The sequence below is a fragment of the Scomber japonicus genome, chromosome 7 (genome assembly GCF_027409825.1).
Source record: "Scomber japonicus isolate fScoJap1 chromosome 7, fScoJap1.pri, whole genome shotgun sequence".
NCBI lineage: Eukaryota > Metazoa > Chordata > Actinopteri > Scombriformes > Scombridae > Scomber > Scomber japonicus.
This window is the reverse complement of record NC_070584.1, coordinates 24352016-24419006: the sequence shown is the minus strand read 5'-3', so window position 1 is coordinate 24419006 and position 66991 is coordinate 24352016. Positions and strand designations below refer to the sequence as shown.

Below are 66991 nucleotides of genomic sequence, written 5' to 3'. Positions count from 1 at the left end.
AATACGTGCTGCTTTGACTTTGATCATTTAGGTTTTTTTTATCTACCTCTTGTGAGTAGCCCTTTAAATGTACAGAAAATATATAAATGAACAATTGATTGAATGAGTGAAATGTATAAAGTAAACTTAGTTTTGTCTGTTGTCGGGTTGCGCAGGGGGACCTTTGACCTCTGACCTCAGTATTTATGACTCTTGGCCTCTTATTGTCAGCTGTAATGCAGGTGTGTTGAGCCTTTGAGAAGTCAGTTCATATTTTTTCCAAAAGAGGGAAGCCTATGCTCAGTGTGATGCATGTAAATTATTAGCAACAGTTTTGTTTAGAGCTGTAAAACTGGCAGTTGGCTCTAAGCAGGTGTCACGCAGTCATTCAGTCCAGCTCACAGTTCATTTGAGTGTCTGCCAGTGAAAGGCGCACTCACAGGTTCACATACAACCACTGTCAAACACAAGTGACGGAGATTCTTCCTCTGGCAGTAAGTCATACCACCTTTTTACCGGCTTATTTTGCTTATATAGACAAAATGATCATTTATCACACTTTCTAAACATAAGTCAAGGATCTAACGTTGAGTTCATCTGTTGAGGTGTTTTTTGTATGTGTCAAGTTGAATGAATCTAATAAGCCTAAATCAAAGTTAAACCACACTGCAATCATGTTTATGGGATGCTCCTACTCAGCATTTTTTTCAACAACTTCTTGAATAACAGCGGTAGATTATAACTTAACATTGTTATTAGTTTTTGGGGGTTTTTTTACTGGAAGAGGCCACATTTTTCCACAGTTTTTACTACTACACCAGTGTTTAGTTTAATGAGTTACTGCATTAACTGCTGACTTATACAGCAGAATGGCTGCAGCAGATGTAGAAAACAGAATAGAAATGTTTTCTTGTTAAAAACAAAAACAAACAAAAATCAATTTTACTTGAATCAGTTTTACATACAGTAAACACTCATCTTTGTTTATTACGTACACAAATCATTTACATAAGTTAAAGTGGTGGAATAAGTATTCAGATCCTTAACTTGAGTAACAAAGTACAAATACAGTCATGTAAAAATCTTCCATTACAAGTAAAACTCTGGCATGAAAAATCCTACTTCAGTATTAGCAGTAAAAAGTATTAACAGCATAATATGCTGTAATATTAAAGTAAAAATTCTAGTTTCATCATATTATATATGATCTAATTAGATTATTAATACTGAAGCAGCAGTGTGTAAGCACTATGTTACTGTTGCAGCTGATCAAGGTGGAGCTAATTTGTAGTATTTTATATATTGTTAACTAGTTAAATCCACTGGTTCCCAACCTAGGGGTCGGATCCCTTCAAAAGGTCACTAGATAAATATGAGTGGTCCTGAGATGATTAATGAGAGAAGAAAGAAGAAAAAAAAGCTCTGATACACAATTCTCTTTTCAGTTTTTGGATGTAAAATACTGGATCATTTGAACATTTATTGAAATGAAACCATGTGAGAAGTTTAGATGGGAAAAAATATACCACTGGTGTCATCTTTAACAATGGGTTGTTTTTTATATTATCATTTGTGTCAAATCTTCATCTGAAAAGTAACTAAAGCTGTCAAATAAATGTAGTGGAGTAGAAATGTAGTGCATTGAAAGTATAATGTAGCATCAAATGGAAATACTCAAGTAAAGTACAAGTATGTTCATTTTATTTTGGGTAACAAAACGTAGCCTGAGGTTTTTTTGTACTGTCATTCCCAATCGGAAAGTGGCCCATGTTCAACTAATTGTCTTGTACAGTATAATAGTGTCCTCATAAGACTCTAGCTGCTCTGCTAATCTGTATTTTTATTATAAAAAGTAACTTTAAGAAAGGTGAATGTTTCTTGTTGGCGATACTGTTTTATTTATAAACAGTGTTGCCAAGATAAGACGAAAAGATCAAGATATATATTGATATTAATATATATTCAACATTCAGTTTCGGAGGTCTGTTCGTGTTTCCAACAGCTGCCGTCACAGCAAGTAACCACCATTAACTACCAAAACATCCACAGTAACTACAGACGAAGGTCACCAGTCAACACCGAAACACCAGCAACATCAATAGTAGAAATACACATCTGAAACCTCATCCCTTCCATAACGCTAGCTAGCATCTCTCCCACTCGCAACTAGTAACTTGCTGGTTTTCTCCCCAAAGTTTATCTTTCATCTGTCTTTCTGGGAAGTTTAAACTTATTACTAAGGTTTTCTGTCCATTATATAAACTAAACTAAACATTTCAAGGTAAACTGTCAAAAGTTTTTATTTGTGAAGCAGGAGGGCAGGAGTTGCACAATGACATAAAATAATAATAATGAGAGGAAGACAAACTTTTCAATGAGGCAGAAGTCAGAGCTGGCAGCCGCTAAAACAACAGAGATCCTCCTCTTATCTCACACTCTACGGCTGTCTGTTTCCACAGTTATCAGCTGGTAAAATCTTATTTTAAAATGATAAAAACCCTCTCTTGAGCCAGCGTTTGGTTTGTCCATTCTGGGCTACCATAGAAACATGGTGGTACAACATGGTGGGCTCCATAGAAGAGGACCCACTCCCTATGTAGATATAAAGTACTTACTTATTTTCAAGTGATTATACACTAATTAAAACAAACTTATCAATATAATATTTCATTTCTGCCAATTGATCCCTATAATACTACACAGGTCCTTTAAAAGCTAAAAATCCCATTGACATTTAAGTACAAATGTTAATTCATTTAACTGTAACTATACAAATAAATACAAATTCAGCCTTAAAACACAACTTTTCTCAGCAGTACTCAACAGTGACTCACATATGTCTAGACAAGCATGCATTCAAATATTTATTAAATATTTATGATTTTGGAGCGTGTCATGATGAATAAAAAATGCTAGAAATATCTTTGCAGATTTTGAAGTAATGCAGTCTAGTTATTGTTATATCTCTTACACTTTATGCTTATCTTTGTAGATGTTACCAATATGAAATCTCTCGAATAGCTCACAGGCTGTTCTCATATCTTGATGTAATGTCCAATTATTAGTGATGCTTTTGAAATGATTTGGAGTATCTGATCACTGAAGCCCAATGTGTGAATAGAGAAGGTTAGTGGACTATAATATGAAATATGCATCGGAAGAGTATCTGATGAGAGATGAGATGAGATGAAAGATGCTGTCATTGACCGGCAGTAACCTCATTGCAGAGTGCATCAGCACTACACACATCCTGCAGCATTTTGGCGTTTGCGCATGAGCGCTCTGGATCATCCCGCCTCTGCTGTCATGTGGTGCTGTGGTGTGGTGGCTCTGCCTTTTCGTCTCTCGTGGCAATTGGCTGAGACAGATCTTTCTATATAGTAGTGATGGCACATTTTGTGAAGTCATGTGACCATCCATGCACGTGAGATCTTACAAAGTAAGCCAAATGTAAATAACCTTATAATTATAAGAAAGTAACTCCCATTTTAATTAATATGTGGACATTCAGGCTTTTGAAATAGTGAAATATTACAAAATTTGAGTTTTTGTTATAAGCTCAGCAAAATATGAGGGGGTTTTATAAGGTACATATCAATGAGATTGAGATGGAAATGTAAGTTCTTTCTGCCTCCCACACTTCTTGACCTTTTGAACCATAGAAGAGGAAGTTGAGGGGAAACTGTCACAGAAGTTCCCCCCTGTCTGAACCAACAGTGGCAGTTCATTTATATGTAAATTATATATTTGGATTAGTGGAGTTTCACTGATACTCTCATTTCCCTGCAGGTGAAAGTATTAAAAATATGTCTCCATAGCTGTGAACTCACATTTCTTTCACAGAGGCATGCATGTGTAAATAGTCATTACTTTTTTCTTTTTTCTTCTCAGTTTACAATTTATTTTCATAGTTATACAAAGTGTTGACCAACAGCAAACATTTTTGTAATAGTCTGTTCTTTCGATTGTTTGCCCCCCCCCCCCCCCCCCCCTGCAGTCTTTGTTTCAACATCCTGTATATCAGGTCATGCGATGAAGTGGAGGTACAGGCTTGACTCGTCCTGTCAAGCTGACAGCTCTTATTCTCAGTCAGAGGGATAAAGTGAGGTTAGCAAACAGTGTTATGAGTGGTTTAGTCACATTGTTAACTTTCAGTCTACCAGCAATAGCTTCTCTTTTGCCCTTGGACTCTTTTAGGTATATTTTAACCCGCTGTGATGCAGTCAGTTCTGTTCTTACATTGTTTTGTAGCTTTAGCATCCATTGTATGATATTATTTTGCATTGCTGGAGGAAGAATTGTCATCCTTTACTTAAGCAAAAATAGTAATACTACTTGTGGTGTACAAATATTTGATTACAAATAAAAGCTCTGCTTTGTAAAGGCTGCTTAAGTAAAAGTAAATATTATTAGGGAAATGCACTGAAAGTAGCAATACAATGACACCTATGACTGTCATACTACTATATTTTATCATTATGTATATGCAGCATTTTGCTGTTGTAGTAAGTTGTAGTGGAGCTTTTATATAACTGACAATTACATGGCTACTTATCTTCTTAATTATTAAATTGTTTGTTCATTCTGTAAGACATCAGAAAGTAGCAACATCAATCAAAAATAGTCTATGTTACAGTGATTCATTTTTACTGTAATTTAAGATTAGAAAAATACAGAAAATCCTCAAGTTTGAAAAGCTGGAACCAAGAAATGTTTGGTAATCTTGCCTGGAAATGATGTAAAAGATGAACGAGCTCATTCATTTTGTGTTAACCAGCTCATCAGTTAAGCAACTATTTACTGTGGGGTAGTTAAATTTGTAACAATACATTATATGTTGTAAGTACATCATATGTTTTGTGTGAAAAACCTTAAATTGTAACTTATGTTGTTAACAGACCTCTCAAATGAATAAATGTGGTGGTTCACAAAGTGGGATACTTCCCTCATATAGTGAAATATAAGTATAAAGTGCAAGTACTTTAGACCATCATTGATATTTTGAAGTAGAGTAGGGTTCAACCTGAAGAAATTAGGATGTTGTATGATTGACACAGAGAAAATTACACATGTGAGTAATTTTTTAAGCACAAAGATAAATATTTACTGGCTCCAGCTTGTCAAATATGAACATTTCCTATTTTTCTTTATTTTTTATTGTCATAAACTCAAAATGATTTGGGTTTTGGCCTGTTGGTTGGCTAAAACAAGAAATTTAAAGTTGTCACCTTGGAAACAGTGAAACACAGACAGACAGTTTTTATATAACTAACAATTAAATGGCTGATTATTTTCTTAATTGTTTGTTCTGTAAGACATCAGAAAGTAGTAAAAGCAATCCAAAACAGTCCTCAAATTGCTTATTATGTCCAAACTACAGTAACAATGAACTGTAAATCCCCAAATTACTGTAATTAAAGATAAAGAGAAGCAGAAAATCCCCATGTCTAAGAAGCTGCAACCAAGACATGTTTGGTAATTTTGCATGAACATATTGGAAAAAATGAATGAGTTAATTTTAAAAAAAGCTGTTTGTAATTTTTTTTTTATTTATTCTGGTTTTTCATCTAATTTTGCAAATGATAATCAAGAAGCAACCTGGAGATTGGTCAGCAATGAAACCTACAGCTCTAACTATAGCTTTAAATACAAAAAGATAATGACAATAAGAGGACGGAAGATGTTATATTTTTAATAATGTAGGTCACAGGATGTGGGCGTCCTTTGCAGTGTGAAGAATGATTTCAGTCAATGTGGAAACTCATAAAACGAGTACAGCTGCTCTTGTAATCTGCTCGCTGAAACCTTCACATATACAGCAGCAGCAGCAGCGGCACCACCACCATAGCCCTGGTTTGCCCGAGAGTAACCTCATAGCTGCAGAGTGTGGAGGGGAGTGTCTCTCTAGTGGATGTTTGGGGGGGGGGGGGGGGGAGTTTCTTAGCATCATCTGTCAAGTGTGTGTGTGTGTGTGTGTGTGTGTGTGTGTGTGTGTGTGTGTGTAAGTCTGTCTGTGTGTCTGTGTGTGCATGCTCCTTGGCAGTCACTTCCCCCCCACCTTCACTCTTTTGGCTTGCCTTGCCTAATATGGAGAGATGAGTCTTGTGGTGTGAGCAATTTCAGCCAATGAGCTTTGCCTTGGGTTGGTTGATGCGTAGTAGGAGGAGTGTCTGAAAGGAAGCTAGCTACCTCTTTTTTCCTGGGTGGGGTCTTTTTTTTAGTGGGAGGGGACAAACTGAGCCGGCTTGTGTTTGAAAATGAATGATATTCAACACAAGTTGTAGACCACAGTAGGCGGGCGAGCCGGGTTTTTATGTATGTTTGGTCGGAAAACTTGAAGTTCAGCACAGCGTTTACAGAAAGAGAAGAAGGAAAGAAAAACCTGTTAAAAAAAACACAAACGGTGTGAAGAATTTGTGTCCAGCAATGCAATGTAAGTACATTTTTTATTTAGTCCTTTTTTTTTTTTTTTACCTCGAGTACCCGGCTTTCATTTAGACAGAGCAGGTTTGGCAAGAAACCGGTTGATAGTAATCTCTAAGGAAATAACTCTGGCTGTGTCATGTATGATATAATGCGATTTTTATGTCAACTGAGGTCATTTATTTCCTCTGGGTTGGCTCCATTGTGGGGGTATCCTGTCTAACGCGGCTCCAAAAGTCATCTTACAGCCATTTAATTCAGTTTACCTCATTTTTTCTCTCTTTCTTTTTAGCTCATTTAGGCTCGCTGTGTATGTGATATGTTAATACAAACCATTAAATGTGTTAAATTGAAGAAAGATGAAGTATGCCCCCCCCTCTCAACAACATGTGGAGGGCTGCTGGCTTGCAGTAAGGGTGTAACCCATTCTGTATGTGTGTGTGTGTGTGTGTGTGTGTGTGTGTGTGTATTTGCCAGGTTGACAGCCATTGTTTAAGAGAAGATAAAGATTTTTGTCAATATTTAACACTGGCACCAATGTGGACAGTAAGGATGCTGAGGATTACGCCCAGTCATAAACTGCTCCTCTGGGTGATGGTCAGAGGCAGCAGCTGGTTGAGGATGCAGATGTATGCAGAGGATTGATTGATGGATAGATTGATAGATTTGATAGAAACCCAATTCATCTCAGACACGATGCATGAGAACTTTGAAAGCAAAACTGAAATATTCAGTCTGTGCTGTTTGACAGGGGAGGGGGGATTACCCTAATTCAAGTGTACAGGCATGGTGGTATTGTGTTGGGGAGAGTCCCTTATTAGATTTGAGGTAGACACAGCTTTGGTTGAGGATGGGGTTGTGATCCCGGTGTAGTAATCAAAAGATTTCAGTGTTGTTGTCTCTCCAACTGTTGCTGGAGTGGGAACAGCTGTGTCTGGGTCTGCTCTACATTCATAATCCCCCCCACCCCCTTTTTTGATAGCATGAATGCAGTTGAAAATAATGATGTCACTTTGCGCAGTGCTAAATCCATCAGATAATTCATTATTTGGCATCAGTTGAGGTGTCACGTGATGAGGAAACTTCACAAAAGCATGCAAAAGATGAAAATGTTTCCTGTTTTTATTAAATAAAAAAAAAATACAATAAAAATAAAAGAGCTGCTGGCCAATTAATCAATTAGGTTTGTTGTTTGTTGTTAATGAATCATTGATTTGAAGGATTTTTCAAACATTTGCTTGCTCCAGCTTGTAAGAATTTGCTGATGATAGACCCAAATGAGACATGTGAAGATGCCACCTTTGGTTCTGTGAAACTGCAATGGAGAATTATCATTATTTCCTGACAGTTCACAGGCAAAATCAAACCGTGGATTAATTGAGGAAAATGATGGATAATTAAAATAATTGGTAGTTGAAACCTTTGTTTTGCTTTTGGTTTTTAAGAAGTTCAAATGGCTGAGGTTGCATCTGTTTCTGTGCAGCGCTGTGTCAGTAAACCACATGACTAGAGGGAATGAATATAATGACATTTTTGAAAGTGATTTTACCAAAGCAGGCAGTTTGTATTTTTAGTCAGATTGTGGGTAAACAGTCATCCCTGTTAACCAATGATTGTTGCAAGGCATTTCTCACTGCCTGACATAAAGTAGAGGGTTGACACACCACAGCTAAATCAGAGGTAACGTGAGCCTTTATTTATGGTATAAACACGACGTCCTCATGTGATGACGACTCATTAGATAAAAATGGACACAGTGTGTAGAAGGAAGGAAGGACGACAAATGGAAAAAGGGGGAAGTCGAGAAAAAGACTTAATGTTCATATTTATGTGACAGACTTTTCCTCAAGATAAGTGTCTAGCAGGTCAACCGTAACTAACACCATAACAATGACGCAGCTAGAAGTAATAAGAGGAGGGAGGACAAGAAGAAGGAGGAGGGGGTTAAAATGTATCCCCAAACACACCCCAGTTTCTTCCCAGATCTGCCTGCCTCCACCCTCAACTCCCCTCAGTAACCCTTATCCTCTTGACAGCTGCGTGGTTGAGGAATCTGCAGCTGTGTTGGAAGTAAAAGGGGAAATAAAATGGCAGTGTGGATCACCCTTTTAACATCTGTCCCCTTTTGCCCTTTAAAACCCTGCTGTAAAAATCAGCAATGAGCTGAAGCAGTCTGTTTAGGTCAGCTGGCTGCTCGTCACACGCTCCTAAATACAATTGATTTTCTCTTACAACAGTGGTGACGATATATGACGCTTTGAGGTAATATGCCTGCTGATTCCCAGGAGCTGATAATGTCAGGAATGCTTGCAATTTCTGTTCCTACAATTTTAGATACAGAAGATTAAATTTTACGCATTTTCACAGTTTATACATATACATATTGGAGGCTTTGTTTGACAAATATGTGCTACTCTAAGAGAAGGGGGTGAAAGATATTTTTGTTCCTGCTCTCTGACCTCTCTGGAGCCTGTTTCTTTCCAGTCGCCCAAACCCAATTGTCCCAACCATCGAGTCATGACAGGCTACAATAGGCAGATGAAGCCACTGGTATGTGTTTTCAGCCCCTTTTTAGATAAACAGGCTAGCAGCAGCAGCACAGACCCCTGTGACGGGGCTCCAGGCAATAACAGAGGCTTGAATGAGAGAGGGAGCATCACAGAATTGTGGGTGTGACGGTGGGTTGAGCCGTGATGGTCTTTACGTTCAGGGGGGCTTTGACGTGGTTCCTGTAGTGAGGTAATGGCAAAAAAAAAGGCAGAAGAGGATCCTCTCTCTCTACCTCTACTGAAACACTGGCTGAAATGTAAATGATGCAGGAGAATTACTGGAAATCCGTCCTCCACTCCCTCTTCTTCATTATTATCTTTTTTGGCTGTGTATCTCAAAATTTGGTTTGATAATGAGAATTTCTACAAGGCTTTCATCAGATTTTGAGCAGGGTGGAGCAACGGAAATGGTTGTTTTGTTGACTGAGCACGGACATGAAGGGCCACGTATTAATTTGTTGCAACACAATGTTATCTGGAGCAAGATTTTTCCACTATGCCAGCAAAACTCCATATGCTCACACACTGTTGCCACACAACCAAATTTCGTCCGTAGAGCAGCCGTGGTATAGACAAAGGTAATGTTTGTCTATAGCTCATAAAGGCAGCTGTAAAGCTTGATCTTGAGCGAGATGTAGCTAAACAAAGGGGTGCCTCTTGAGTGTTTTTTTTTTTGGTCAGCAATTCATGCATTTGTGCACGTTACAGTCGTTTGATGCATTCATTCATGACTAAACTGTATCTAAATATAAGATTTTACATTGAAACGTGCACAAGAGCCAAAAAAAAAAAGGATGGATGTGTAAAGATAACACCAGCAGCAGCTAGAAAAAGCACTGTGACCCGGTGCCATAAACACTCAGGTGTTGATCTTGTGAGGTCTACAAGCCAGAGGCAGTCACACGTCGGTGTGTGTTACTTTGCTGCAATTAGACCAGGAGAGCAATGGTTTTTTTTGTGTCTTTTTTTTTTTAAGTCATAAGGCATCTTCTCAAAGTAGTCCTAAAATAATGTGTGTGTCTAGTTTCCTTATCAAGACTAATTCATCCACACACTGAACTGATGCTCCCACATTACATTTTCATCAGGTAAAACTACTGATACTGACTCAAAGCAAGTCTGAATCTCAGGTTGAACTCTACCATAATAACATCAACATCTACAGATTAAAGTATTTACAGTGTTTACAGCACAAAACTCTGAGATATCGCTTACACGTCAGTCAATAGGATGCAATTATTTCAAGATGAGTCACTGAATACAATGACAGTAAATATCGTGAGTCCATTTTTCAGGTGATTTGGACACATAAGAGTTAACATGTTTAGAGCTGAAACAATAAGTGAATTAATTAATTAGATTAGTGGATCGACATCAAAATTGTCACAATTTATTGGCTTCAGCTTTTCAAATGTGAGTAATTTACTGGTTTTCCTGGTTTGTGATAGTAACTGGAAATATTTGGGGGTGTTGAGTTGTTGGTTGGACAAAAACAATTATTTAAACATGTCAACATTTTAGTAAATAAATAGTAGCAGACTAATCCATCTATTATGAAAATAATAGATGAATAGCTCTCAGCACTTAACATGTTTACACAGAGAGAAAACTCACAATTATTATAGATAGATAGATAGATAGATAGATAAAACTTTATTCATCCCCGAAGGGAAATTCAACTGTCGAGCAGCTCATTAGAACATAAAAACATAACAAACACTTTCACTCAGACAACAATAGCAAGATGAAATAATTTAAAATAAGTTAAGTGCAAAAAAGAGGATGAAGAATTTTTCAATGAAAATTTGAGTTCAAATTGAAATTGTAATTGCACACTCCAGTTGTGGCGGATATGATAAACAATAAAGAGCAAAAATAGAACTAACATTGTTTCACATAACCCATTAACAGACGGAAAAAGTCTCATGTCAAAATCTTTATTTATTCTTGTACCTCATACAGTATAAAGATTTGTATACACTGCTTCGTGTCCTTTTTAGTCTTTGCCATGTAACTGCTGTAACTTTTCTCATTGTGGATTACTGTAACCGTCGTGCTTGTTAAATAAAGATAACAGAGGCCGTGCCAATAACCTCTCACCTCTCTCTTTCAGTGACTGCGTGTGAGCCCACCACCATGTCTGAAGCCGTGGTGATGGAGCCTCCCAGACCAGGCGGCTTCCTGGAGTCTTCCTGTGGTGCAGGGGACAGCGCTCCCTCCCTTGTGGATACAGCAAAGTATGTTCAACACGCACGCCAAGACATGCACTTTGATACCACAGTCTGGGGGTTTATACAATCATCTTTTCACATCATTCATTTTAGATTTGTTTTTGTAAAAAAACCTGATGTCTTTATCTCATCAGTCCTCCTAAAAACAAAACATTCTGCGCTTGAAGTGATTGCAGCTCAGTATGAAACCTCTGAGGGGGATCACAAGCCAAAAAAACTTGGGAACAACTGGTTTAGAGTCAGATATCGTCATAGACTACAACACTACTCGCTTGACAGCTGGTTGGCTCTCTGGACTGGATGTGTGTAGCTTACTGTCTTAGGGGAAGATTTGAATGTCGGTTTACGAATAGGGAAATTACAGGAAACTGATACCACCCAGGGTTACAAATCCAGTTCTCAGTGGTAGTTCACGTTATATTAGTAATTACACAGTTTATTTCTGTACGGGATTATGTTCCTGTCAGTGTAAAATAGTGTTTTTGTCACTTTGCTTTAAATGAAGCTTTATAATAATATAAAAATGTACTTTATAATTAAACTGCACTGTCAGGATGATGATGATCTAATTGTAGATAAGCAGTATGTTAAGAAGATTAACAGCAGGGACTCTCATGATGACAGTGAGCTCAGCCCCAATTTTCCCCGTATGACTCACCGCAGGATCAGTTTTGTGCCACTGGTTATCCCCCATCGGACGTGGCAAAATAGATTCGTCCGGGGAATCCACTCACCTGTGTTTTTCTGTTTCCTTCCTCGTTATTCAGCGAGTCATCAGAGGAAGAGTGCACAGGGGAAAGGGAAGAGGAGATTTGCGCCAACAGTGAAGTCACCAGCAGCACCAAGACTACAGAAGTCTCTGCTGAGCAGACCTCAAATACACAAACAGGTGGGAGATACACACACACACACACACACACACACACACACACACCTGTTGAAATCTAATAAAGAAAAGCCAGCAGGTTGAATTCTGTTTACACTGGCTTTGTCTTGCTTTATATCTTCTATGTTGGATATAGTTGCACTGTTGGCTCCATTTGCTGAAGTCAGCAGTCGTGTTTTCGTTTTTTTTAGTCCTGGAGGAAGTGACCCAAACAGAAGTGAATGTGTGAACTCCACATTCTCTGGCAGCACAACTTGACTTTCCTTTTCCTGCCTTTAAACCCAATTTTGACATTCCTTCCTGTCTTAGTCACAGACGGGAAAAATCGGCTACACTTATTCCAGGTTATTTTTTAGGGAGGGAGTGCTTAGAGGAACCCGAAACATTAGGCCATCTGAATAAAAAACTGTCATTTAAAAACTTCTTTAAAAATGTATAGAACAAATTAGCCTCTAATGTTAAGGACAAACTCACCCAAAAATCATTTTTAATTAGTAAAAATTGAAGAAAATTCAGAAAGAGCAACAGCGGATGGATCACTCTTTCACAACGGACAAACATGCAATAGTCATTCATCTGTCACTCAACAGATGAAATATCATGGTTGTAGAGTTTTCCATGACGAAACATTCCCTACGCTGCCCTCCCTGCCGCTCCATCTAATTGATAAGTTTGGTCATAAATCCTCTATCATTTAATTCCTCCGTATGCAGACGATACCTGACAAAAACATCCTGCTGGCTGTTAGTTCAACGACACACCTTTTTTATTTCTGATTGTAAAAAGCACAAGATGGAATTGGCGCTTTGCCATATTCTAATGAACATTTTAAAGGTTTATTATCTCTGCCAGGTGTGTGACCATGTACTGGATCCATCAGTCTAAAATTGTTTGTGCACATTTATGACTATATGCTCAAGAACGTGTTATGGTTGCAGTGAATCATAATTGTTTGAAAGCCTATTTTATCACACTTTATATATCACCTTTGAATGCTGACTCCTCACTCATCTTATCGAGCCACAAGTGATCAACAACTGCAGCAAAAGGCAGTTGGCTCAGCTAAAAACATGCCTGTTTCAGCCCACATTTTGGACTTTATCATAGCTCAAAATCTGACATCTATATAAAAGTTTGGTCTCATCTTGAACAGGAGTATCTGCAGATTAATTTCATACCTAATATGTTATGATTCACTAAAGTTAAGCACAACACAAGATGAATAAATCCTAATTTTTGTTAGCTTCACTGCCATCTTGACTGTAAGGGAGCCGAGAGGGACAGTTGAGTGAGATTCAGCTCTTCTTTGTATTCTTAGGATTTTAGTTTCTGGGCTTGGGCTGTCATTTATATCAGTATTGATACATGTCATTTTAGTGATCTGTCACTGCACTGGAAACTACAGTTTATCCACAAACACAGCTCACTTCCTGATTCAACACTAGTTCACTTCAGTGTTGAATCAGGAAGTCGGTCTGTAAACTGGTTATAAAAAGTATATGCTGGTCATGTGATCATCTGCTTGTGTTTTTGAGATCTGAACAGTTTCTTTGGTACGTTCCATGTAAATAGCTGATGGAACTGATAGCAAGAGTTATAAAAGTTTTTTAATACATTTTTTTTCCATTTAACTGTTTTAAATACTGTAAAACTATATCAACAATGAAGGGATGTGTTTGGTTGAAAGAAATCTACACCCAGCCAATCACAAGTATTATCTTACTGTCCTGTGTGACTGGGATGTTGCCAGCGGCTTAGATTAGACTCACTCAAAAAACAGGGGTGTCTGTTGCAGCTCATGTGGTGATTAGAGGAGCAAGGAGGATCCAGCACAAGGTTTAGTTGTGCATATTTTCTGGGAAAACTTCTCAGAGGGGATCTGTCATTGAACTCTCTTAACAAGGCCTTGCTCATTATTTCTGAACGCCCTCTTTCTTCACGCCTCCTCTTCCAGTGAGTGCCCAGCGCCCAGACTCTCTGTCATTGCCAGCGGCCGCAGCGGAGCGCAGCATGTGGACGTCTCAGTTTGACGCGGAGGTGAAATTGAGAATAGGGGAATCTGGTCTGGCTGCTGAGACCCCTCTGACAGTCAACCAGATGTTCACCTCAGCCGTGGAGCGTTTTGGCGACTTTACGGCTTTGAGCTGGAAGGAGGGCGAGCAGCAGAAGAGCCTGAACTACAGAGAATACTACCAGTCCTGCCGTATAGCAGCCAAGGGCTTCCTGAAGGTGAGATGCTGACAAAGGTTGTTTTGATTTTGGATGGATGGACAGTGTACAGTTCTTTGTTAATAGGAATAATAATATAGATAGAACAATAATGTGTTATTTTTACAGTTGAGGTATTCCAACTCATCCTGTGGATCCAAATCACCAAATTTATTGATTATAAGTATTTCCTTTTTTTGGTTGTAGCAGTCAATGTGAATTGGCTGTTTATTATTTCAGGTCTTATAATTAAGGTCAGAGCATTCGAATTAAAGTCCTGAACAGTTCAACACTTGTCAAGACGAGTTTGAGGAAATCTGGCATAGAGTGTTACTCAATCAAGGAAATTACTCACATTAGTCTCATTTCAAAAGATGTGAAATTTCTCTGTTACAAAACACCTCAGATGATACAGTGAACTACCTGTCAAACCTCTGCTCTTTACACAGAAAGACATTTTGTTACTGCCCACCCTGAGCCACAGTTTTTCAGTCTCAAAAAGTCTGACATTTCAGTTTCATTTTAAACAATCCTCTTGTATTGTGTTGCCATTTTTAAAAAATCTTGCGTCTGCACATTGGATTTTATGCCAAGTCAGTCTAGACAACACACGACGCAGCACGAAGGAGTCGGGCTGAAATGTCAGCCAGTACAAACCTCAGCTGTTCATACAGGACAGAGCACGCTATTGTTTATTGTGAAACACAGTCAGTGAGCATGTAGACTCGGCCGAGGTCATTACAAACACATACATACGGATATACTTGCACCTGTGTCTCTGTATGCATCCACACAAACTAATCTGAACTTGATGCCCTCCAAACACGCACTCTTGGGCGGGCAGTGTGAACTTGTGGTGAGGTCACGTGATGCAAAGATGATCATAACAGTCATGGCAGTGTGTCTTTTTACACAATCAGAAATTAACAAAGCACAGTTGGGTCTGCAAAGGTTTTAAGTTTCTATCTGCAGGAAGCTGAGAATCACATGCCAAGCCTCATATTACAAAAAACTGTCGTTTTAAACTTGGTCTCAGTTTGGGTTATGACAGCTATGTGTACATTTGTTTGTAAATCTGCTCCATAGAAACAGTCGCTATGGCAATGCGCTTCAAGCTGTCCAGGGATCTGATCATTGTGCAGATCAGCAGATCTCCTGCTGCTGCTTGCAGGTCAAAAGTGTATTCGTAGTGTTTCAGTAATAAAGACAGACTTTGTTTTCGCTATTACTGTAAGTGCATATGTGACACTTCATGAGGAGAACACAGAGGGAAGTGTTCAGTTTCATCTTAATCCATGAAAATAAACAAATTTGAGAGTTGTAAAATCTTAACCTGACAGCAGAGATATTTAAAGTTCCCCTCCCGACATGTTTTAAGATGTATACTGTATAGAAATAGTCTGCTTTGAATAATAATTTGTGTCTGATATGGTAGAAATTCAAGACTGTATAAATATGCAAATAATTTTAATTTCAAAAGTTTGAACTGCTGTATGCAAATGTCTCCCGCTTCACTGTAAAGTCCATCTTCAGTGTGCACTGGAGGCTTCAACTTTCCAAAGCACACTTATGTAAGGTGGACCATGATTGGCTCCGAACTTGTTGTGATGTCACAGCCTAAACTGAGATTTAATGTGAGCACAGAGACACTTTTTCCCCTTCAGCAGATGAAAGTGGAAACAACCTTCAAATGTCAAACTCTGCACATACATTCTTCTGCACAGTGAAGCTCAAACATAAAACTTAAGTAACAAGAAGCAAACCACATTTCTGAGCGGAAGGGGACTCTAAGTGTTCCTCTGAACTGCTTTAAAAGAAAACTCACAGCCCTACTGGATAACGAGTACCTGGCTGGATTAAAACAAGAAATGGTAATGTTACAAATAGTCAAGGAATGTGTGTTTCGTCTTTCTGCAGCTCGGTTTGAAGCGTTACCATGGCGTCGGCATCCTGGGCTTCAACTCAGCCGAGTGGTTCATCTCTGATATCGGCGCCATTTTGGCGGGGTGAGTTTCAACTTAATCTCTGAATATCTCAGTGATGAGCTCAGTGTTTTTTTTATTTTTGTTCTTTCTCACAAAGAGTTTCATGTTTGCACGTCTTCATACCTGAGTGATGCAAGACTTGAAATATGAGTTCACTAGAACACAGCCTTGCATGTCATTCCGCTCTGCACGTAGCCTCTTCATCTAAAGATGTTCGTCTGACTATGTATAAAAAGGAAGCTGGTGAACTGTGAGGTGATCAAATGACAGTAACTCAAACCTCTCTGCTCCCATGATTGCATAAATATTCAGCATGAAGTGCCCCGACAGAAATCAAATCTTTAAGCGTGCTTCCTTCAGGGAGCTGTGAGACACAAATACACTGACTCCATCACAGAGAAACCAAAACCCTGAAGCAAATTAAGAACATAACTATTGATTGGTCAAGGCCAGTTTAGCCCCGCCTGAGCTAGTTACATCACCATACATCTGTTATGTGAGGTCGGGTTTTTCACACTGTCGCCCCAATTGGAGCTGTTATTAAGCTATCCTGTAATTCTTGGAAAACTTCTACGTACTACAGTTTGGATATAGATCAGTACATCAAGTTTCTCCAGGTTTCCAAGTTTCTCCAGGAACCGTAACACATACTAACTAGCATACTGACTGGATTTCCCACGCCTACTCTCTGCTTGGTGCTGATGCATGACAATAAAAATGTAAAGAAACTATTGTCACCTTGTCAAACCAGTCCTGACGAAGCAAAACACAGATCCTGTTTAAATGGTATTAGCATACCACGGCACAGGAGAGCAAAATAAAGTTTTGATTCATACCTTGCTTGTCTCACTTCCCATTAGAACTGATTGCAAGTCCCTCCAATAAGGGCAATACTGTCATGTCAGGAAGTTTTAATATTTTCCCATACTCTTTAAAATAAGGGATGTTGTTTGAGATACTTCAAATTTTTCAAGTAGATTTGTTTCACAGGGATCAAGGAAAAATAATAATACTGCAGATTATTCTCCTCGACATCTGGAGGAAGTCTATTTTTAGTCTGGTCGTCATTGCTGAGAACAACAGTGAGGTTACAAATCACTGTAAACAAACCAGTAATTGAGTTTAGATTCAAGAAAAAAATAGTAGGGAAGCATGGTTGTAGCACATCAGGTTTCACTGTTCTTTCGACTACATTACATATCTCTGAACCCATTTTTAAGTCTCATTAACATACCTGCTGTCACTCAGATTCTTTCTAACACAGTTTCTTTCTAACACATAAGCCAGATGTCTACGTAAGAGACCTGCTAAGAATAGCACAAAGGAATAGTTTCGTCCAGTTCCGTATATCTATAAATGTGAAAACAGAAACTTCTAAGCGTGACTCTCTCTTGACTGTTGCAGTGGGTTTGCTGTGGGCATCTATACTACCAATTCTCCAGACGCGTGCCAGTATGTAGCAGAAAACAGCAGGGCCAATATCATCGTGGTGGAGAACCACAAGCAGCTGCAGAAGATCCTGCAGGTAAGATCAAGAGTTACACACAACATTTTAACACAGTGGACAACTATTTGATATACAACACATGCCAATTAAGGTCTTATACTCTGCAAAGGTGTGGTGAAGACTAGTCTTGCGATACCAGACAGTCGGTCATCTCTGCCTACTTAAGTCTGGAGTTTTCTAAATGCAGGGTAGTTGCCTAAACGGCTGCTAACCTACGCCTACGCCCCTTACATTTAGTAAAAGACACAACCTTAATGGAAATTATGCTCTTCCCCAAGTCTCCTCCATGGTTAACTGCATGTCACTGCCTGAATATGAAGGGCCGCCATAAAGTCTTTGGAGTAGTCCTGCAATACAGGGTTTTTTTATTTTTTTATTTCCTCCCAGATTTAACAATGAACTGGGAGATTGTCCTCAGCCTCTCTGAGCTGTCAGTCTAGTCCATTGTGTTGCCAGCATTTATTGTCAGTTTTAACTACAAGGGCTATACAGAAGGGTGACTTGGCTACATCATGAAAATGAATAAAGATTTAGTGACTTTGCTAAAATACTCACAAAAACAGAAGTGACATCACTAGTAATTATCAGTATTTGCACCTTCAAAATAGAAATGATGTTGACTTTTGTACTCTGTTTGCTCTCAGGTTGAAGACAAGCTGCCACACTTGAAAGCCATCATCCAGTACAAAGATGCACTAAAAGAGAAGAGACCAAATCTGTACTCTGTAAGTAAAAACTCAAAAACACAAATTTGACCCATTTTTACATTTGAAAGTAGTAAATACTGTTGCATTCTTCACATTTATTATAGTTCATGTTTTTTTCTCCATAAACGAGAAGTGTAAAAACTGAATAATAAACTCTCTCAGCTCTCTGAAAGCTTCATTAAGGATTAATCTCCCTTATTATCTGTGACTGATGATGTATTCATGAATGATTTGTCGTGTAGAAATTTAGTAGAGACTAATAATGAGGCGATACTGTGAAGAGTCTGAATATGAACAGTATGTGAGGGTTAAAAAAAAAAGGTTTATTAACTTCAAAGAAACATCAGTTCAATATTTTCTTTTCTTTCTTTGGTTACTCCAGTGGGCGGAGTTTATGGAGCTTGGACGTGATGAGCCAGATGCTCCTCTCGATGAGATAATCGCCAGCCAGAAGTCCAACCAATGCTGCACACTCATCTACACCTCAGGAACTACAGGCCACCCCAAAGGAGTCATGCTCAGCCATGACAATGTAAGTTTTTCACCTGTAGTGTCACATGTTTGTTGCCTGGGACTGACAGTTTGTGATGGGAGAAAGGTGCAGTGCAGCTGACACTTGAGGCACAGATTCAACATGTTATGCTTACAATGCAGGTTTTCATGTCCGTGTAGATCACCAAAAATACCTCAAGGAATTAAAATGACTCAACATTTAGCTATGTGTCTGTGGCTAAAGTGCTTTTTTAAGTGCATTGAATTGTCTGAGTGAATCTATTACAACTTGTTTTGAAACACATTTTATTCTAGTCAAAGTTCACGTATAAAGGTGCAAAACCATTTTTTAATGCTCTGTTCTTCAATGCAGTCATATGCTTCAGAGTGATTCTCTGTGTCTTGTAAAAACATTTATACAGTAGATGTGACTCCTCATTCCTAAATGCATCATATTAATTGTGCTCCTCTCTCCTTCTTTCTCAGCTGACGTGGACAGCACTCTCCACCAGCCATCATGTGCGTCTGACAGAGGCCACTCAGGCTCAGGAGGTGGTGGTCAGCTACCTGCCTCTCAGCCACATCGCAGCTCAGATGGTGGACATCTGGGTCACCATGAGGGTCGGAGGGGCCACCCACTTCGCTCAGCCAGATGCCCTCAAGGTGAGTCCCAAAAGTTGTGTTTATAGGTGGTCAACAGTATGCAAACACGTGTTCACCCAAAACATATGCTTCATTATTTAATGCAGGGATAAAGATTCATGTTTGTTGTCCTCAATGACATCTCTCAGGCTCCATAGTCAACAGACATTATACATCTTTAAACTTCATGTGAGACAGGTACGACAATGAAGTGTGACAACGTTGCTTGTGGACTTTAAGTCTGCTCCATCAGACCTGTAGCACACTAATCACTATCCAACCATCCATGAATTTTCTGCTGCTATCCTGGATCATGTTAATTGATGAATTATATTAAAAGGTATTCCTGTATACAGCAGGGAAGTGCTAACTAAAAAACTGCGAAACAAATGTTATTACAATTCATCATTCTTTGACCAATACGACAGTGAAACATTAAATTGTAGTCTATGTGATATTAAAAACGTCTTGAATTTAACGTGGTGAACATTTCAGAAACCCCAGATAGAAAAAAAGCTTTAGGCATTTTAAATTAATCGTCTAAATTAATTATCTTTGATCCATGAACTGTACGCCAGCTTTTCATTAGATTTGCAAGATTTTATATGCGGTGTTAAAACACATCTGCAATCCCTCTCAAGGGTAATTTCTTTGTCAGAGCCTTTCATTTCATCATCATCGTCACCCCTAATGGTGCATTAACTCAAATTAAGTGTGTAATGTAGTTTAGAGAAGTAAATAAAGGGCTAACCTGAGGGAAGTACATAGGAGATTGTCAAATACACATAAAACATTTAGTTGTTTGTACACACACATAAAACAGTTTGTTTGCAAACAGTAGATTTTTGTGTCACATTGCATAACCATATTTTCAATATTTGTGCTGCAAAACTGCCTTTGGTGTTTGTGTTTTTAAAATATGGCCGCTGGTGGTTTGAACCCTCTTCCTTCTTTTTCTTTTTGGTCAGGGCTCTCTGGTTAATACTTTGAAGGAAGTGCGACCCACAGCCTTCATGGGTGTCCCACGGGTCTGGGAGAAGATGCAGGAGAAGATGAGGTCTGTTGGGGCCAAGTCTTCAACGGTGCGCCGGAAGGTGGCTGCCTGGGCCAAAGATGTAGGCCTGCAGAGAAATCTGAACAAGATGAACCCGTACGTATTTGAAATAACAGCTTTATTTAGAGGTTTCAATCTTTTCTTCAGTGATGGTTTCAAAACTTTTGTTGTGACATTTTACTGAAATGTGTTTTCTGTTAGTACTTTTCTCCCACATCAGTTCTTACCTGGTTTTAGGAATGTAGTCGGTGCACTCTTTTAGTATTGCCTCCTGTCATTTTTGGGTATATATGTATATAGAGATACTAGAATTATATGTGCATCACATTTAATATCTGCTAGACATTTCATATGTGAACTGGATTGAGTCAAACATTCACAGGGGCTGTTTTTTTTTTGTGACCCCTTTTTAAGAAGTGGAGCAGTCGGACGCACACCGTTCACCTATCACATAGCCAAGAAGCTGGTGTTCAAAAAGGTGCGAAAAGCTCTGGGCCTGGACCGCTGCACTAAGTGCTACACCGGCGCCGCTCCCATCACCAAAGACACCCTGGAGTTCTTCCTCAGCCTGGACATCCCTCTATACGAGCTGTACGGCATGAGCGAGAGCACCGGACCTCACACCATCTCACGCTCAGACGCCTTCAAGATCACCAGGTATTTGCTTTGCTTGATTTGATTTGGCACTACTTTTCCTTCCACTTAATGATTTAAAGAAACATGATTCAGAGTGATGAGTTACAGAAATGTTTTTTTGTCCTGCAGCTGTGGTAAGGAGCTCCCAGGGTGCAAGACAAAGCTGCACAACCCTGATGAGGAGGGAAACGGTGAGATCTGCTTCTGGGGTCGCCACGTTTTCATGGGCTACCTCAACATGCCCGACAAGACAGAGGAAGCCTTGGATTCAGACGGCTGGCTGCACTCTGGGGACTTGGGAAAACATGACCAAAACGGATTCCTCTTCATCACGGGACGAATTAAAGGTAAGGTATTTTATTTAAAGGGCCTTTCACCCAAGGAGACTTTTTACACACTTTTAATTAATTAAAACAATCAAATAACCCAAGCAATAACAAAAAACTACCAAGCAACAACAACATAATAAATCTATACCGACGCACATATACATGCTTATATCCTTGCTGATAACACTGTCACTGACTCTATAGATTCTCTTGTACCATTTAATCTCTTTAAGCCTCAGTAAAGTATTTCTGTATCAGACCCTGATCAATTCAACCTGTCTCTTACCTAAATGTGTGTCCTTGTTTGATTTTTAGAGCTGATCATCACAGCAGGAGGTGAGAACATCCCCCCAGTCCCAATCGAGGATGCAGTCAAAGAGGCCGTGCCGCTTATTAGCAACGCCATGCTGATCGGAGACAAGAGGAAGTTTCTGTCTATGCTGCTCACCATTAAGGTAAAAAGCTTATAGACTGAGACCTGGACCTGGTCTAACCTTCACAGCAAGCACAGCTCAGTTTGTCAACTTTAAGTGAAGGGTACTGTAGTGTATAGGGAGACTTGTAGATAACACTGTCAGGAAGAAAACAGGAGCGTTATGGGCTGTTTAACAGAGTGAAGGGTATCAGATGAAGACTGAGGATGTAACTGTATCTAAGATGTGTATTTCAAAGCATGACCAGCTCTGTGCTTACTTTTTTATCTTATCTTAGAGTTTATGTGTCTACCTTGGCTGATACTGTTGCAAAAGGAGATTTTCATCAACAGTAAAAAACTGGCTGTAAAATATTTGTCATACACTGCCATCTGGTGGCTGATTAGCAAAACTGCAAGACCACATATTTAGGACATAATCTCAAATTCAAGTTTGAAGCTGCAAAGTTCATAACAATTAAAAACAGGATGTAATAACTTTTAATTATTTGTCATTCTTAGTTGTGATTTAGTTATTTATTAAATTAGTTTTTCTATTGTTCTTTCTCGTCTGCAGTGCCAGGTGAATGCTGAATCAGGCAGTCCAGAGGACGAGCTGACACCAGAAGCCATTGAGCTCTGCAGTAAATTGGGCAGCAATGCCACACGTGTCTCTGAGATCACAGGTTGCAAAGATCGCGAGATCCACGCTGCCATCCAGGAGGGAATCAACAGAGTCAATGAGAAGGCCACCTCCAATGCTCAGCGCATCCAGAAGTGGATCGTCCTGGATCGGGACTTCTCCATCACTGGAGGAGAGCTTGGTGAGTGGGAACTTTGATGATTTGAACTATTAAAAGATTATTTGATTATTTGTGCTGTAGAAATCTGATTCCTGGACTCTATGACCTTGAAGCTCAGTTAGACCAGGGCCATTATCAGACTTCTGATTATCTAAAAGGACGATGTAAGAGGAAAAGAAACGTGTTCACTGACTGTGAGGACTAAGACACATTTAACATTTGACTTTCTCCTAATTAAAATGAAATGTCAGAGCAGCTGTCAGGACATCATATGCTTCATCACTCGTATTCAAGAGCAGGAAAAACCAATTAGACACAAAAATCAGCATTCATCATGACCGAGCCGCTGTATCTGCACTGCAGTCATATGCTAAAAAGACTGCAGGGCAAACTCACATTTAAGGGCATTTTTAAGGCGAAGTGTGAAAGCTATTCATCAAACGTTTTGAAGAATAGATAAATACAAGACTGCAGTCATCTTTAAATACAAATAATCAAGGATTAAAGCACAATTAAAAATGTTTCCTCAGGGATAAGATGGCTAATCCATGAGTCAGACAAGACGGCTTAAAACACAAAACAAAATAATTAACGTAAACAAACAGGAAGAGCAAACATATGATTCATTAACCATTTGTTTAGCAAATATTTAATGCTCCTCTCAGCCTGGAGAACTGTATTTCTGCTTGAAGGACACTTGAATGTAAAAAGGGATAGCAAAGGTTAAAGTAGGCTCTTGCTGTGTAATTATGATAACTAAAATAGTTAAAGTAACCAGTAGCTGTTTTCTTTGAGACAGTGTGAAACTTAATATGATTAATTCTCCAAAGAAAATTTGAATTTTTATTTTTTATATTTCATATTAAGTGTTAAATTTGACTTTTAGCTGTTTGATCAATTCAGGCCCAATTTGTAACAGCTTCAGGTTTTAACCTTAGAGACAGTGACCTCTAGTGGCTGATTTTATACAGGCTGCAGCTTCTGAGGACACTGCAGATGTGGCCAAATGACCATGTGATTTTAAACAGTAATGGTTCAACTATTTTATTCATTTATTTATTTTTAGATTTTTTTAATGATTATTCAAGTGCCAAATTCATGTCTGTAGTTCTTTTTGAGTAGATATAATTTATTTGACAACAAGGTGAAAACAAGACTGCAATTCACCTTTACATACCATTTTTCAATGATTGAAGATAAACACAAAAACATTGACATGTTTTTCTTGCTATAATCATTCCTCCTGTTCATATTGATCTATATATTGATCTTTTCTTAATGCATTTTAATAGTGACACAAAAATTACAAGATGAGTCACTAACGTTTTAGTGCTAGTTTCCCCTCTTTGGTAACTGTGCTTCCACTTCAGCTTGAACATGAAAACACTGTCCGTTAAGACACTTTTACTAAAAAGATGATTTCCACTTTATTTGACTAACTCATACTTCTGACGCCTCAAATGATCTTAATAAGATCAACTTTTTTTTGTTGCTCAAAACTGTGGATTTGTCTTATCACTTATATTGTAAGCATATTTGGAGATCTTCTAATGGTCAGTCTGAACATAAGGAATAACTACAGCACGTAAAACATCCTTCTTTGCTCATTTTGGCATCTGACTGTCGTTTCAAGACAGACTTAGAAAAATAGAGAGCCATCCTTTAAACTGCAGCTAAGCTAACAACAGAGCTGCAGTTCTAAAATGCTCCAGAGCTGAGCTATAGTGAGATAATTTAAACAAATAAAAAGTGTTCAACAGTATGATTTTGCATTATATATTTTATCTACAGGTCCCACAATGAAACTGAAGCGGCCGGTGGTGGTGAAGATGTACAAAGAGCAGATTGAGAACTTTTACAAAGAACTGGCAACTCCAACGACCCCGGACAACCCGCTGCCTCCCAAATAGAGCTGCTGCAGACACACTTCACCTCATTCATCCAACTTCTCCCTGTCGCCATGTTTCTCTTGTATAAATGTTTTGAATGCCTTACTTACTTTTTTGTTTGTTTGTTTTTGGGTTGTTCGGCCTCGGTTTACATTTGTGGGTGTTGTACAAAAGGATAGCAAAAGAGAAGAAGCCATTGTAAATTTAGCTTTATGATTTTGAAGACGTTCTGGATAAGCTCAACTATTTATTTGTGTTAGTGGTATGAGGAAATGTCCGACAGATAATGAAGGAGCAGCAGCTGTATGTAAGAAGGTTGTTAATTGTACTGTTATACTTGACATGAAGAAAGAGTATCCAAAAATGTTAGTTTATAGGATTTTTTTTTTTTTAAAGGAGTAATTTGTGTTTTGGACGTGTTTCATTTATTTATTTTTTTTGCCAAAGTCAACGTTTACTACTTTTACTCTAGTAAAATTTCATGTTTACTTGCCTTTTACTTGTATACAGTGGTTTTCTTTTGTCTTTATCAGCCTGGATTTAAAGAAAATAGTTCATTATTTGTTTTGTGCATCAGTCCAAAAAACAAAACAAAAGGTTTTCTACAAATGTAGCAGCATCACTCACAGCTGAGCATCCAAATGTTTTTCTTCTTTGTGTTGTACAGACGTGTCATTCAAGCCATATATTTTGCTTTTTGTAAATGTAAAGACTCTTTATGACTCTGGTGACAGCCTACGCACCTGCCTGGCCCTGTGGAAATGTTTTCTAACAGCCCCTCCTGTGTGTAGACTTGCTGTGAAAATGTTAAATATTCAAAGTATGTTTGTTTGCCTACATCATCATCATCACCTTCGCACTCTTCGTCTTTATTTATTTTAGTTTATTTGTCAGCCATTTATTGAACAGGCCAGACATCTCATGCCTCTTTTTCTTGTTGTTTTGCACTCGCACATAAGTAAAAATATCCGAAATTTTAAAAAGTTAGATTGTAGTTTTACAGCAAATATATCAGCTGCATTATCCTTATGCAACGTATATCAAATGTTTAAATGCTCAAGGTTTCCTTGAAGACATTCCATCATTCTTCAAAGAAAAATATTTTAAATGAAGTGAAAAGAGGCTGTTGGAATCCAAAGAGCTGATCTGTATCTGTATATGAAGTGATTGTATATAAGAATATTAAAGGTATTTGTAGTACTCTGATTAAAAATGAAGGTGGGTTTGTTGGTTACGGCTCACTCAAAACTAATCTGACGTTCAGGGTAAAACAGAGCAAACAGCCAGAGAGCAAAATGTGTGTAGTTTGTATCTGCTGTCTGCATTGTAATTTTAAATAAAGGAAATGAAGGTGATTCAGTGCCTCACCGTCAGGGCGAGTGACTTTTACTGCCGCAAAGCCGCATGTGGCCGTTCATGACATGTATCACTTTTTAATTTGAGCTTCAAACCACTTCCATCAACGTCACTCAGTTATTTTGATCTCAGCACTTTCTAATTATTAAGAATCGCGCTGTTAATGTCATTCAGCAAAGAGCCAGGCTTCAAACAGCGAGAATTCACCCGACCCTGACAGAGAACTGGATTCACCTGACCTTAACGAGCTGTTAATGTTGTTTCTTAGCGACATCAGGATGGTAAGATGGAAATATGCATGACGCTGCCGGAGAGGAGAGCAAAGCGAGCGTGTTTCTGTCGACAGAAATGTGAATGTTCATGTGTGTGATCAAGTTATGGAATAAAAGATGAAGATGAATGCTGCTGTTTCTCTGTAGTTCCTTTAAAGTGTGTGAATCCTAACTTATGTGCACTGCAGAGTACAGGTGAGGTCAAAGGTTAACATATACGGAGGCCTCTGAGTTTAAAATGCTGACAGTTTTTGTCTTGTGACCACTTAAAATTTAAATTAATAAGGAAATAATTATCAAAATAGTGACGATCCACTTTCTGTCAATCACTTAATTCATTAATTGAGTAATCTCTGAGCTTTAACTAATACATTCTAATATACAGTATCTTTCCCTCAATAGTACATTTATAGAAAGTCAATCGAGAAACGGTTTATATATAAAATTGTATGAATAGCTAGCAACAAATTGTGGAGCTTTATCACAACATAACAATCATTATACCAGAAACAAACACTGATTATTTTCATTATCAATTAATCATTTTGTCAATGAGATGTCAGAAAATGAAGCCCAAGGTGACATTGTCAGGTATCTTGTTTTGTCTTTAATCCAAATATATTCAGTTAACCATCATGTATGACAAAGAAAAGTGTAAAATCCTGATATTTGAGAGGTTGGAACCAGCAAACAGGAGACATTTCTGCTTCAAAATGACTGTAACAGTTACATCATTATGAATGTAGTTTGCGATAATAGACTAACCCACTGGTTATCAAACTTTTTTGCTTCATTTATTGTATTTTATTACAGAAAGTGTACGAAACCCATAAAAAAACAGTCATAAATTCTGTCATTTTGATACTTATGAGAAGAATCATAATGAAAATAAATGATTCCCCTTTTAGCTGGGGACTCCCTAGAACCTCTTCAAGGGCCACTGGAGGTCCCCAGACCCCACTTTGAGAACCACTAATCATCATTTTTGATCATTAATTTGCAACATTGCTCATGATGATTTTATACACTGAGAGGCGAATTAACCATCTCATCATCAAATTAACAAAAATAAACTAAAATTTGTCAGGTCAGTTATAACATTTTAATATTAATGAGATGGACATTTCATGGCAGCAGAGGCCTCACGATACATACATCTCCTCAGTGCAGAGCTGAGTCACACAGGCACAATTTATTGATCAGCCTTTGCTAATAAATGTCCGTCCCTATAGTGACTTTTACTCGATAGATGGTCAATGCATCATGTGTTATTCCCCGGCCCGCTGCGTGTCCTTTTAACCCCACACACTGCATTGACCATCACATGAACCCTCCTCCACTCACACAGCCATGACCGGGTCAGCCGGCGGTCAATGATCGGACACCAGGGAAACAGTACTTAATGACTTTATTAATAATATGATTTCCAAATAAAAAATAACATTAAAATAACATGTTTTGTCCTTGTTAACAACTTGCATCATATGGCCACATGGTGGCATTGCAATGCCAAGTTTTTATTTTTAAAAATACCAAATCGTTGTTCTTCTGCCATCCAGTTCATTTGTTCTGCCCATCATTTGTAGCATTGACCACATACTGTATATGCGACACATTCCCCCCCCCCCCCCCCTCCCCACCCTCAGTAAAAAACAAACCTTTATAAATACAGGCAACCCTGTCCCCTTGTCACAGACACATTATGACGACCACTGACACAGGAAAGACCCCGTCTGCACATGCCCCCCTCCCTATCCCATCCCACCCCACCCCCCCCCCCCCCACATATTTGCAAGGAACCATTTGCTCTATATTTTTGCTTTTTCCTCGTCCTCTAGAGATCCACACAGTAGATATTCTACCTTTGCTGTATTATACACGTATTATATATAATATAGTCTCACTCCTACAGCCCTGCTCATTGTTTCCTATGATGTGTTTCTTCAGGCTCAGGGGATCATAACAACAAAAATAGAGTGACGATGACTGTCTGTGTTTGGGCTGCGTAACCACAGAGTACAGACTTATAAAAATGATATTCTGAGCGGAAAATTAAACACTCAAATCATAACTGGACATAACACAGAAAATATAATTTTTTTTTTTTGTTTAGCTCAAACGTTTTCAGTTCCCTGAACCAAATTGTGGATTCTGTGTCCTAGTTCTGGTCCAGTTTTTCCAACTGGAAGCAGAGGGGCGATAACAAAGTTTAGATCATCCAGCAAACATTTCCAACACCTGCTTCTTGGTGTTCAGCTGTCATCAGAATCATGATACACAGAAACATACAGGGAACGACCCCCCCCACCCCACCCCTTTAACATTTTACGCCTAAAATAGATTCAACAGGCATGTTTGTTTGTGAATAATAGTGACAAAACATGCCAAAATACAAATAAAGACAATTAAATAACAAAAAAAAAAAAAAAAAAAAAAAAAAAAAAAAGGTTGGCAAGGAAAAAAAAAAAAAAAAAAATCAATTCATATTGTATTGCATGTAAATATTGTATAAAATCCTTAAAAATACAGTTTAGGTAACTACTTAAGTACTTTAGTCATCACAGCCAAAAGTGCAGAGGTCCATAAATAAAACATTGACTGCGGGTAGACAGCGGGGCTTCTCTTGAGTCGGCGCCCCCCCTGGGAACCCACTCCACCGCCACAAGGGGCTGAATGAGTGCCAGGTCAAAGGTCAGAGTTCATGAACTAGGACTTAAAAGTTCCTACATCGATGCACAGAGAAGAGAGGACAGGAAGGTTGGTTTTTTTTGTTGTTGTTGTTGTTTTTTTTGTTGTTTGTTTGCTTTTGTTTTTAAATCGTCTCCTATCGCTGACATACACACTCGCAGATGCACAAACCTCACTCACACAGTCGCAAAGTTCATTCTCAGTAATCACTGCCTGAAGTTCTGTTGACAGAGGCACACCTAGAGAAAATGAGGGCCAGACAGAGGGGTGGGGTGAGGGGCAAAGGGTAGGAGGGGGGGGGGGGGCAGTTACTGTAAGGCGGTGGGGATCCAGGTTTTTTTTTTTTCTTTTTCTTTTGAGTCCTTGCTCAGACGGCGTTTTACAGTAAGAGCAGAGGGAGTGTGTTCATGTCGCTGAGCCCGGCAGGAAACAGAAAAAGAGTTATTAAAGCTATCGCAGCGTCAGAGTAAATACACTGTCGGCAGGAGAGGAGGAAGAGGAGAGGGAAAAAAACAGAAGAGGAGGAGGAGGAGGGGGAAGCAGGGAGGGAATCCTTGATCATTGAAGGTTTATACCACAGTGGGCTGGTGTATGTGTGTGTGTGTGTGTGTGTCTGTGTCTGTGTGTGTGTGTGTGTGTGTGTGTGTGTGTGTGAAGCCTAAAAGGGGCCACAGGAACTAACACACCAGGGGCCTGTTTCACAAAGCAAGTTCACCTCAGTCGGTCTCTCTTTGAGCGTTCTCTGGCTTCACTAAAAACCAAAACACAGTGTCGCTCGTAGAAACGGGTCTCACAAAGATGACTTCCTGGTTCTCTTAAAAACAAAAAGAAAAAACACAACCCGGTTCAACAAACTCGCTCACGCCATTAAGAGGTGCAACAAGACACCAACCAGATGCCAAAAATTGCCAGATCAGAAGCCGAGTAATTAATTTATGATAAAACCGTTGATCAGTTTGGGTCGCAGCAGCAAAAGAATTCAAATTCAGCGACGCAGATCGAACTGTAGAAGACAAATAAGAAATATACGGCAAATATAAAAAGCGATATTCAAGTAGTAGTAGTAATCAAACTGCTGAAAGTAATTGGGTGTAGTTAAGTATGTGTGATTGACATATTAAAACATGTTTGGTATTCCACTATGAGGAAATGTGGATTTTCATCATTTGTGCTCTTGTGTGTTTCAAGGTGAATAGCAGCAAAACATCAAGAGGAAAACTACACAAAGAGTAATTGTGCACAAAATAAGGCTCGAAGAACAGAAAGCTTGATTACTGTGTTTGTTATTCGTGGCTACAAAGAGGGGAACCTCTGGTTAGCTGGCAGTTGTTGGGTTTTTTTTTTGTTACAAATGATCAAGAGAGAATTGGGGATTGTTCTGCAAACTATTTGGGTGACTGATCATTTCAGTCGATAAAAATGCCGAACATTCACCGGCTCCAGATTCTCGAAATGTGAGAATTTTATGCTTTGTTCGTTGCTGGTGAGCTAAAATAAAACATTTAAATGTGTCACCTCGAACTACGAAATAGTACGACGAGTATTTCTGTTTGTTAAATTTTTTTTTTTCTTAACATGATCCATCTATGTATCAGTTTATCAAGGAAATATTAGTCGGATACATTTTTCTAAGTTAGTGTGTTAGATGAACTCTGGTGAAGCGAACGTAAACATGAGTTCATCTGTTTAAAAGCTAATTTTAACAGTCTAGCTTTTATTTCATTTAATAGAAATGCTTGAGTTGGCATTTCTTGTCATTTAGGATCATCTGTAGAAACATTGTGTGTTCATTAAGTCACTATATTTTTTTGTAGCTGCACTGATAGATTATGAACACAGCACTGACACTAAACTCATACGCCCTCTTCCTGCTTCATGTTAAAGTCCAGTTATAAAGTCAGATTGGGACATTAATCTTTATCTTTATGGTTTGCATGGACAGATTTAATCTCAATTAAACCCTGTCTGAAGCAGTATAGTGATACAACTTGGTTACAGGGAGTCATCTTTGTGAGACCGGACAGACTGCTTACACTCAAAAGGTATCAAACAAACACTAAATCATGCTTCATGATGCAGGCCCCTGACAAATACATTTCACTTTTAGGGAAAGAAAATACACAGACCGCTTTGTTTAGCTTATTTTTCTGCCTACACGTCCTTCGTGGACGCTGTTCAAGTGCCTGGAAACTTGGTATCAAACGCTCCACCATTAGTTCAAATACTTCAAAACCTTTTGAAGAGGGAACCTGGATCCTATTCAACAACAACTGAGAGCGCTGTCTCATTAAAACACACAAACACAGCTGAGAGCGACTGTTACTACAACTAATTAACGTATCTACCACACAGTCACCTGACGCTCCCTCTTTAAAAAACACTGAACCTAATCTCAGAAAGCAAGAATATGAAAACATGATCACCGTTGATGAAAGAAGAAGAAGGAAAAAAAAAAATAGTTGTCTTAAAAATTTCTAGAGAGCTCAATTAAACAGAAATCTCACTGACAAAAGGACAACAGCCTACAAAGACACTGGAGAAGGAGTAAGCACTGCAGGGATGGAAGCCATTAAGACAATACTGGATATTCAGGCTTCCCAATTAACACTTGTTTCCCCGAGCAGGGATTTGGAGGGGGGTTTGAGGGGGGTTGGGGGGGGGGGGTCCTTCAATCTGTGTGACCATGGCTAACAGAGCGCACACCCCCCCTCGCACTGCAAGTCGCAGAAAGGCACTAGAGTGGGGCTGTTGCTAGCCGTAGAAAAGTAAAAGCGATATACATTCATAGCTCACAGGTTATCTTAACCGCAATCTGGGAATAAATACACAAAATGCACTTGTAGAAAAATAAAATGTAAAAAAGCGTGGCCCCTATTTTTTTTTTCTTATTTTTGGATTCTGGGAGATAAGTATGGCTACTTTTTCACGGCTTTTTTTTCTTTTTTTTTCCTTTTTAAAACCCCCCCAACCCTACCCACCACTAGAAGGCAATTCAGGAGTGATCCTCTACCGCTCTGGCCGCGAGCAGTCGAGCCCTTTCATGCACGTCGATATGGGAATAAGAGGAAGAGGAGGGTAGAAAGAGAAAGAGAGAGAAAGAGAGGAGGGATGGAGTGAGGGGGCTTCAGTGAGAAGAGGTGGTGGTGGAGGAGGAGAGGAGGGTGGCTGTTGGTAGGAGGTCAAGGCTCAGCTTTCAGTGCGAGGAAGTAGAGGGGAAAACTCAACAGAACATATGTTCAGATGGTTCAGACAACAGAGAAACCTCATCCGAAAACAGACACACACACATACGGCACGCTTCTCAGTGTCTTCATGTACAGTGTTAAGTGTAAGGACCTGGGAGACAAACGTGTGCATGAATCTGGATTTGTTTGGTGTGTGTATATGTGTGTATGTGTGTGTGTGTGCGCGCAAAAGGGGAAAAGGAGGGAAAACCGACTGTTGTTTGTGCTCGAGCGTCACCAACAAAAAAGAAGTCAGTAAACCACAAAGACAACATCTCCTCTTAAACCTCGGCAGCGCTCGCTCACACACGCACATGACTCGAGAATATGTCGGGAGAGAAATGAGCTCCAGCTGACAGCAAGGGGGAAGGGAACTGGAGTGTTCTGCCGAGTAAGGAGTGTGCGTGTGAATGAAGAGGAGGAGGAGGAGGAGGAGAGGAGAAGGAGGAGGAGGAGGGAAGTATTGGGTTTGCAAAAAGGAGGGAGCAACATGAGTGCAGGAGGGCGAAGGAGGGGAAGTGGGGTGCATTCCTCAGCTCTGCACAGAGGCTTGACACTCGCAAAAAAAAAAAAAAAAAAAAGAGATGTGTAGTGAAAATCCTGACTGTAGACGGAGTTCAGCCACTCCGGTGCTCCTCTCCCACCCTCCTGCCACCAGCTCCGACACTCCTTCTCATACCTCCTCTTCCTCCTCCACCTCCTCATTCTCCCCAGCGTCACGTGAAGGTGGTGTGTCTTCATGTGTTTGTTTGTGTGTGTACGGTAGTTGTTCGATGATTCAGTCAGGCCTGTGAAACAGCTGCGACAGACGTGGCCGCTCTTCCCCTCTTTGAGGGGATTGCGGCGAGTCCACCTCTGCCGCCACCGCCCACAAAAAATCCTGCTTCCTGTCACGTGGCCGTCGCTTCCAGGTAGCTCTGTAGTTTGCGGACGGTGGACTCGTCCAGTGAAAAGAGGTCAAAGTCAAAGGTGGTGTTGGTCACGTTGAAGTGGCCCGTCTCCTCGATCAGGTTGACAATCTGACACACGGGAAGAGACACAGACATGGAGCAAAAATTTAAAAAAAAACCCTCAATTAATTAAAACAACAACAAATACAAAAAAAAGTACCAGTGTCACTGTTGCCACATCCACAGGTTGTAGCAAACACATTACATTTTATTGTTTGAATGAAAAAAACCTCACATACATGTTAAAGTCACGACTAACGAGGTCAAATCTCTGACCTGGTGAAACTTATCGCATCTCTTGTGTAAAGGAGTCCAGTGAGACCAACTATGCAGCTCTGACTTGATAAAAGTGGGAAAGATATTTTAAATTTACATCTGTTGAATGAGTGAGATGTTTTACATTACTTCTTAAAATCCAACTTAAAAAAAAACTTTTATTAATCTCAACTTTTTTGTTTCTAGTTCAAAAATGTTTTGTCATTTTTACAGATTTGACCTTATTGTATGCATTTATCATTATGTCATTTAATTGTGCTGCTTAATTGTTTCAATTTTTTTTCATTTATAACGATGTTTGGAAAGGTGCTGTATAAATCAAGCGTATGACTTTACAGCAAACATTCACATTTTCACCGTGTGGTTTTGTATTCAGGCTGATATTACTGAACCAACGGATCATAGTGAATGTTATGACTTCCTCAATAAAAGAAGGGACTGAACACTTTCAACAGAGACTCGTCAACATGTCAGGACTAAAAAACTGGGACCGCTAGGCTTGTATTCATTGTGAATGGGAACTAGTTTTACAATCCAGCAGAAAGTTGGGGCAAATGTCTTCTGTTCTGTTTCTGTCCACTGAAATGTGAGCGAAAACCAGCAAAGAGCATATTACAGAATTGTTCACTCTTCGACTATGTGAATATTCATCAACTTGTATGTGATTGTTGCATTACAAATTTCAACATTGCATCCTGTGAGGTAAGCAAAAAAGAAATATTGCAAACAAGTTAATTCTGTACTCAAGAAACAAAAACAATGCAACAGAAAAATGAAGTAGTTTCTCGTGTGTAGTACAGCTGCTACACAAATCACCATTGGATATCCAGTTGGAGCAGATTATGTAAATTATACACTCAATGCTACACACCAATAAAACTACACATTCATGAGAGGTGGAAGACTGCTTTTAACATAACCACCATGTCCCTCAAACCACATTATTCAAGGACAATTTCAGCAATATATGATCTTTTTGGTGTGTGTATTTTTAACACGGTTATTTCTGTATTATGCTTTGTAGTGTGAACAAATTATTATCCGCGTATCGGAGACATGACCACACACACCTGCTGCAGGACGTTACGCTCCCTTAAAGCCATCAGTCTGCGATGAAGGTCCACCAGCTCTTCCGTGTACGCCTGAAGAGTTCGGACGAGGTGACAAGAGGAGAAAGACAAAAGAGAGGAGAGAGTCTTGCGTCAGTAGAGAAACTCGTATATTTGAATTTTCTGTCTGTTTCTCTCTCTCTCTCCGCTTGTTGAACATTGGCAAGACATGTTGAATCTCTCTCTGAGGGTGTTGTAAATTTTAAAGTCTGCAAATCCCTCCGAGACAAAGTTGTTATTTTAAGGATTTATACATAGACTTGACTGACACTCAAAACAAGATCATTACCGTGCCGTTCTTAGCTGTGATGGAAATATTTGGATTCGAGATCAAGTGTGTAACAAGATTACGATGTTTTCTAGTAATCAATAATGATGTTGAGGTTTCATTCACATAATCTCAGACATCTGTTTGTTCTCTGATTGAAAAACAGTGTGGTGAAACAAACTGAAATACACTAAATCACCGACACAAAGCGCTTTAGTGTGAACTTAACTATCAACAAAATCTATTTCAGTGAAACACGGCAGATGTTTTAAAGTGAAGGAGTGATACGATCATTTTATGAGATTTTCACTTTATCAGTACTTGATTTCTTTTCAAAAGGTTCATAGTCTGTAGTCTGTTTACACATCTGGATCAATTCACTTGCCTTATTTCCATCTTGAATTCATTAATGCACTCATTGAACATCGTGTGTGTGTATGTGTAAGAGTTAAAAGCATAAAAAGTTTGATTTACCCTTCCTACCTTGTCGTATCCCTTCTTCAGCACCTTCTCTGAACGAAACGAGGAATCTGGACTCTTTCTGCCCGACACCTACGCTCGGACAGAGAAAGATGAGATTGGAGAAAGAGCGAGGAAAAAAAAAAAAAAAAAACACAGAAGAGGAGAGAGAAATTACAGACAGAAAATACATGAAAAAAAGAGAGTCTATGATGTAAGACCATCGGAGAATGTGGGACATTGATGACAGCTAAGGATGATCTATTATGCACATTTCCAGGTCTGCATTTATATTCTTCAGCTCCACTGATCTTCTCAACAGTTCAAAAAAGTGGCAGTGGCTCAGGAGTTAGAGCGGGTCATTCACCAATTGAAAGACTGGTGATTTGATTCCAGGTTCCTCCAATTCACATGTCCAAGAGTCCCCAAATAGCTCCCGATGGGTGTGCAGACACCCTGTGTGGTAGCTTGCTGCTATGTAAGTGTGTGTATGTATGTGTGTATTAATGGGTGAATGTGGTTTGCAGTAAAAGCACTTTTAGTGGTTGGAAGACTACAAAGGTGTTATATAAGTGCTGTTCATCTTATTTACTTATCTAATACACCTTTACTCAGCCCCTTAGTTCAGCGTCCATCTGAAACGGGCTGTTTTAGCTCCTGTTTTGATTGGTCAGAATCAGGAAGCTGCATCATGGCACACTTGTAGTCGCTTGGCAGGCTACATCAAAGCATCATAAAACAAACTATAGAAGTAGGATTTTCGAGTCCATATTCAAGCCGGAATCATATTGGAAATATGGCAGTGAACGAAACAAACAACACATGGAAAAACCTTTAACAACTATCCACGGAAAATGAAAAGAAGTCACAAACGAATCATTTAGACTTGAATGAAGCCCTGGCTTTTGACTTGCAGGCAGCATTTTTTCAAAAACTTTTTAAAGATGTGTTAAATGTAGCTATCTGACATCATAACAGTTTATAAAGGACTGGAAAAAGCACAATGGCTTCAACTTAGTCTCTTGTGTAGCATCACTGCATTAAAATACAGCATGTAAGTCTAAATTTATGCCTTAGAGTGCTTTTTAATACTGTTTTAATCATATAACTCATGAATGGCTTTTTGAAACAAATCAAGCAACAAAGCACTTAATGTTGGAATATGATCATGAATCATCTCGTCATTATCACCAAGTTTATATTCTGGTCAAACTGCTCTGGCTTCGATATGTCGTATTAGCAGTGAAGGGAAGTCTGTCTGACTCACTTTGTTATTGGAGGAGCTGTGTTTCTGCGGGGGAGGAGCGGGGTCTCGACTGGGGCGGTGCGAGCCGTCACTGCTGTCACTCTCGCTGTCCAGGCTGAGTCTGACAGGGGCGACAGGGCGAGGTCAGAGGTCAATCACACACAGACAGACAGAAAGAACATATTGTCATATTGTTTGCTGTTGTACTTGCATGTGTGTGTGTGTGTGTGTGTGTGTGTGTGTGTGCGTTTGCGTGTCTATGCATCTTAGAGTGCAAATTTAATTAGCTGCCAGTGTGGGGTCGCCACTCAGTAATACAAATCAAAGTCAGCTCTTTTCAGTTATGGGCTTCATCTCATTTCATCATTTGTGAAGGAGACAAAACCACCTAGTACTGTGGGTGTATCTGTGCACCCAAATCCTGGTATATATCTTTATTCCTCTGTGCTGTAAATCTCCATTGTTGTCCAAAAACTATTAAAAACATAACCAGTGAGTCACAGCGCTGCACTGGCTCACATGTTCCTTCACCATGAATATTATGGTCACGGTGGTTTGTTTAGGATTGTGGTTACCATAACAGAGCTTTACTAATTTTCTGTGCTACATATCACAACCTCTCAGCTTTGCACTACATTGTAAAGAACTACAGTGCAACATCAAGAAGTTGAAAATAAGAAATCTATAGAAAATCACCAAATTGTCCGTTAAGGCTTTGAGACTATCTTATCAGTTTACTGCATGTTACACTGTGCAAGATGAGTTTGATAAATGTCTGTGCAATCTGTGTTTGTGCAATATCAGTTTTGATGAATATCAATTCTGATGAAAGCCTGTTGACTCGTAGTATAAACAACCAGAATATATATATGTTAAAAAAAACATATGCATGCAGAGACGTGTCATTAACTTCAGTAATTAACATTTGTGATGCTTTCTCATGCTGTTAAAACATAGCAAATCAATAATGAAAGCTTTGGCCACAGCGCTGGCACTTTGATGCATCGAAACCTCAAAAGAGGAAAAAGACAAGCGTGTGTGTGAACCCTTTTGCAGCCCGAAAAAGAGGGGGGCATAAAAATGCAGATTTTGAGGGTGAATTTGAGGTTAATGTGTTTTAATGAGATTTCCCCACGTTTCTCTCACGATAGTAAACTCTTGTCCGGGTCAGACCGAGATGACACAGTGTTGAAGGGCACGCTTTAGAGAGACTGACCGAGAGTCACGGTTGGGGGGGTTGGTCTTGATGGGGGTCTCCTCCTCCGAGCTGCTATCATCATCATCCGACTCCTCTGACTGGATCTCCTCCACCATAGATCGCAGGGGGCCTGAGAGAGACGGATAGACACACAAACTTTAACACTGCTGACCCTGACACAAACTCATTTTATCTTTTAAGATTTTAGAAGTGACCAAACGCTTGTGTTTTCTATACTGTGGCTTTTGGTCATTGTATTTAAATGTGCTGTTTTTGTTTCTCTGTTATGTTCATTTTACTATTTTTAATAATTGATCATGTTTAATTGTTATCATAATCTTTCTCTGTTTCTTTGCTCTGTGAAGTACTTTTTCAAACAATACAAATAAAATGATCATTGTTTTTGTTTTATTACCTATAAAAAACAAAAAAACAATGTAAACTAAACCATATTTCAAAAGCCTTTATCAGACCCAAACACTTCACGTTAGATCTTCACTTCCTGAATGTTCATCTCTCTTGTGAAGCCAGCTGTGTGGTCTGTACCTTGCCCTGGTTTCTGTCCTGGCTCAAAGTCCGAATCTGAACTGGAGTCAGAGCTGGAACTGGAGTTGGAAGGACTGGAGGGTGCCGACTGCTGCAGGAGGACGAGGAGAAGAGAAAAATATGTAAGAAATAATAACTGAGATAAGAAAGAGATGTGAGCTGGTAATTCTCATATTCAAGATCCAAGACTTGGAATCAAATGAGATCCAGCTTTCAACTTTGTTTGCTTAAATGCATTTGTGTAATAAATCTATAAAAATATAAATTAGCAAGTGTAGAATAAAATATGGTGATCATACAATGAACAGCATGTCATAAAATCCTTTCATTTCAAAGCTACCTCTGACTTTGAAGACGCTTCATCCTCTGAATTCGACTCTTCGGACTCTGGAGGTTTCTTGGGCTCCTTCAACTCTTGTTGTGTGTCGTTTTTGCCTTTGGCCCAGCGACCCTTTTCCTTGGAAGGTTTCTTCTCTGCGTAAGGTTGACTGGCTGCAGATGATGAGGAGACGCGGGGAGACGTTCCTGTGAAGGCCCCGCCAGACTGTGCCTTCGGCCCCTCAGAGCTGCCTTTCTTCTGCTTCTTAGCGCTAGGTTTGGGAGACTCTACCGTGGAGGGCCGTTTCCCGGGGGCTTTAGACTCTGTGGGCCCTCCGCCTCCTCCTCCTCCTCCCCCACCCCCTCCACTCCCAGCCCCCCCTCCTTTAGGGGACATGCTGTCCATCTTTGACTCCTTCAGTGTGAGTTTCGGCTCTTTGAAGGCCGCCTTGGGTAGGACCTTTACTTCATCTTTCACTTTGATCTCTGACGGCTTTTTCGAAGACGAGGATGAGGAAGAGGAAGGGTCGCGGCCACTCTTGCTGCTTCCATCTCTGTCGTTGTCCCCTTTCGATGTGGCTTTGCTCTCAGAGTCTTTTCGGGGACGTTCCCTATGCTCCTTGGTCACTTTGTGCGGTTTGGGTCCTTTGCTGCTGCCACCACTTCCTTCTTTACTTGGCTCCTGGAGAGAAATAAAAAAGCTGGATGAACAGCAGCACTGTCATCATCACTCTGCTCTCAAAGCACCCAGCTCAGGGACTCTGAAGAGGTACAGGCTCAACTGCTCACAGACATCAGTCGTGCCAGTCTATTCTGCACTGTAGTTACTGTATTTACTGAGAATCAAGTGTCAAACAGCTTTTTTATCAGGATAACTTCAGCCAAAACTACAAAAAGTACTAATTTCTCAGTTGGAACCCATTAGTCCAGAGCTGCAACAAATTATTATGTTTATTATATTCTTGATTAACCGCTTTGTCTATAAAATACAATTAAATAGTTTTAATGCTTCTTATAACTTCAGAGAGTCAAAGGTGACATCTTCAAATGTCTTGTTTAGTCCCTCCAACTGAAAGAGAGAGAAATGTACACCCCAGGCTCTTTTCTCACCTCTACGCGATAGTCAATCACAGTTTGAAGTGGCTGTCAATGTTGGATTGCGGCAGTTACAGAAATTGATGGACATTTCTGATCTGACATCAGAAAGGTATGGGTGAAGATTGTTCTTGAAGCTATTTGACTGTCCAACAAGTTTTGACAGAGTTGGTTTCTGACACAGCAGGATGAAACCGAGTCTATTTTCAGCCTCGTGCTGGTGCTGACCTCACGCCTGCTCATGCCATGTAAAAAACATGGATTTCTAAGTCATGAAGAGGATGATTAGTTAAAAATAAAGTTGCCAACATACGTCTTGACTCAAAACCAGATTATGTAGAAAAACCTATTTGTAGTCAAAAATGTAAAAAGCCAGTCATTTCTTTTTCAGTCAGGCACGAAGAACAACACTGGTCTGTGAAGGGTTAATACAATAACTGTGACAATGATGGAAAACTGTTGTAGTTATCCTGAAGATCTCACAGTGCAATGCAAAGGGATCAACTTCCTGATTTCCTCTGATATGTCCCGTCTCCTGGTAGATAAGCTGGCTGAGTGATACTGCATACAGGCATACAGATGCTCAAACACAGTCGGTAGTGATTAGAGAGGCCTGAGTCAGCGTGCTCTGAAAGCTGATTGGATAATTTTGTTGAGGACATACAATGCTCATTTTGAAAGTCAGCCATACTTTTTTTTCATTTAAACAAAATGTCAATAAAGTGACTGGAACGATTAATTAAATAGTGAGGTTTTCAGTATAACTACGATGGAGAGTTTTGTGTTAACATTAACCAACCTTTGACACATGCGAGGTCTTTGTCTTCTTGGGGTCTGAGAAGGCAGAGAGTGGGATAGTGGGGAGCATTGGGTAGTCTGGACTAGGTCTCGACACAGCTTCGGCCCCCTCTGGAACCACCAATACCTAAATAAGAGAGACAACAGTTAAAAGAGGCTCTGTGTTGGTGTTTAAAGCCACCAAACATCACAAATGCAGTGTAGCAAGTGTAGAATAAAATATGGTGATCATAAGATGAACAGCATGACATAGAAACTCAGTTTGAAAAAGTGGGATCGTCTTCATCGTATTCAACGACTAGATAATTAAATGTCACAACAGCAGAGATTCTTTTTGAATTGAGAGTGTACACTACAACCAACAGAGAGTGTTGCATTATGGGTTGTTTATAGCCTTAATGTTGCTAAGCTAGTGAGTTTCTTTAAGTTTGTTACAGCTTGTTTGTTGATCAGGTGTATAAAAAAAGACACCCTTAAATGTATCACGGAAAATCATTTTTGGCTGATTCTTCTGACAGGAGAGAGAAAGATCTGACTGATTGATGTTCTGCTTTAATGGAAGTATTTCTGTTTCATGAAAAGTACTTTCTCCTTGGATTAATAATATCTCACAAAAACCTTTCTATCAGGATGAGTGAGAAATTGTGTTGTACCTTCAAAAAGTCTATTTGGAAAATGGGGGTGCTCTTATATTTAGGTTACTACGATATTTGGCCCGGGCTTTTATTTAACTCCACTGAAGACAAATTCAGGCTTTTATATGAGAAATTATAGTAAAATACATCATGTAGTAGCTGCTACCACTGTACTATTGTGGATAGCAGCACTGCTATTGATTTTAGTCAGTCATTCAATCATGAGTCCACTCAAACTGGCAACCAGCCCGGGTGTGTGTGTGTGTGTGTGTGTGTGTGTGTGTGTGTACATGTGTGTGTGTGTGTGTGTGTGTGTGTGTGTGTGTTTTTTAGCCTCACCCCGCCAGCTTTGATCAGCTTTCTCCTGAATTCTTTGGTGGGGTTGTTGAAGGTGAGCTTCTCACAGCGCAGGTGGTTGACAGGCGGGTTTCCCTCCAAGTTAAGGAACAGGTCATAGTTGAAACACACCTTTTTTGGCTCCTCCTAAATAAGGAACATAGAAGAAAGATTGTTTTTTAGTCATTGTGTCATTTCAACCGCTCTGTAACGGCCTGCGCCACACAAGCTCGTTTGTGTTTGTCTTTCTGCATCACTGCCCAAGACACACTCACCTCTCAATACCTACATATTTCACAACAATAGATAAAAGCTGAATGAACAAACGATCACCCTGACATGGCTGGAGCCTGCTCACTGATAAGAAACGACCTACATTCCTGGGAGAAGTAGAGAAGCGGACGATTATAGTCGAGGGAAAGGCATTAAAATGCTCTGGAGGGATTTTATAAACAGAAATGTCTTTTTTGTAAATGTAGAGATGGATGAATGGTTGCTGATGTTTATACTACTCGTGCTTCCCTTTCTGTATTTTCTTGATCTTTTTGACAGATTTGTTCATTGTGTATAAGGGTAATTGCACATAAACAGAGGAAGCACATTTCTTGGATGCAGTCCAGTAGTCTAATATTATGAAGACTTTCAGGAGACGATGATACACAAATGTGAACGTATATACATCTTTGTTTCATTATTCATTTAAATGACTGGTGGAGACTAAGACGCGCTGGTATAACAGTGTCTGCTCATTTTTATTATTTCACTTTCATAAATGTCTCCATGTTAAAAAAAAAAGTTTTTTACTGACATTCATTAAATGATCTGAACCAATGTCACGTAAACCAGTCTATAAAAGGCTCTGAACTGTCGCTGAGGTTACATGTACTTAAGTAATCTCATTATTCTTGGCTTTCGGGCGGTAACCTGATTTCCAAAACGTCACGTTAAAGGAAAACCAGTTTCCTTCATCAAGTTAAGGACTTAACCTGGTTAACACTGGTAGGTTTCTGCTGGAAAAACAGGATTTCTCCTAAATAACCTGGATTCGTGTGTGTGTGTAGAGGCCGTCCATCCATTCATTTCAATAAATCAATCAATATTATAGTTCCTGCTGCATTTAAAATAAATCAATTTACTACACTCAAACCATATTGAAGTGAAAATAACTACATATGCCCCACATTTCGAACAAACTTGCACCATTCTTTCTTTCTAGTATTTTTTTTTCTCTGCCCAAATTTCTACACTTACACTCTCTACATGGTCAGTAGTATACAGCCAACTTATCTGTGTCCATTTTTCTCACCTTGTTCTTGAAGTAAACCTCAATAGGCATGAGGAAGCCCGCGTAGCCCGATTCCTCTACTTTGTACGGAGGCTCCTTGCATACTGCAGACAAACAGAAACGAAAATACAGTTAACCGTCGAGAGCAACACGAAAAACAAAAAAAAACAGCTACACCCTCCAAAGTTTCAAAATGAGGTCAGAGACAAATTACGTAACTTTATTTGTACATTACAGCCGTGGCCAACTGTATACTGTGTCACCACGACAGTAATGAACATGATATTTATTGTTTAAGAAGTAGTTTTTCATATAATAGAAGATTAAAAAAAAAGATACCCTGTGTTTTTAACCTCTAGTAGCTCTGTGGAGCAGTTTTTTTTAAGAGTGGGTCTCTGTTTTGTTTGTTTCGTGCACGGTGATAGGTTTCCAATAGTTTCACATTATTAAACTGAAATACAGGTAGCCGTAATGTCCCGGAAACCGCAGTGGTGTGGCAACGAAGGCAGAATAGAAGAAGACTGCATGCTGGTAGACATGAATTTAAGAAATGCAACACTTAATAATAACGCTTTGCAGATGAGTTTTTTGAGGAAGGAAATGCACTCGACACTTGTTAGACATCAAGGTTACACACAGTGCGTGTTGGTGGGTGACACTCAACTAGTGGTAAACTTCACAGGGCACTTTCTGCTGTACTTCATACTGCACAGACTTTGTATTATCCCCCTATAGTCAAATATGCTTTCAGAGTTTCAACTTTGTAGATGTGTTTAGGCATTCACTAAGATGGGTTGTTGGAGCTGTTATTAAAACAGTCAGGAACGTAAAATAAAGAATGACACATGGATTATTGGGCTGCACCATTATATAACCATTATCCTACCTGCATTTTTTAACCATGTGTGCTCCTCTAATTATTTTACATTTCATGCTATTAATCTCTGTGCAATTAGTTTAGATCCTTACACATTTTAAATGTCTTGTTCTGCATTTTTCTAAGTTAATGTATTTTATGACATGTTGCTTTGTCTCACAGACAGCGGGAATGTGTGTTTGCATGAATGTTGGGATATTGTTATCTCTGCCATCTTACCTCTCTTGGGTTTGGGGAAGCTCTCATGTAGGCGGAAGACAACCTTCTCTACAAAGTGCTGGATGTCACCGGTCTCTGGCCCTCGGACAAACACCATCCAGTCATGTGTGAAGCCCTCTGATGTCACTTTCTTCCTCAGCTGGGCTCTGTGGCCCAACTCCAGCTTCACCTGCACAGTGCACTGAAAAGAGACAAGGACATAGAAAAGAGTCAATAATTGTGTGTTATTACACTGGATCTGTGAACTACAGAGGCAGAGTGAGAAAACATTTCAGATCAAGGAGGAGATGACAACGTCAAATCGAAACATGTCAGCCGTTATCTACGCTTTCAGCATTTTGTGGTGAGCACAGCAAGGTTAAATAAATGCCTTTTTGGACATTAATCTGTATGTGAATGTTTTCTCACGATAGAAACATTTCATGTAACCGGCATTACACATCATACTACTGTATAGTAAGTGTGCTAAATGAAATGAGTCGGCCTAAAACAGAGGAGAAGTAGAAGACAAGTGCTGGGTAAGTTGAAGTTTACCCTACATGATGTTTAGAATAAAACAACTAGAGTGCCATGGTGCAAATATATGAATTATCAATCAACTTAGTAACATTAGTAATAACGTAGTTAGAAACCTGTCAGATAAAGAGAAGCGGCATTGTCCTCACAACAGATAAGCTGAAATTGGTGAATGTTTAGCATTGATACTCGACAAATTACTGCCAATTAACTGCTTGATTAATAGTTTTTCTCTAAAAAGTAGTATCCGTGTTCCTTGCTTGCACCAGATGTTACATATTATCATGTTTTTCAAAGAACACATATCACAAATGTGTCAGACTAAAAAAAAACAGAAATACTTTATTCTAAAAATAAACAGATGAATAACCTGAATTTAAATTGGTTTATCACACTCGTTGACTTACTTGCTTATGATAATAATAATAATAATAATAATAATAATAATAATAATAAGTAAACAGCAGCTGAGACACCTTTCAAACTGAGGTTTCTTATGAAATAAACATAAGAAAAGCCAGTGAGTAAGATTAACCCAAGGAGGGGGGGCATTATTCATTGGCTTCTGATTCAAGCTTGTGCAAAAACCTCCAAATTTCTATTTTGAGTGTGTGGACTTTATTCTTGAGGGGAGCGGCCGAGCACTTGGCCTGGACAAACACAAAGCGGGACCGGTGTCGGGAAGCTCCCTCTGGAATGGGAGTGATTAGCTGCCCAAACCAGTGGATCTCAAAAGGTTTGTCCAGAAGAGGGGCACACATTGTTGGGCTACCTCTCCTCTGCCAAGAACAATGACGGCAACGGGACGAGCGAGTGACACCGAGCGCTGGTGTGACAGGGCTGATAGGCAGAGTAAAGTGAAGAGGCCGCTGAGATGTGGAGAGCAGAAGGGAACGAGAGGGGGGACGAGAGGGGACAGAAAGGCACTTTATGTCCAGGGGAGGACTGAAGAATGTGGGCATTTGGCTCCGGCACTGAGCGGCTCGTGAGCTGGGACTGAGTGGGGGGATTAGAGGGGACCGGATTGAGATGAGCACTCTCACACAGTCTCTCTCTCTCTCTCTCTCTCTCACACTCTCATACACACACACATACACACACACACACACACACACACACACACACCTCTTCTGGCTGGCACTCTGCCCGGCCATTCTGTGGCAGTAATGCCCTTAAACTCCAGACTCCACCACACCCATAGAGAGCAGCCGTGGAGTCCCTCCAATCATCAACACCTCCCTCTCTCCCTCGCTCCGCCCGACGACTCCACAAAAAAAAAAAAAAAAAAAATCAGGAATGTGATATGGACAACACTAAAACCAGGATGATGGTGGACCAAAAGGAGGACACCGATTCTCCACAAGAAATTAATGAGAACAAATTAAAATGCTTCAACGCGGGAAAAAACTGACAGAATTCATACAAATGATCTGAAAATTAAGACGTTACGATTACATTGTGATTATTTTTACAACCAATTAATCCAATTGTCTTCATAATGCATGTTTTGCCCAAGACTTCTAGAGCTGCAACAATTAGTCAATGAATGAGCTAGTTATTATTGTCAACAGAAAATGCATTGCTACTAATCACTACTTTTATTATTGATTCAAGTATTTTTTTAATTTATTCTGATTCCAGCTTCTTAAAATGTGAATATTTTGCGTTTCTTCCGTCGTCTTTGACAGTAAACTGAATATTTTTAGGTTGTGGACTGTTTGTCGGAAAAAAATAAGACTTTTGCGGATGTTTGGAAAGAGTGATTTTTGGAAACAGTGACATGTTTTATCATTTTTGGACATTTATAGACCGATCCACTAATCTATGAATCAAGAAAAGACTTCACAGATTAACTGATGATGAAAATAATTGTTAGTTGTAGCCCTGAAATGTTTAAAACCCAAAGATATTCAATTACTATCAAATATGACAAAAAAAGTAGTAAATCCTCAAATCTGAGATGTCTGAACGTTCATTTATAAAATGACTGAAAAGATAAATAGATACAAATAAAGGTTGCCTGCAGATTAATCAATCAACTGTTTGTTTCAGCTCTAAAGAGAGTTTAAACTAATGATTATTGTCATCATCAATTAGATGTTGATTGTTTTCTCCAACATTCTAAATCCCAAATATACTGAACTATGATATAAAACACAAACCCCCCCCCCCCCCAACTCATTTTAGAAGCCGAATAAAGGAATTTTGAAATCACTTGAGTGATGATCACAAAGGTTCATTTTCTGTCAATTTGCAAATGTATTTACCAGTTCAACAAAATAAAGCCAGGAAAAGAAAATTATATTGATGAAGCTGGACACGATGAATTCAACTGAGTCTTAAAATATTAAACTCAAGACGAATTAAAGCCAGATATCAGAAACACTTGAGTGAGCAGTGTATAAACATACAAATAAAAAAACTGACTACTTACTATAATTTCTGCCAATAATCATAAAATTTTAATCCTGGGAGGCAACATGAGTCTGAGAAAGTAAATACATATTAAGTGAAATGTGTCAAACTGCCTGAAAATATGAAACAGTTTCTCAATCATTCAACTCTTGTCATATCAAATGGGCTAAACTACTTTTGGCATCACATTTATATTTAGCTGAACTCCACTAAAAAGGAAATGTAGCAACGCAAATATAAAAAACAGACCACACAAAGCCACTAAGACTGAGATGATGCTTTTGAGCCCCTCTCTCTCTCTCTCTTTTTCTCACACACAGTGCTCCAATTGAGGGGAAATACAAATTTTGGCAGACACACTGGCTCCCATGAAAACAATGAACTCCCAGCTGCCATGTAAATAACACCCCTCATGACCATGTTAATCTCTTCCAGCTAATAAACGATTGAAGTAAAAGTCAGAAAATTTCCCTCGGAGAGGAGAGCAGTACACACACAAACACAAACAATCATGATGGCGGCGATGGCGCTGTCGCTTTGAGACGCAATCCTTCATTTTGCCAAACACGTACATATCTAAAAAAGACAACACAAATAGACACAACGGTTACTTGTATTGGAAATCACGTGCAGGCATCTTCAAAAGCTGCATGACTATTTGTCCTGTCATCTCAGCTGCAGCGTTCATTAACATATATCCACTCGACGAGCTGCAACGATTAGTCAATCACAAGTAAATTAAGCACCACAACTTTTCTTTAATAATCTGTGATGGAAAATTGAATATCTTTGGTCTGTAGACGGTTGGTTGGCTCAAAATAAGAGATTTCAGATTGCATCTTGGACTTTGGTCATCATTTTCTGGCATTTTATACACCAAACAACTAATCAATTAATCACAGCATCTGCATAAGTCATGCCTCTACTCTACTGTCCGTACAGGATGTGGTTAGATTAATCAAACTGACTCCTGGCTGTGTCAAGACGCTGCTGCGAGCATCAACTTAAATAGATTCAAATGAAACATTAACAGACTGGACTCGACACTGTTCTGGATGTGACTGCGTGGCGAGAGACCAATGAACATTGTGAATTTCACACACTTTTCACACAGTTGCCAGTTTATTGGTACACAACACTTGGCTAAAAATAATGTACAATACAACAGTTTATTGTTTAAAAAAGCAAGACCATTAAACTACAGCCTCTAAAAACGACCATAAAGTTGATTTAATCTCTCTAAAGCAACAAAACACAACAACTTTTAATTTCATTGAATGCTTGTTGGTAGAAAGCATTACTTTCGAGCTATGTGCACCAATAAACTGGCAACTGAGTGTATATTTGTGCAATAAGGGTGAAACATCTATGGTCACGTTCACAGAAGCACAACTTGACTACCTTTCAACTCGTAGCTGAAGACTTCCTCTGGATGATCTAGTTAAAAACTTCAAAGGGGGCCAACGCTGAATGGGTACTAGTTCCAAGAAAGTGGCTGGGCAACTTTCCATGGGTGTGTGTGGCCTTACCATCTGAAATATAGTCTTGAATATAACCTCAGGCATTTAGAGAGTAACCCATTTTGAAGCAATATCTCCCCTACAGTAAGCAGATATGTAATTTGGTTCACCCACTTATCGGCCTGTGGAGTAAATCATGCATCTCTTTGAGGCTGACATGAATCTTTAATAAGTGAGAAACAATGCAAGTATATTAAACGTGAAGGCTTGAACTTGCAAGAGCAAATATGTCTTTAAATCTATTTTGTATTATGTTTTTCTACATGTTTTGGACTTATCATGATCATCCAATTCAAGGGTGCTCATCCTAACTGGAGTCAAGTTCAGCCACACTTGGGATTTACTCAGGTTTTCCACCATCCTGCGTGCGTGCATTTTAAAGTCTTGCAACCCTTTGAATGAGGCGTGCATTAAACATTAACCAACTGTTAGCAAATACTCCTTAGATATCACAGAAGTTGTGTGATGGTTTCTGGTGCTATTAGCCCCGTGTGTGAGGTTTCAGGCCGCTGGCAGTGGAGACACCACCCCGCCTCTCCAACCCAAACCTGGAGAGGACAAATCTTTTCCCCCGGCGCCTTGCAGCGGCTCCTTAGCCTTTAGCCCACGGCCGACACTCTCCTGCTCTCCTGGTAGGTAGACTAGCTTAGCTTAGCTTCACCACCACCCACCCCCCCTCCAAAAAAAGGTTTTCATAGTGTTGAGCGGCGTGCATGTGCTTATTAAACACAGCAGAGCAGATTAAACCCCAGGTGTGGATCTCTTTGTGTGCCCGGTTGTGGCTGCAGCTATGCAAGCGGTGCAGAGCAGTGTGGGTAGACTGAAGCTAGCTAGCAGTAAATACCGATGTATGAGTGCCCAAAGCTAGCATAGCTCCAGAGCCAAACAACTACGAGTTCATTAGCAGCAGGAGCTTTTTTTTTCTTCTGGCTAGCTGAACAGATGATTCATTCCTGCCCTGCCGGCGCAAAGCCTGCTGGCGTTTCCTGCGTGAAAAGTTCAGAGCCAGCGAGGCGACAGAAAGGCTACTCTACCTGGTTCTCCATGTTCCTGTGGCCTCAGTGATTGTTGTATTTATTTACAGCGGTGTTTGCGGAGCGTCTCCCCAGCCTCGGCTCCTCATTGTGTGTCAATCCAGCCCCAGAAGCGGAAGGCAGACGGCTCCCCTCCCCTTCCAGACGGCTGCTGGCAAGCAACCAAAACAGAAAGCTCGCTCGGCCAATCGGAGCGCAGGGAATTTAAGCCCTCTTGAAAGGAGCCAATCAGAGAGAGGGGTAGGCGGGGCATAACTCGAGCCGCAAATACAATTAAAGCATTTTGTGGTGGTTGTCTCGAGTGACAGCGAGCATGTCCCAATGGCTGCTGCCCTGTTTCAATTGTAAAATGCACATGATGTTAATTGATTAATCGGGGCTCGATTGTATTGGATTTACAATTTGAGCCACTGATGGCCGTGCTGTAAATGCAATATCAATAACATTAACAATCAAGTCTTATCTTACTTGTACAACTTTCTCACATTCTTCTTTTACAGAATAAGTTTGTTGAAACTTCTAAGAAGTTCATAGTTTCGTTTTTGGGTCACAAACAAGTCTTATAATAATACATCTAAGCGCATTCACTCAAGTACTATATAAGTACAATGTGTTTTATGCTATTTTATATTTTCACCATTACATTTATTTAAGTATTCAGATCCATTATTTAAGATAATGTACCAATATAAAAATACTCCATTACAAGTAAAAGTCCAGCATGAAAAATTCAACCTAAGTTAAAGTACATAAGTATTTGCACAAAAATGTACTTAAATGATTGCAGTAAAAGTAGTGGTTTGGTCCCTCTGAGTGATACATTATTATGTATGGCATCATTAGATTATTAATACTGAAACATCAATGTGTAAACAGCTTGTTACTGTAGTAACTGCTGGAGGTGGAGCTAGTTTCAACAACTTTGTGTACAGTTAGTTCGTTTAGTCCAAGGTTCTCAACTCCCCTCCAAAAGGGTCACCAGATAAATCTGAGGGGTCATGAGATGATTAATAGGAGAGGAAAGAAAAAAGATCTGATACACAAATCTTTTTTTAGGTTTTGGACTTTTTCTTAAAATTGTCATGCAATATTAGATCATTTGGACATTTTATTGAAATGAAACCATGTGAGAATTTTTGGTGGAGCTGTCAACAACTCAAACACTTGAAATGTGACCCAGACTATACATTGATGTTTGTAAGATGTCAAAGACAAAAAGGTTGGAAACCACTGGTGTCACCTTACCAATGTGTTGTATTTTAAAAGCTTGTTATATTATCCACTGTGCCAAATCCTCATCTGAAAAGTAACCAAAGCTCTCAAATAAATGCTGTGGAGTGGAAGTATAAAGTTGCATAAAATTGAAAAAACGAAGTACCTTAAATTGTACTTAAGTACTTGAGTAAATGTACCTATCTATTTTTGATCAGTTAATAAAATATGAGTTAGAGCAAAACTACCAAACCAAACAGTGTATGAAGTTGTTAAAATAAAAAAACTTCAACAACTACAATATAGAAGTTACTGCATCATTAACAATCCAATAATATGTAACATGAATAGGGGTCATTCTGCATCAACATGTTTACTATTGATACTGATAATTTTATTTTAGTAAAAAATTAAAATGCAGGACATAATCTGAATACCAGTATAATTAAAATCATGCAGAAGGCAGTTTTTCAGAAGCAGCGCGTGGTAGCCAACACGAGAAGTATATTACATTGTATCCTGTGTTAATTTTTGTAGCGCATAAATCAGAATAGCTAAATTGAATCAGAAGTAGTGAGGGACTGTGTTTTGTAGCATTAATACAAATGCTTTGTAAACGTGGGTACATTTGGATGAAAGTATTATTGCCGCCAACTCCACAGGTAGTCGTAATAAGCTTACTCAGCCTCAGTCCAAACTGCTCCCATCTACTGGTTTCATTTCAAATGCTTCATCTGAAAAGAAAGCGTTGTGTCTGCCAATCGAAGAGATCTCTTTAAAACAGAGTCAGGGAGTGAGGGCCCTTTACAGTCAAGTCTCTCCGGTGCTAGACTTTGATGTGAGATTATCGGGGCTCAGCTACGAGGCAGAAGGTCACCACTCTCTCACTGGCTCAAACTGATCCAGTTTGCCTCTCACCCAAAGCTGAGTTAGAAAAAAATCCCACCTGGCTGGCAGACAGAAGATGAAATCCTCCTTTTCAATATGCAAGAAGAGAGAAGAATAAAAATAAAGCCACTTACCACAGATTTCACATACTGGAGGTTTATAACAATTAGAAATACATATTTTTCAATACAAAAGTACAATTTATAAACTAGAAAGACCACCTTGCACCAACCAGTGAAGTTTACATCCATATCAGTCTAGACTCATATAATATTTATAGTGAAGATTTTTATGGGATTTATTAAAAGGTGCATTTTCCTTCACATCCTTGGTCAATAAAGCTGATTCTCATTGAGAGTTGTGGTGCTGAATAGAATATTTTGATGTCATGGTGAAGTTGACCTTTGACCTTTTGGATATAAAAGGTCCTCCCTTTGTCATAATATCATATTTGACATTTATGTTATCATAATTAGCGTACAAATTCTTGAGTGATGGCCAAAATCTAAATCAGTTCATCCTTGAGTTCAAGTGGACATTTGTGCCAAATTTCAAGAAATTCCCTCAAAGTGTTCCTAATATCACGTTCATGAGAATGGGACGGATGGAGGTATATAAATAAGAATGTCAAGAAAGTCAAGAATGTTTAGTACAGTAAAAATGTCACTGTTACTTCAGGCAGTTTCATTCAGATTAAGATCTCTTTTCTAAGAGAGACCTGAGAACAACAAACATTCATACAATCAGCAGACAGTCAGATCACAATCAGATCTGCACGGAGCAAAAGAGGCCCATGAATGGGGGTTTGACTGTGCCAGTCTTTTTGGGATTGTTCACAGTGCTCCTTGGTCAGGTAGTTTGGACTCGCTTCTGTCACCGCTTCCTTCTTTACTCTGATTCTGGAGAGAAAAAAGCATTTGGATGCACATGAGCACTGAGCACTTCTTGGGAAGCAAAGGAGTAAAGTTAGAATCAGATTTGATTTGGTTTATTGACAATATTTGGAACTGAAGTTAAATTTTGGTCTAGTTTTTAACTCAGACCTCACATTCAAAACACATGTCAAGAAAAATAGTTCAATCATGCTTTTTCCACCTCAAAACGATCATCAAAACCACACATTCATCTCCTCCAGACTTAATTATTGTAACTCATTATTCGCAGGAATCGGCCAAATCAGCATCTCACCACTTGCTGTCAGTCTGTTTTAGAAAGGATTTTAAAATTTTACTGGTCACTCTTAAAGCTATTCATGGCGGGCTGGCCCCTTCGTACATTGCAGACCTGCTGATTCTTTATGAGCAGCCTTAGATCTTCTGGCAGGCCTTAACGCCCCAACAGATTAATAACAAAGGGGGTTTGGGCATTTTTCAGCCAGGGCCCAAGATGATGGACTAGCCTGCCAGAGGATCTAAGGCTCGCAGATTCAGAACACAATTTTAAATCTCTTAAAAAACCTTTTTTTAAATTATACTTTTATACATGTGCTTTTATGTGATGTATTTTAGCTTTTAGGACTAATTTCACTATTGTGTTTTGTTGCTAATGCTTTAACTTAAAATGTATTTATATGTGCTTTTGCTGTGTTTTGTTATTAACTAGCACTTTGTAAGCAACGCTACAATAAGTAAAGTTATCATTATCATTATTATTATTATTATTATTATTGGGATTAATGGAAAATGTTAGTGTTTTTCAACCTAGACCCTATTTCCCATCTTTGTTGGGGTAAGTGACTAATGGGGACAACAATTTTTGGAATTGATCTAGTATTGAGCAAGAGCGCTTCAGTCACAGCCACCAAACGGGCGTCAAAGTGCGTCCACTAAAAGTGCTTGTTATTGCCACTGACAGGCTCAGATTGTTATTAAGTGTCTGCCAACGAAAGTAAACACAGGAACAAGCGGCCTGGAGCAGCTTTATGGCTAACTGCATAGGAAACTACATCTAGGGCATTTTGCTGACTAACTGAACCACCCACACCGATCTGTTTACACGTATTGAGGCAGACTTTCACCGCGGCTGGTATGTAAGGAAACTAATAAAAGTAAGTCAAATGATGGACTATCCCGTGGACGATTATGAGGACGATTGTGAGGCATTTCACTTTGACTGGCCAACTGTATTTATTTGAACTGGAGTACGCAGATACACAGAGATAAAATAAATGAAAGAGGAAAAACTTTCAGAGTTATAATAACAATCTCTGCTTGTCAGTGGCAAAAACAAGCACTTTTAGTTTACATACCATCACCACGTTAATCTCAGTTGCTTTCGAGGGTTACACTAAGACCCAAAAAGATTGGAAAATAGGATCCAGGTTGAAAAATGCTGGGATTTCCCTTTAAATCTTTATTTAAACCCTTATTTCTATTGTTGTCCCTGGTGTTTACACATTCCACTAACCATCAAGATAGCGACAGGCATTTAAGTAAGTAAGAACTATCTTACTTTGCAGGTAGTCACCAAGCAAAATTATATGTGTAGTAAAAATGTTGGCGCAGTAGATAAAAATAAAAAAGTAGTTAAAGTTGTATGTGTCAGGAGTAGCAGGAGTGAGAGGATGGTGTTTCATAATGACCCATCCTCTTATCAGCAAACACTGGCTTTTACAGCTTTGAAAATTCACACTCTTAAACTAGGTATGTCCATTAAAGCCTCTTTCATATCCACTCCCTGCATAATAAAATTTACTGAACACTCAACAACTGTAAAGAGTGGCCAGGTATGTGTGTTCAAAAGTGGCTCTGAGCTCTCACTCCAGTGCCAGATGTGGTGACTCCGGACAAGTGCACCATCTGGCACAGCGGGATGAATCCAAGTCCTAACTGTGCCTCAAGCTGGTGCTTGAAACATGACGGCTCACACTACAATGAACCGGTAATTAAAATAAAAGTCTGTTTTCTATGCATTAGATTTACTTAAAAGGATAGGTTCACACATTTTCCAATTCTCTCTTTTAAAAAACAGTCAGGTTCACTTTGCCCCTTTTTCTAAAAAGGTCAATGAGATTGATTAGAGCAATCATTCAACCTGTGACACTGTTTCAGCGTATCTAATCGAAAAAACATGAGAAGGCTGGGAGTGACATTGAGAGGATTATACATGTGTCAGACCAACCTCTGACACATGAAAGATCTTGATCTTTTTGGTGGGGGGCATTGGGCAGTCTGGACTTGGTCTTGACACAGCTTCAGCCCCCTCTGGAACCGCCTTTACTGCCTATAGAAAAACAACAGTTATGGTGTGTCAATCTTTACAGCCACAATGCACTCTATACACACCAAGAGGTCTCAAATACAGGCCAGGTCCTTTATTTACCTTGACTGAAGACAAAACCAGGCTTTTATTTGAGAACTTATGATATAATATGACCATACTGTCATCAGTCATTCAACTATCAGTCAGTCAGGCAGCCTCACCCCTCCTGCTTTGATCAGCTTTCTCCTGAATTCCTTGGTGGGATTGTTGAAGGTGAGTGTCTCACAGCGCAGGTGGTCTACAGGTTTGCCCTCTGGGTTAAGGAATAGGTCATATTTGAAACACATCTTTTTTGGTTGTACCTGGAAGAAAACAACACAATAAAGAGTATTATATTAAGATAATGTGTCCGTTTAAACTGCCTGTAACACCCCTACACATATCTACACATTTGACCCTAAAAGATAAAAGCTGAATGAATAAACTATCACCCAAAAAGTCAACAAAGCAAAACAGATATGGTTGTTTCAGCTCCAACTAACATTTCTGAAAGAAACTTCTGTGTAAAGAGGGGGGCAATTACAGCTAAGGAAAAGAAGTTAAGATGATCTTATAGGACTAGTGTGTAGGATTTAGTGGCATCTAGTGGTGAGGTTGCAGATTGCAACTAGCTGAACACTCCTCCCCTTTAAAGCATGTAGGAGAGCCTACGGTGGCTGCGAAAACACGAATGGCCCTCTCTAGAGCCAGTATTTGGTTTGTCTATTCTGGGCTACTTTAGAAACATGGCGGGCTCCAAGGAAGAGGACCCACTCCCTATCTAGACCTGAAGGACTCATTCAGAGGTAACAAAAACAATGATTCTTATTTTCATGCGATCGTACACTAAAACATATTTATGAATATTATATTCCGTTTCAGCCATGTCCGCTCTGCCAGATGCCAATAAATTAGACACACTGCACCTTTAAGTGAGTAAATGTGGATGATAAATAATTGCTAAATTTTGCACTCATTTGCACATTGCTTCTTGCTTGTTTTCCTAACAGTTATTTCCACTTGATGTTGACAAATTGGTCCATTGAACATATTATACAAGTTAACTGCACAAATCTAAAGTCTGAAGAATATTATGGAGAATTGCAGGAAACAAAGGTACACACTATAATTGCCAATATAATTGTGTTTTCATGTGAATGATTGTCGGTGATACCTGGAAAAAGAAGGAAATAAGATGACTTACAGTGCAGGTTCCAAAACATCTTCAAAAGAACTGGCTTAGCAATGGGCAAGCATTCAACATGTCTGTCAGGCCTTAAGCAAGCGTCAGTGACAAACAATAACTCTAAACATAATTTCCACTTCGTAAAAGGAAACTTCACAAGATATCTTTAATTTGCACAAGCTCTATTATCAACTCTCTGATAATCGTTGCAGACTACAGCTGCAACAATTAGTCAAAAAGTAGTTAAATGATTGTAAAAAAAAATCTTTCAATTACATCTGTCTTCTCCCTCAATGAAAAAATGATTAATGTCATTATTCTTCATTTCAAATGTGGATAGATGGAAGATGTCTCCTACTTCACTGAAAAGTTCATTCTCAGTGTTGCAATATTTGCCCATATCCAATAACCTGTTGATATCTAAGTCTTTCAAAAGGTTTAAAAGTAGGTGTGTTTTCCCTTCTGACAGGAAATTTGGGCTTTTCTTTTGGGCATGCATCGCTACTCCAGCCTTGTAAATTCTTGGCTTTTTTACAACGCACAGAGCTCATGTGGCCATGTGTCGCAAACAGCGGTAAAAACCCTAATTGAGAGGCATATTCCAAATGCAGTGTATACATGCACTCAATCCTCCTAAAACCCAAATAATAATAATATCGGCATATCTCACATCAGATAAGGCCTAATTCAGAATATCCAAACAATAATATGCTGTTTACATGACCTGTATCAAATTCAGAAGATTGTTATATTCAGAATAATAGTTGAATATTAGCGTGCATGTAAACGTACTGTATGTTTAGTTTTGTAATCTGATAATACACCAGTGCGTACACAGTTCACTTAATTTTACCTTGTTCTTGAAGTGAACCTCAACATGCACGAGGAAACCTGTAGAGCCTGACTCATCCACTTCGTATGGCGGCTCCTTACATACTGCCGACAGACATGGGAATCTTGATGAGAATACTGGTAGGTGTGATAGAGTACTGAGTGTGCAGGAGTGTCCTCATTGGTGAGGGGAGCTGCATAATGAACCATCTCCTCTAACTGATTTTGTGGAGAAACTCTACACAGTACCTATATGCTATAAATGTGTGATGCTATACTTCTTGACGTCTTTTATGAAGAACATAAACCACTTTGAACCTTTATGTATGAAATGTGCCACACAATTGAACTTGTCTTGCCTTAAATATACACTGAGTGATAATGTGTATGCTTGTGTGCATGTACAATAAAAGATCCACCATACTGTACCTCTCTTGGGTTTTCCATCATGCAGATGGAAAACAACTTTCTCAACCAACTGCTGGATGTCGCCAGTCTCTGGCCCTCGGACGAAGATTGTCCAGTCGTGGGTGAAGCTTTCTGATGTTTCTTTCTCCTTTAGCTGAGCTCTGTGGCCCAACTCCAGATTCAACTGCACTGTGGACTGCAAGGAGATGAGAAGAAACAAAAGAGTTAAATACTGCACTTTGCATTGTACATATACAGTGGTGTCCAAACGTCTGAGACTACATTGAAAATCTCTAATAATTTCATGTAAACCAGGAAATAATCTGAAACAAGAAACATTAGAAGTAATGACATGTAAAATGAAGAAGAAATACTTAAAATGCTGCACTACTTCTAGGTTAAACCCACTTAAGTCTTTTTTTACAAAAGGTCAGATTTTCTTGAGTTGTATCCCTTCCATCGACGTACGCATTCAAACGGCACAGGTGGATTTGATCTACCCATCAATTTATCAATGACATAGTGTCAATGGTAAAGATGGCATCAGAGTGTCAGAAATCAGATTGTTATTCAAAGAAAAGACGAGGGTTTCTCAGCATCAAATCATGGCCAGACTAAAGGTTTGTAAACAAGCACTGCATGAAACACTTTGCAAAAACTGATCCGTTGTACCATATATAAAAAACCCAAGGCAAACCAAATTAAAGAGAATACTAAACTACTAAAGAGATGTATGACGATGCAGAATCAAATCATTTATCTGTTGTCATTATCTGCATGTTTCACTCCCTGTGGTGAGCCCAGCAACTTATAATGGGCAGTGAAGAAGAAAATACACATTAGGGCAGACGCGTGATAACCAAGTGACGTCTGAGAGCAGAGCCTTGCTAACTCTTGCCCCTGACGATCTCACCTTTAATTGAATGATGCCTGAGAACAGCCCTTTGATCATTCCTGCTCCCTGATGATCTTTCTTTGTTAACATCAACATCTAACTGTCTAAGAAGAACCACCTTCCCCCTTGCTGAGATGGCCCCAGTTCCTACCTGAATGTAAATGCCCTCCCCGCCTGCTCTTTTATTTCTTTTCACTTGCTGATTACTGCAGTGACCTTACTGTATAACATGCCTCCGTTTCACTTGCTCTGGGTCAGTCCACTGATATCATTAAACACCACCATCACAGCAAACTTTGAACAGGGACTTAAGTGATTTTCTTCAACAGCAGCCATGGAGTCCTTCAAATCATCATGACTGCCATTTTACCCACAAACTCAAGAATGAGGACAGCTTAACACTGGACTTTAAACCTCATCTAATGGTCTTGTTCAGCAGATGGAGATAGCTCAGCTGATTCCATGTAACATGAGTATGGTGATAATTTTGCAGAGTAAATCCCCTGAGGAAGACTCTAGGGACTGTTGTGGAAATTGTGAATGACTCTGTGTCATGTATGAAAATGCTCCTTAGACAGGCAGACAGTAAGGGTCAGACAGACGTCTTCTTTATGATTGTTACCATAGTTGTTACAAAAATTGTATGTGCTACACTGCATAGATAACATAAGATACTTAGCCAAAGTTAATAATAGAATATGATGTACTGTGAAGGAGGAAGTTAAATATTGCAAGACTTGTTTTTTTACACCCTGCGCGCGGAAACAGGAAGCCTAATCAACTAGACACAGACATACAACTTTGTGTTATCAGAATGTCAAATGGTCAATCAATGGTCAAGGCGGGAACTGAACACTCACGTATACCCCTTGTATGAACTGTATAAAAGAAGAAGCGGCTACTCCTCAGGAAGCCTTTTCTTTTGTAACCTCTCGCCTGGGCCCTGCCTGAATAACAAAGCTTTCCTGTCATATTTTGCGGGGGGGTTTTTTTTTGGGGGGGGGGGGGAGGATTTACAGTCTAGTTAAGATTATTTTGACCATCTATCGTCACTATTTAACATAAAATAATATAGCCTACACTCAAATGTCAATTAGTAATGAAGCTGAATGACTAGAGGACACTTAAAATTACAAGATTTTCACTGAAATGATACACGAGAGGCCCAAACTGAGACTAGGTAGGTACACTGTTGCTTGCTGTATGTCCTGCTTGTGTTTACAGATGTGCAGCTGTTAAAGCTAAATACAGATGTTTACAGATTTTTCTCCGTTAAAAGTTCAGATACCAAAAGGAGACAGAAAAGCCACCTTACCTGGTTCTCCATGGTCCCCAGTGGTTGTTGTATTTATTTGCAGTGTTGTTTGTGAAGTTTCGCTGTCACTGCCCATTTCCGATACGGCCCATCTGCGCATGCGCGAACGGACGGAATTAAGTTTGTCCAAGTGGAGTTACCGTACAAGATAGCGGCTCGTTCGCTCATGCATCCTCAGTATCTGCTTCTCAATCCAGTCCAGAGGAAAAAGCAGGCACAGCGCTCCTCAAGCAACCAGAAGAGACCGGTCTCGAAGCCAATCAGGGAGCGGGAAAAACCCCAATCACAGCACTTAGGAGGTGGGACATTACCACAGCTGCATATGGGTCAGTGACAAAAATATCTTTAAAAATTGTCTTAAAAGCAGCATCAGATTTGTTAAAATGTACATTTTGTGTTTTTGTTGGTTTTATGTCATTTCAAAAGGACATTTTTGGACATTTTATCCACCTACAGTGCATTTAAGTGCACTTATACAAATAATTACATTTTGGAGTATTTCTATGTATAAATTCTAATGCATTTTGTCAACATGGAGCAGGACATATCCTAAAAACAACCAATTTATCTAAATAACTTTTGACGAATGATGTAAAATTTGTTTAAAAAAACATAATGTTACATTGCAAAAGTGGATTATACTTGTTCCACATTTTAGTTCACATTTATTTTACTTTGTATAATCAGATTTTTATGAAAAGACTGTTCACACCAATTGACACTGGGTTGCACTATGTCACTGACCCATATATACATTTCTGGTGGTTTCTCCATGGCAACAAGCTTTTCCCAATGTGTACATCTCTGTTGAAGAAGAAATTCTTACTAGATGTGTAAGAGCTTTATTCTTCTCTCATGCAGCATGTGGAAAGGGACCAAGTTATTCTCAGTGACCATAAAGACAGTCCCATCTTTTATACTGTATCCTCTGGTGGAAATTTGAAGAAGACAATGTAATAAAGTAATGAAAAAATAAAGCAGTACAGTAATCAAGTAATAAAGTAACAAACAAATAAATAAACCAACCAATGAGCACTACTGAACCCTTGCTGACATCCTAACAAATTACAGTCAATTCTGCTACCAGGTGGCTTCTCTGAGTTCACAAAGGTCACTTTACAAATCTCTCTACCAGGGACTTAGGCATATACAGAAGTTAAAGCACACACATTGAAACAAAAAAAAAATGCACAGGTACACACCTGTTTTTACTGTAAAATGAATTTGATGTTAATTGATAATTAATTGATGGGTTTAATTATACTTTGCTGCTGCTTTTAGAGACCTGATTCTCACATTAAATAACTTATAGTTATAACTTAGGCTACTTGCTGAAAAACAATGATGTAAAGTAACTAATTACATTTTCTCAAGTTGAGGTATTATTTTGAGGTATTTTGTCAGTCAGGTGTCCAATTGAAAATTAAAACATTTTTAAATTTTTTTCCCCAACCATAATCCAGGGGTGGATTTAGGAGTTGACGAGATCTGGGACTAAGTTCAGAGCACCCAAAGCCAGAGCCAATATTTTTTGGATGGTTCACATACGCAGACTTTAATATTACTGAACTGTATGACTACTGCAAACATCAGCAGTAGAGGTGGTGATTTATTGTGGTTCTTAAAAAAAATCCCAAAAGAAGACACATAGAGATAAATAAATAACAATAAAGCCTTCAAAAGGGAAACAGAAAAATATAACATTAATTTTTAATTACATTTCACTTACACTGCCTAGACTGAAATATCTTCAGAAGTTTCAGTCTTAATCACAATCGTTATAAACTCACTCAGATTCATTGAGCAGCTGGTTGGAGTAACTGCTCAGAAAAGCTCACTTCAACCAGATTTTTATTTTTGAATAGATTCAGGCTGCAGCCCCAGAACCTGACCCCAAGGTCTGCCCCTGCCATAATCTTTCCTTCTTTCATGCTAACCATTAGACGATCCCTTCATAACACACTTACATTGTAAGTGACGTGGGCCAAAATCCACAGTCTTCCTTTTGTGCAAAACTGTATTTAAAAGTTTATCTGAAGCTAATATGAAAATTCAGCTATCCAAATTATTCAAATCAAGTAGATACCTTTCAACGTTAACCTTTTTAGTGCCTTAGTTCCTCTTTTTGTTACTAATCTTCCACCGCAGCTCAACAGGGAAACACTGTCCGAGGAAACACAAAGAGGGAATTTGGTGCTAAAAAGATTGTAAATGTGGCAGATATCCACTTGATATTAACTAACTCAGACTATATATAAGCTTCAGACAAACTGTTAAATGCATTTTTGCACAAACTGACTGTGTGGGCACATTGTGGATTTTAGCCCCATCACTTACATTGAAAGCACATCAGAAAACCTCTTTTACTGTTTATATGGGCTGTTATGACTATTGTTTTACCTCAGTACATTTATTTGATTTCCAACATCCAACAACAACAGTCATTGTTGCAAATTAATCTATCCAACATTAAATGAAGCATTTAAAATGAGTTCCACTTCCACCAGGTACAATGTTTAAAGTGCTCTTTGAATGGTCTTCAAATTCAAACACTGACACTGATAATATGTCATTAGGATTTTAAAAGTCAGGTCTTGTACTTTTAATAAAATATACAGTATTTATAATATAATATTGCTATGTGTCCTCCACAACCACTGACAATCAAATGCTTGAATGTCAGTATAATTGGATAAAAGCATTAAAAGAGCTCCTAACCAGCACCATGCATTTTTTTGTGTCACCACTCCACAATGAGCTTTCGAGGCCTCAAATGGCCCTGTCTCCTGGTCCCATTTCAAATGTTTCACCTGAAAAAAAAACAGCAGTGTATCTTTTGATTGAAGACATCTCTTTTATACAGAGTCATGGAGTGAGGGCCCATTGCAGCCAAGTCTCTGCGGTGCCAGACTTTGATGTGAGATTATCAGGGCTCAGCTATGGGACATAAGGTCACCACTCTCTCACCGCCTTGATGCCTCCCCTTCTTCCCCTGCCATTCAAACTGATCCAGCCTGCCTCTCAGTCAAAGCTGAGTAAAAGAGGTCCCACCTAGCTGTCAGACACAAGGGTGTCCGACTTGTATTGAGACATCAACCTTTAAATCCTCCTTTTCAGTTCATGTTGAGGGAGGGAGAAGCACAAAATGAAGCCACATCCCACAGAGTTAACACACATAGTAAGGAGATTTATTATAATTAATAGTACACGTTTTTCAAAAGAACAAGTATAATTTTTAGTATAAAAAAAGAGTTTCATTATATCCACAAAATAATCATCATCATTCATTCAACATTTCAATAATGTGCACAAAACGTATCTCCAATGAGTATATCTAGAGCAGCTGTTCCCATTTTTTGGCTTGTGACCCTTTAATTTTTTTTTTTCTGACCCCTCATCACAGTTTATGACCTTAGTACTGACATGAGTTGTGAACAATTCAACTAAACAGTGATTTCTCTTTTTCAAAGATTTTTAGAGGCTGAAGAAAGTGAAAGATATTTTAGAAAGTCAGAGAAAATAACATCATAATAATCATCTGATGATCTTATGAACCACTGCATCCAGTGTATGTTCAAGTTTTATCACAATAGGACACTAAAAAGTTACAAATAATTCATTTTCTCATCACGCTGACATGCTGTTTTACTTATTTGTTATCTGGCTCTCAGTACATCATCAGGCTGACAAGGGTTAATATTCTAACATTCAGTGTTGCTCATAAACAATCTCCATCTCATGAGCCCACAGGAGGTCACTGTTTAACATTCAAGTGCAGAGGACGCTTGTGCATTTCTTTGTGTAAAGGATGCATTGATATATGTATTGTAACCTTCAGGAAAGCTCATGGCGGCACAATGTACCTGAATATTCTCAAAACATCACCAAATATGAAGACCTTTTCCAACAAAGGGGCCTTAAACAGTTCATTGATGAGTGGTGGCTCATTTGCAATTGCAAAGTCAGTCTAAAAAATGCACTTCAAAATCCTGTTTAACAAGCGCCTAATGGGACACATTTTCAGAGGAAGATTTAATGTTGATAATATATGTGTCAATCAATGTTCTCACTTACGTACTGCAGCAATTTTTAAGTTATATGCAGAGAAATATAACTTTATATTACTTAACTGTTATTATGAGTTAAGGATTTATTTCAGATGTATGCATGGATGTATTTCAGGTATCATAACTCATGCTGGCCCTGAAGACTGACTGTGAAACCACCACATGATGAGGTATATTAATGTAAACACTGTTGTGCTTCACTGCTGCACTGAAGACAATGACAGTAGTTTTTTTTTTTGTAGGAAAAGATAAGAATACATACAGTACATAGATACATTCTTTCATGTGCAGAATCAGATTTATATATCATATATTGAAAATAAATAAAAGCAATCAATTTTAACACAGTAAATCATACATACGCAACTGTCAGACACAAACAAACAAGTCTTCAAATTGTCTCAGTTGTTCAAGGTGACTTTCAACAGACGTCTTAATGCTTGACAGTTATCATCTCCAAAAGACAGTAAAATGTCTTTTCAGGAAACCTCACCTCATTATACACATATCCACAGATGTTCAACATTAGTCAACTCGAAACATCATCTGCTTTCAGGGTCTATTAGTTTATTTTTCCCAACCTTACTGTTATTATGAAACACTCAACACAATCAGTTGTGCCTTAAATCTTGTCAGAGGCATTTTCAAGCCTGTGTCATGTAGTCTGGTTGATTCTGAATCTGGTTCACTCTCTTCTGGGCATGTGGCATAAAGGTTCAACCTGGACCTGAACACTTTCAGGACCTTCTTCCTGTGTTTACGGTCTAACTTTGGTCTGTCGCTTGAATTTCCAAAAGGGGAAATACAACAAATTTACAATCTCATCCACTGATTCAGACCAGAGCAAACAAACTACAGGTCCAGAAACACCCAAAAGGTAGTGATGTGTAAGGGTCACTAGGTGAGATTTCTTGGTGGCTTCATGAACTACTGAAGCTGAGTGTACCAGAAGAAGTGTCAAATGTCTCTTTAACGTCATTAGCAGCGTTTCTGTGTTTTGGTAGTGCCCTTCAAGACAATGTGAGGAAGCCCAACAGCCCATTTATCACAAGGCCAATACTGCAATCCGGGCAGTGAGTAGGGTATCTCATAGTTGGCATCCAGGTAAGCTATCAGTGTACTGCCATAGGCCACAGCTATCACAATCAGAATGTGCCTGGAGGATGAATAAAATGAAAGATCAATCCACATGGCATGTCCTAGAAAGGCAAGGCAAAGAAAAAGGACAAAAGGTAAGCCAGGACTTACCAGATACCATGCAGGTAGCAAAAGTTTAGCCTCTGCCAGAAACTGCAGCCAAAACGGTCACTAATCCAGCAGGAGATGGCCAGCACCCACAGAGCCACCGACAGCTTTGCCAAACGCAGAACCTTCTGGTCCGTGCAGCTGAGAAAGAGACAGAATTGGTGATCAAAGGAAATCAAAACTGTCCCAATTACAGCTCATGGAAACACCGGTGTTATCTTACCATCTCATCTCCACAGCCAGTGTGTAAAGGAGGTGGAGGCCAAAGCAGTTCAGAGCGTAGGCATTGGCGGTCGGTTTGACAAACGATGACACTGTGGTGATGATAGTAATCACCAGGACGAGCCGCGAAAATGTTGATCTTTGGTCAAAAAGAAAAAGCAAGAATTCATGAGGACCATTACTTTGAAAAACTGGGAAGACGGTGTGAGGGTTTCAGGTCAGGGTTATGGGATTCTTTTGAGGTGCTCATCAAAATTTCATAGTTCAAAGTTTTCTTCCCCCACCTCTTGGTTAAATATTTACACAGGTTGGGTGGAGCGCCATTCTTACAAGCCAATTTCTCTCACATTAAGGCGAGGACAACAGCACCATATTGTGCCTCTTTGACAATGAGTCCAATTAGAGCTGTCAAGATGGGCCCCTCAGCTTGCTCAGGTTAGGTTTCAGAGTGTCGTGCCTCAGAAAAAACGCATTATTTTTGTCTTATTAAAGGATTAAAAAGCTTTGTGTGACTGCTTAATCACACAGGGAGATAATGACAGAAACAAAGAGGTTAGAATAGTCTATGCAAACATAAATCAGTCTGTGGCATTGGGTTGACTGCTGTAACATTACCTGTCTTTTATAAAAGAGGGGAAGAGTTTGCGGGGGAACCAGATAGAATATCCCACCGCCAACACCCACAGGATTGACAGCTCATCCAGCATCTGGCCAACGAAACTGAGAGTCATGTGGAAGTAGGCTGAGAAGAGCCCTGCAAAGAAGCCAGAGCAAGTTAACAGTTCATTTTTAATCAATAGTAACAAAACACATAGGAGCTAAAAAAAAAGTGAGACATAGAGAAAATGTAAAATCTAAATCTGACTGGTTGGGCATTGTTGGGGTTCATATTTTTCATATATTCATTATTGTCTGAAGCATTGTTTCCCAGGCTGAGGATTCACACGGGGTCATGAAATGTTTAACAGGAGAAGACAGACAAAAAACATTCAATTACACAAATTTATGTTCATTTTTATGGGCTTTCCTCTTAACTTTGCTTTTTTTTCTTGTGGATAATTTTACCTCTTAAAGGATATGGTGGGTGATTTTCTACATTTTTGAGCCACACTATGACACTGGGTGATATGTTCGTCGGCCACAAAGAATTTGGGCTAAGTAGTTGAAGTAGTAGTTACTGAACCAAAACAGATAAATGATCCACTGACCTACAAATATCATCATGATCCAGACTATGTGGATCGCCAGGTTCCTCTCTTTGGCGTAAGGGTGCAGCAGGTAGAGCATGATGGGAGATATAATGAAGAAAAAAAAGCTGCTTATCTGCAGGAAAAACAATCAGATAATCAATCAATCACTATTTTCTGTGAGGTTATCATTGTTGAATACTTAATACTTGAATACAACTGTGTGATTTTAGAAACTGTTCTGGCAGTGGTGGAAAGTAACTAAGAACATTTACTCAAGTACTGTAAGTACATTATGATGATATTTTATAATTCCAAATATGGACTTTCTACTCCACTGCATTTATTTCACAGATTTAGTTACTTGTCAGATGAAGATTTCACACAATTAATAATAATAATAATACATTGTATTTAAAGACGCCTTTCTTGGCACTCAAGGACACCGCACACAATTACTGAAATTAAAAACACATTAAAACACATTAAAAAGAAGCAACAATACAAATAAAATGTAAAAATAAAGACAATATAAAAGTCATCAGATGGAATGGGCAGTTTTAAACAGATGTGTTTTGAGTTGTGATTTGAAATGGGGGAATGAATCGATGTTTCTGAGTTGGGGTGGTAATGAATTCCAGAGACGGGGAGCAGAGCGGCTGAATGCTCTGCTCCCCATAGTGGTGAGACGGGTGGAGGGGACAGACAGGTGTATGGAGGAAGAGGATCTGAGGGAGCGGGCGGTAGTGGGAACGTGGAGAAGATCGGACAGATATGGGGGGATGGGGGGGGGTGAAGTTTTGGATGGGGTTCGAGTGATGATACGGGCAGCTGAGTTCTGGACCAGTTGAAGTTTAGAGAGGGGAGGCAGGCTTTAACTAGTTGTGTGGGGAGGGGGTCCAGTTGACAAGTGGATGGCTTGG

General features: G+C 39.2%; 4 protein-coding genes across 5 annotated transcripts in view; 1 reads left to right on the top strand and 3 right to left on the bottom strand.

The window, feature by feature from the left end:
- Positions 1-6251: 6251 nt before the first annotated feature.
- On the top strand, positions 6252-26488 carry acsbg2 (acyl-CoA synthetase bubblegum family member 2). The gene is made up of 15 exons (XM_053322612.1): positions 6252-6412; positions 11065-11188; positions 11950-12071; positions 14023-14297; positions 16194-16282; positions 17666-17786; positions 18413-18493; positions 18858-19007; positions 19454-19630; positions 20578-20759; positions 21078-21320; positions 21429-21646; positions 21944-22083; positions 22618-22864; positions 24635-26488. Exons 1-15 carry the CDS (start codon positions 6406-6408, stop codon positions 24751-24753), a joined length of 2295 nt encoding a protein of 764 aa, XP_053178587.1. The 5' UTR covers positions 6252-6405; the 3' UTR covers positions 24754-26488.
- A 4183-nt stretch (positions 26489-30671) lies between these two features.
- Positions 30672-49454, bottom strand: LOC128362006 (protein ENL-like). Of its 2 annotated transcripts, none has more exons than XM_053322627.1 (12): positions 49373-49454; positions 43888-44068; positions 42813-42895; positions 41510-41653; positions 40537-40662; positions 38665-39324; positions 38325-38415; positions 37797-37908; positions 36602-36701; positions 35350-35427; positions 34569-34640; positions 30672-33291 (listed from the first exon to the last, which is right to left on the bottom strand). In XM_053322627.1, the coding sequence occupies exons 1-12, from the start codon at positions 49382-49384 to the stop codon at positions 33163-33165; spliced, it is 1788 nt and encodes a 595-aa protein (XP_053178602.1). In that variant the 5' UTR covers positions 49385-49454; the 3' UTR covers positions 30672-33162. The 2 variants fall into 2 exon arrangements, with proteins under 2 accessions (XP_053178602.1, XP_053178603.1); XM_053322628.1 differs by having other exon boundaries at positions 35359-35427.
- A 2810-nt stretch (positions 49455-52264) lies between these two features.
- Positions 52265-59408, bottom strand: LOC128362017 (protein ENL-like). Its single transcript, XM_053322642.1, has 6 exons — positions 59348-59408; positions 57159-57333; positions 56752-56834; positions 54895-55035; positions 54593-54694; positions 52265-52371 (listed from the first exon to the last, which is right to left on the bottom strand). Exons 1-6 carry the CDS (start codon positions 59357-59359, stop codon positions 52306-52308), a joined length of 579 nt encoding a protein of 192 aa, XP_053178617.1. The 5' UTR covers positions 59360-59408; the 3' UTR covers positions 52265-52305.
- A 4984-nt stretch (positions 59409-64392) lies between these two features.
- The window catches only part of acer1 (alkaline ceramidase 1), a 3618-nt gene continuing 1019 nt past the window's right edge, over positions 64393-66991 (bottom strand). The window contains exons 2-6 of the mRNA XM_053322644.1: positions 66090-66204; positions 65497-65635; positions 64883-65020; positions 64663-64800; positions 64393-64570 (exon numbers count right to left, since the gene is read on the bottom strand). Coding sequence (XP_053178619.1) covers positions 64393-64570; positions 64663-64800; positions 64883-65020; positions 65497-65635; positions 66090-66204 — 708 coding nt within the window. The remainder of the gene's footprint in view (positions 64571-64662; positions 64801-64882; positions 65021-65496; positions 65636-66089; positions 66205-66991) is intronic.

Excerpts from the sequence above, each read along its gene's own strand:
- acsbg2 (XM_053322612.1), top strand. Across the intron at positions 19,008-19,453 it reads TCATGCTCAGCCATGACAAT|CTGACGTGGACAGCACTCTC; the intron begins GTAAGTTTTTCA and ends CTTCTTTCTCAG. Across the intron at positions 20,760-21,077 it reads AATCTGAACAAGATGAACCC|AAGTGGAGCAGTCGGACGCA; the intron begins GTACGTATTTGA and ends CCCCTTTTTAAG.
- LOC128362017 (XM_053322642.1), bottom strand. Across the intron at positions 54,695-54,894 it reads AGCTGATCAAAGCAGGAGGG|GCAGTAAAGGCGGTTCCAGA; the intron begins GTGAGGCTGCCT and ends GTTTTTCTATAG. Across the intron at positions 52,372-54,592 it reads AGATCTTTCATGTGTCAGAG|AATCAGAGTAAAGAAGGAAG; the intron begins GTTGGTCTGACA and ends TTTTCTCTCCAG.
- LOC128362006 (XM_053322627.1), bottom strand. Across the intron at positions 40,663-41,509 it reads AGCTGATCAAAGCTGGCGGG|GTATTGGTGGTTCCAGAGGG; the intron begins GTGAGGCTAAAA and ends TCTCTTATTTAG. Across the intron at positions 37,909-38,324 it reads AGGACAGAAACCAGGGCAAG|GCCCCCTGCGATCTATGGTG; the intron begins GTACAGACCACA and ends CGTCTCTCTCAG.